This window comes from Dama dama, chromosome 11, assembly GCF_033118175.1.
Source record: "Dama dama isolate Ldn47 chromosome 11, ASM3311817v1, whole genome shotgun sequence".
In the NCBI taxonomy this organism is placed as follows: domain Eukaryota; kingdom Metazoa; phylum Chordata; class Mammalia; order Artiodactyla; family Cervidae; genus Dama; species Dama dama.
In genome coordinates, this window is record NC_083691.1 from 1,169,924 (window position 1) to 1,237,236 (window position 67,313).

General features: G+C 59.5%; 4 protein-coding genes across 13 annotated transcripts; 2 read left to right on the plus strand and 2 right to left on the minus strand.

Annotated features, from left to right (window-relative positions):
- The first annotated feature begins 2,747 nt into the window (after positions 1-2,747).
- LOC133064242 (lipocalin-1-like) lies at positions 2,748-7,709 on the plus strand. Its single transcript, XM_061154052.1, has 7 exons — positions 2,748-2,932; positions 5,211-5,304; positions 5,594-5,724; positions 6,134-6,204; positions 6,589-6,699; positions 7,394-7,492; positions 7,684-7,709. Exons 1-7 carry the CDS (start codon positions 2,748-2,750, stop codon positions 7,707-7,709), a joined length of 717 nt encoding a protein of 238 aa, XP_061010035.1.
- A 17,752-nt stretch (positions 7,710-25,461) lies between these two features.
- On the minus strand, positions 25,462-28,679 carry MRPS2 (mitochondrial ribosomal protein S2). 2 transcript variants are annotated; one of them, XM_061154169.1, is made up of 4 exons: positions 28,611-28,679; positions 28,420-28,515; positions 27,835-27,964; positions 25,462-26,516 (listed from the first exon to the last, which is right to left on the minus strand). In XM_061154169.1, exons 1-4 carry the CDS (start codon positions 28,648-28,650, stop codon positions 25,916-25,918), a joined length of 867 nt encoding a protein of 288 aa, XP_061010152.1. In that variant the 5' UTR covers positions 28,651-28,679; the 3' UTR covers positions 25,462-25,915. The 2 variants fall into 2 exon arrangements, with proteins under 2 accessions (XP_061010152.1, XP_061010151.1); XM_061154168.1 differs by lacking the exons at positions 28,420-28,515; positions 28,611-28,679 and adding an exon at positions 28,140-28,341.
- A 243-nt stretch (positions 28,680-28,922) lies between these two features.
- On the plus strand, positions 28,923-38,363 carry PIERCE1 (piercer of microtubule wall 1). Of its 5 annotated transcripts, none has more exons than XM_061154189.1 (4): positions 28,923-29,144; positions 29,620-29,784; positions 30,759-30,837; positions 31,304-32,511. In XM_061154189.1, exons 2-4 carry the CDS (start codon positions 29,642-29,644, stop codon positions 31,475-31,477), a joined length of 396 nt encoding a protein of 131 aa, XP_061010172.1. In that variant the 5' UTR covers positions 28,923-29,144; positions 29,620-29,641; the 3' UTR covers positions 31,478-32,511. The 5 variants fall into 5 exon arrangements, with proteins under 5 accessions (XP_061010172.1, XP_061010173.1, XP_061010171.1 ...); XM_061154190.1 differs by lacking the exon at positions 31,304-32,511 and adding an exon at positions 32,540-33,908 and having other exon boundaries at positions 28,924-29,144; XM_061154188.1 differs by lacking the exon at positions 31,304-32,511 and adding an exon at positions 33,927-38,363 and having other exon boundaries at positions 28,926-29,144.
- A 936-nt stretch (positions 38,364-39,299) lies between these two features.
- Positions 39,300-48,686, minus strand: PPP1R26 (protein phosphatase 1 regulatory subunit 26). Of its 5 annotated transcripts, none has more exons than XM_061154128.1 (3): positions 48,225-48,686; positions 45,426-45,546; positions 39,300-44,618 (listed from the first exon to the last, which is right to left on the minus strand). In XM_061154128.1, the coding sequence occupies exon 3, from the start codon at positions 44,209-44,211 to the stop codon at positions 40,714-40,716; it is 3,498 nt and encodes a 1,165-aa protein (XP_061010111.1). In that variant the 5' UTR covers positions 44,212-44,618; positions 45,426-45,546; positions 48,225-48,686; the 3' UTR covers positions 39,300-40,713. The 5 variants fall into 5 exon arrangements, with proteins under 5 accessions (XP_061010111.1, XP_061010108.1, XP_061010109.1 ...); XM_061154125.1 differs by lacking the exon at positions 48,225-48,686 and adding an exon at positions 47,489-47,600; XM_061154126.1 differs by lacking the exon at positions 48,225-48,686 and adding an exon at positions 47,117-47,207.
- Positions 48,687-67,313: the final 18,627 nt, after the last annotated feature.

The window sequence follows — 67,313 nt, forward strand, 5'->3', positions numbered from 1 at the left end:
CTCACCCCGCTGAATCCACTGGGAGCGTGCCGGCTCGCATGGCTGGACCCTGAGCCCTGGGCAGCCTCCTGTGGTGCCCCTGGGTGCCTGGGCGCTTTCGCCGTCTCTCTCCAGGGTCCCGAATGATCAGTCATCCCAGGGATGGGTTACTGCAGACCCGTCAGGCTCACCCTGGAGACGGGGAGGGGGGGGCGGGGCTGAGTCTGCCACCAGCACCCCAGCGGGGCCCTGAGTCCCGGCACCAACACCGTCCCCTGCCCCACGCCACGTGCAGCAGCCCAGGACGCTGTCTCACTGGCCACTCAGGTGCCTGGGAAACCCCGACCAGCCATGTTCATTACGACAGGAATGGACGGGCGCCCCAGGGATTCGATCAGCCCAGATTAAACGTGCGTCTGGCCACAGCCCTGTCACACTCCCGGGGGACACGTGGGGGGAGAGATTTTAGGCAATTTCCACTTTTTCCTTGAAAGATAAACAATGACAATGCAAACAATTTGCCTTCTATTTAATGTGAATAGCCTTTTTTTTTTTATTCTGATGACACAAAAATCAGAAAATGCTGAAAACTCAAAAGTAGGAGTTAAAAAAATCCTATTTTGTCCAGAGGGCAGCTTTTCTGTTGGTACTTGGTATGTGGGGGGACATCCCATGGGCAGTTCCAACCAAGGACTTGCCAAACCAAAGAAGGAAAGAAATGAGAGAGAATTGCTGGGCATCTGGGTGAGTCCCTGGTGAGCCGGGGACGAGGGCCGTGCTGTGGGCAGTGTGGGGGTGAGGGTGGGTGACGGGGCACCCGGGTGGAGGCCGCGTGGTGGGGACAAAGGGACAGACAGCTCCTCGCAGAGCTGAGGCCCCCACACTGACCGCACCAGGGAGTCCGATGTGACCCCTGGGCGCCGACGACCCAGAGAGCCCCGCCTCCAGAAGCCCCGTTTCCCGGATCTGCTCTGGGACGTGGGTGTGAGGAGCCGAGGAGGCCCCCCTGGGCTTGCGGAGCGGAGGGGAGGCTTGCAAACCTCCCAGGAACCACGTCCGCTGGCTTGGACCTGGCAGAGGAGACGGGAGGATATGGGTCCAAGTGGCCTTCAGGCATTTCTGTCTGTTCACCGTGACATGCGGCTCATCGCTGGACAAAGCCGTCCACTGTTCAGACAGGCCGGGGGCCTTGCCGGAGCCTGAGAAGGAGAAGCAGCCAGAACACAAACACGCATGACCTTTCCCGGAGGCTGCCCATGGCCAAGGGTGCAGAACAGCCCAGCCGCCACCTGGACCCGCTCAGCCGGGGTGGGCTGTGGGCACCAGGCCTGTGGGAGTCCAGCCCTGGGGGAGCCAGGGGCCCCGGGATGGGGCGGCGGCCTCCTCAACCTCCGGGTCCCTCCCCTGCAGGCCAGCAGGGGGGCAAGGACAGGCCCAAGTTCAGGCAGGCGGGCGTGGCGTCAAGCCTGGAGGCCTCGGGGAGGCTGACAGCAGGGACAGATGGGCACGATGGATGGGGAGCAGAAATAATAAGAATTATGAGTCCAGGTTGGACAGGAGAATAAACATTCATCGGGAGGGAGAGGTCACCCACAAACTTACACATTAAAAAAGCTGGTAAGTACCAACTTCAAGAAAAGCCATAACATGTGATGAGTTACCACGTGGCACACTTCTGTCAAACTTCTTTTGCCCATTTTAGCCACTGCTCTGACGGTCAGTTCCTGTGAAACAGACTCATCGCTTATTGTGGTTCTGCTGTAAAACACGACTTCTGATCGATGATGTGGTCACCATCCAAACGGCATAAAGCTGGCATGTACCTGGAGAAAACTGTAGTTCAGAATGATGCATGGACCCCGATGTTCACTGAGGCACTATTTACAACAGCCAAGACAAGGAAGCAACCTGTGTCCGTCGACAGACGAATGGACGAAGAGCTGCATGCACACACAGCATTCCACGGCCACACGGAGAAGGGGATGATGCCTCTGCAGAAACAGGGACGGACCGAGAGAGAGTCACGCTAAGTGAAGCCAGTCAGACAGAGAAATACAATGCCATGTGGCGTCACATATGCGAAATCTAAAAAAAATGATACAAATGAACTTATCCACAAGACACAAACAGACTCAGAGATAGAGAAAAGAAACTTGCAGCTTCCAAAGGGGAGAGTGGGGTAGCGATAAACCAGGGGTTTGGGATTCAAAGATACACACTACTATATATAAAATAAAGAGCAGGTCTTACTGTGTAGCCCAGGGAACTATATTCATATGTTGCAATAGCCTATAATGGAGAAGAATCTACAAAGAATATACATATGCAGCAATCCGTTTGCTATACGCCTGAAACTAATACGGCATTGCAAATCAACTATGTTTCAACTTGAAAAACGTCTCTAATTAAAAAAAACAAAACAGCATAGAACCGGACTGTGAGTTTACACAGGTCCCACTATGAAGAAATTTTGGACAGTGAGGGGTGGCGTTTAGACTGGACATCAACAAGGACTCCTCACGTTAGGGATGTGGACCCCTTGACCCCAGACTCCCTTCCGGGCTCACGCAGAACAGAGCTCCCCTGTCCTCCGCTCCCCGCGGCTCACCCGCACTCGCTGGGCCCTTGGCCGGCGTCACCGGACCAGGCGGCAGGTGCAGCCACCCAGAGCGGGGAGGAGGCGGTTGAGCTCAGCCCCACAGTGAAGCGCCGGTGACCTTGACGCGCACCATGAGCCTCACTGCCCACGCCCCCCAGCGCGTGGCGGGATGGCTTCCGCTGACTCAGAGCCCGGCTGGGGCGAGGAGGGGCCTCGTGGGAGCCCCGCGGGTCTGAGGCAGCACCAGCACGTGGAGCGTCGTCACCCGGCCGCCTGGGGTGAGGACCTGGGCATCCGCCCTGGCAGCCCCTGCGGCCCGGGGAGAAGCCCGAGCCCCCGGCGCCTGTCCGTTCGGTCTGGTCACACCCTTGCCGTCATCCTGTCTACACTCTGCTCCGCATCTGTCTGGCTGGTTGTCTTTTTCCAGTTTGTTTGTGGGGCTCTCTGTGGACTCTGGCTGGACGCTTTGCGGTGAGCTGGTGGTGACTAGTCCTTCTGGGGGCTGCCCTTTCTCTGTCTGTGTCTTTCACACCTGTGGGACCTTCCTCTATGGCACAGAGGCATTGCCATTCCTTTTTTTCATAGGTTTCTACAAGTCACATTTCATCTTCACGCCTGCTAATCTACCAGGACTTGATTGTATGTGGTGAGGTATGGAGCTATACTTGTGTATCTTCTTCATACAGATACCAAGCTCCATTTATTCAACGTTTTCTTGACGAATACTCTTGCCACCTGTTCTCCACTTGTTCAGTTGCAAAATGGTGTGTGACTCTCTGCGACCTCAAGGACTGCAGCACACCAGGCTTCCCTGCCTTCATCATCTCCTGGAGTCTGCTCAAACTCATGTCCGTTGAGTCAGTGATACCATCCAACCATCTCATCCTCTGTCGTCCCCTTCTCCTCCTTCCCTCAATCTTCCCCATCATCGGGGTCTTGTCCAATGAGTAGACTCTTCACACCAAGTGGCCAAAGTATTGGAGCTTCAGATTCAGCATCTGTCCTTCCAAAGAATATTTAGGGTTGATTTCCTTTAAGATTGGTTTGATCTCCTTGCAGTCCAAGGAACTCTAAAGCCTCTTCTCCAACACCACAGTTTGAAAGTGTCAATTCTTCAGCACTCAGCCTTCTCTATGGTCCAACTCTCACATCCATACATGACTACTGGAAAAACGGTAACTTTGATTGTATGTACCTTTGTTGGCAAAGTGAGGTCTCTGCTTTTTAAAGACTATCTAGGTTTGACGTAGCTATTCTTCCAAGGAGCAAGCATCTTTTAATTTCGTGGCTGCAGTCACACTGTCCACTGAGTGTGTGAATCTATGTCTGGGGCTTCCCTGGTGGCTCAGACGGTAAAGAATCCGCCTGCAATGTGGGAGACCTGTGTTTGATCCCTGGGTCGGGAAGATCCCGTGGAGGAAGGCTTAGCAACCCACACCAGTGTTCTTGCCTAGAGAATCCCATGGACAGAGGAGCCCGGTGGGCTGTAGTCCACGGTGTTGCAGAGTCGGCCACAACTGAGCGACTAATGCTTTCACTTTTATCTTTGTCTGAGTGCGTGTATGCCTGAGTATGTGTATCTGTGTGAGGGTGTCTGAGTGTGTACATATGTCTGAGTGTGTGTGTGTGAATGTGCGCATCTGATTGAGCGTGTGTGTGACTGTCTGTCCACATGTGTGTGGATGAGTGTGTGTGCCTGTGTTGTGTGAGTGCGTGCCTGAGTGACTGTGTCTGTATGTGGGTCTGTGTGTCTCAGCGAGTGTGTGTATGTGTGCATGTGTGAGTGTGTCTACACGTGTGTGGATGAGTGTGTGTGCCTGTGTTGTGCGTGTCTGAGTGTCTGTGTGTGTCTGTGTGCATCTCAGTGAGTTTCTGAGTGAGGTCTTTATCTGAGTGACTCGTGTGTTTGTGTGTGTGTCTGAATGAGTGTGTGAGTGCATACCTGTGTGTACATGTACATGTCTATGTGTGTGTCTGTCTTGGTCCTCCCTCCTCACGTCTGATCCATTGCTGCTCTGTGTGTGGAGCAGAGAGGGGACGTCAAAGTGCCCACTTACAGCACGTCTTGTCAGGAGTGCACACACCCCCTTAGAAGCATGACTGTATTCACACAGTGTACGCGTCTTGCCAGGAGTGTACATGTCTCCTTAGATGCATGGTTGTATTCACACAGTGTATGCCTCTTGTCAGGAGTGCACACACCCCTTTAGATGCATGGTTGTATTCACGCAGTGGGCTGGTGCTGAATCTGAGGTTCAGAAGCCGCTCAGGGACATTCTGATCTGAGCCACCGTCCTCCTTGGTGGCGAGCGTGTTGCCCTGGTGCTGGCACTGCGAGGCTCCCTTGCCTGGCCCCCCCTGGGGATGGGCCTGCAAAGCCTGGCCTCCAGCCTGGGCAGCGAGGTGATGACTCTCGAAGGTGAACGAGGGTTGTTCAGCAACATCAACAATAGTGTCCTTTATCTGCTCACTGCAGAATTGGCCACCGTTTATGGCCAGGAAGGGATTGGGTGATGGTCTCTGCCAAGTTCCGTGGGGCCCCTGGGCCGTGGGACATAAAGGGCCGCTGCCTGAGTGGCCGGCACAGCCTCTCTGCGCCCAGCGAGTGACCTGTCAGCGGCTGTGCCTGCAGACCCCAGGAGATGAGGGCCCTGCTCCTGACCCTCGGCCTTGTTGCCTCCCTGCAGGCCCAGGTCACCCCAGTCCTGGACAGCTTGACTGAGGACGTGAGGCTCGGCTGGAGCTGGGACAGCTGGAGGGGTCCCTGGGAGAGACCAACCCTTGCCCCCGAGGCTGTGGTCAAACTGAGCGAAGGGCGTCTGAGACAAATGGGCCCAGGGTGGCCATGGCCCCCAGGGCGCTGTGGGGCTGGTGCCCACCTGGGGTGGGGCCGGCGAGGGTGCTGGGCATCTGCTGAGGGTGGGAGGCGGGAGAGGCACTGTGCTGCAGCCCGGGGCCGCTGAGTGGGGCTGGGGGTGCTCAGCCTGAGCCCTGATGGCAGGCAGCTCTCTCCAGGTGTCAGGAAAGTGGTATCTGAAGGCCGTGACCACAGACCAGGATGTTCTCGGGAAGGATCAGGAGTCGGTGCTGGCCATGACCTTCAGCGTCCTGGAGGGGGGCGACCTGGAGGCCAAAGTCACCTCGCAGTGAGAGTTGCCTCCCCCCTCCCCGCTGACCCCTTCCCACGGCAGGAGAGCGGTGTCTGGGGGGTGGGCAGGCCACACTGGGGTCCGTCCTGACCCCGTGAATGATGCTCAGCCCTGGACAGCTCTGAGGGGGTCACTGCCTCACTGGGGACCCCGTGCAGGGACGGGTCCCAGATGGGACCTTGTGAGTGGCGGGGCAGGGCTGGGAGACCCGAGGAACTGCTGCGTGAGATGCTGAAGGCCCCACCAGAGCCTGGACTTGGTGGGAGAAGCACCATGCTCCCAGGGCTGCCTCGGACCCGGGCCTGCCGGCGGCTGCCGTGGGGTGGGGCGCGCGGTGCCCGGGCTGGGCCGGGTTTCCAAGGTTCCCGCACCCAGGCATCAGCTGAGCACGGCCTCTGTGTCCCAGGGCTGACGGTCGGTGCCAGGAGACGAGCCTGCTCCTGGAGAAGACCGACGATCCCGGCAGGTACACGGCCTGTGAGTCCTGGAGCCCCAGGTGGGGGTGGGAGGTGGATCCCGGCAGGTTTCTGGGGGTCGCCCTTCAGCCAGGGAAGCCCCACTCCTTTCTGACCCCCTTAAGTGCCCGGCGACCCCTCCCACCGGTCAGTCTGCCTGAGAGGTGTGAACACCTGACGCCACGTCCAGGTGTGACGCACTCGTCTGGAGGGGCTGGCCGGTCCCCGCTCCGGCTGGAGCAGAGCTGAAGCTCCCCCTGCTCTAGCCTCTTTGGACCCCCCAAAACCCCCTGGGACCTGCCCACTGGGTGACCACGTCCCGGGCAGGGCCTGTCCCGGGAGCTGGGGGCCCAGGGCCTGGGGGTCAGGGGCCGGGTTGTTCAGGACCGTGTCCCGCCCTCTGCAGACGGGGGCAGGCGTGAGGTGTTCATCTTACCGTTGCGGGCACGAGACCACTTCATCCTGTACTGTGAGGGCGAGCTGGCTGGGCGGCAGGTCCGCATGGCGAGGCTTCTGGGTAAGGGTCCCACATCCCGGCCCCTGCAAAGCCCCTCCTGCCCCCTCCCCCGTGCCTTCTGCTCAGGAGAAGCCCCCGAGGAAGCAGCAGGTGCCACGTCACGGCTTGGTCTCCACGGGGGATGCGGTGGGCGCAGGACGCCAGCGTCAGTGTCGGGGCGGGCCTCACCACTCACCAGGCAACTCCTTGCAGCATCACCCTCGGTTCCGCTCCTCGGGGGGCTGCCTTCTGGGGGAGAGCGGTGTCTGCATGGACCCCGAGTGGGAAGGAAATTCCAGCTCCTGGGGCTTCATTACGGGGACGAGGCTCAGGCAGGCATTGGAGCCTTAGGACCTTCCTGCCTGCGGACAGGGGGCCCCGAGGGTCATGGAGGGTCCCTGTGGCCAGGAGCAGAGTGAGCCTCAGCCCAGGGGCCGGCGTGGACTCCCTCCCAGGCAGACCTTCCATCCTTGGGGCGTTTGCTGAGGGCACTTCCTGCCCCGCCCAGGCTGGTGTGTGGGCGCCCCGTGCCCCCGAGACTCCTGGGCAGGTCTGCTTATCCAGCCTGGCTCTCCGCCCGGCCCTGGGCCCATGGGTCCAGCCCCCGGTGGCTGTGTGGCCTCCCCTCTGGCCCGAGGCGGCCCCTCACTCCCCCAGGCTGGGACACGGTCACTCTTGGTTCTGCCCTTCACCCTCCCATCTGGTTTCACCACAGGAAGAAACCTGGAGAACAGCCCGGAGGCCTTGGTGGAATTCACGGAGTTCGCAGAAGCCCAAAGTTTGAACCTGGAGATCTTCAGGCCCCTGCAGAGCGGTGAGAAGCCCACGGGCCTGCTGCTGGCTGGTGCCCACGCAGGGCCGTCAGCAGAGCCACAGCTGATGAGGACAGGCCGCAGTGACGGGGGCTTTGTCCTCCCTGGGGTCACGTGAAGCGCTGGCCGATGGAGGGGCCCTGCGCTAGGGGGTTCCCTGTGGTCTTCTGAAATGTGCTTCCTTTTTCTGCAGAAACTTGCTCTCCCGGAGGAAACTAGGGTAAGTGGACAGCTGCAGAGCACCCTTGGGGTCTTGGGGTCCCTGGGGCTTTGAGAGATCACCTGGTCGATTCCCCAGGCCTGCTCCCACCTGGGCCAGGCGGGTGGAGCATCTGCTCCTGGGCTCACCTGGCCCCTGGGCAGTGCCTTCAGATGGGCTCAGAGCATTAGTCCTGGGCAGCGGGGAAACCCCTTTGCAGGGGGGAGGCTGTCTGCTTCCTGGCAGCCCCCCCCAATGCCCCATGTGCTTGCCAGCAGGTGTGAAGTCCCTCCTCACCCCCATGTATCACCGTGACTCTGATTCCCAATGAGCTGCTTAGAAGGGTCGGAGCTGGGGTGCCCCACGCAGAAAGCTCCGACCCCCGGGTCCCTCACCAGCGGCAGGTGCCTTGGGAGGGTGGCATTTCAGCAGCGTGCCCAAGGTTACCTGCCCAGGTGTGAGCAGAGTCAGAGTCCAGAACGTTGTCACGTTGCCCTCACTGGCCTGAAGTCACGTCGTCACACCTCCACACGTGGGCTTGGAGGCCTGAAGACAACCTAGTGGAAGGACCCCTTTACTTGCCCAGGGCTCCCTGAGGGCCCCACACCCCCCGCTGCGTCACTTGGAGCACGCTGCCCCTCTCCCATCCTGGCATCATGACCCGCCCCCTCCTCTGCAGGGCAGGGGGCACCGAGGGGCCACGGCAGCCCCCGGGCAGCACCTTCAGGAGTGTCCACCCTGCAGGACATGGAAGGAGCCCTGTCCCTGGGGCACGGGCCGCTGCACCCCCTCCCTCCCAGCTCCCCACCCCTTTCCTGGCTTTAAATAAAGAGTTTCAGCATCCCCAGTGGTTCTGCTTGTCTATGGGGTCCCTTGGAGGGGGCTGAGGTGGGGGGGGGTGCCGAGGTGGGACCCCCCTGGCCTGGGCGGGGAGGACCCCAGGTCCGTGCCTGGGCAGGTCTGGGAAGGTGAGTTATGGCCCTGGGGGTGAACCACCACACATCACCTTGTTCAGACACCTTTTGGAGGATTTTTGGTGTTTTCTATAAGATTTAAAGAATCTCTGATGGCGTCCACGAGGCAGTGAGCCTCGGAGATGAGAGGCAGGGTTCTGGACGGCCCTGGGCACAGAGGCCTGCCAGGCAGGGCCGCGTCAGGGCTGCGCTGGGGACAGGGTGGCAGGAGCTGGAGTCGTGGGGCCGCTCAGCTGGGGTGAGCGGGCTTTCCTGGGCTCCCTGTGGATGGGCTCTTGGAATAACTTCAGGGGCTCCGGGAACAAGGGCTGCCCCAGCTGTCTGGGGCCTGGCTCTGGGCAGTCGGGCTGCTGCGTGGGGGCCCGGAGCAGGAGAGCCTGATGGGCAGGTGTGAAGTGTGGGCGTGGTCGGCCAGTCCGGAAGGGGAACTGCCCGCGCCCGGCCGCGGCTCCCAGTGGGCAGGATGGCACCGAGCCGACCCACCACACCCGGGCCTGGCTCCCCGGTTTCAGAAGGGAGCTGGGGTCTTACCCGGCGTCTGAGGGTCTCGACGTGGCAGGTCCTCCGGACACCCAGCTTCGAGGTCACCTGTGGTGGGTGCACAGGCGCCTCGGGTGTGGTCACTCGGCTTGGCCGCACTTGGGGCTCACGGGGGCCGCTCTGCTCCGGAGGGCAGCCTGCGGGCGTGGGTTCCCTGGCCGTTCACCTGGGGTCTGCCGGCACCTCTTGTCCGCAGCTCCTCGATGGCATCACCCCAGGGTGGAGCCCAGGAGCTCCGCGGCAGGTTCTTCAAGCTGCGAGGGCGCAGGGTTCCTATCAGAGCTCTGCCCGCTCCCGGTGGCGGACACAGGGCGGGCCTCAGGTGAGCAGCAGGGGGCCCAGGTATCGGGTCCAAGGCCCTTCGTTACCTTCTTCCGGGGCTGGCTGACCTGCAGCACGGTCCACTGGTCTGCCCCTGGTGGCTCTGCAACACCTTAAATGGGTGTTTTCACGTTTTGTCCAGAGTTAATAATTGCTCGCTGGGGGAGGCGTGGAGCCCTGGGAGCTGCTTGGCCAGGCTGGAATTGGCTCAGTTCAGTTCAGTTCAGTCGCTCAGTCGTGTCCGACTCTTTGCGACCCATGGGCTGCAGCATGCCAGGCCTCCCTGTCCATCACCAACTCCCGGAGTTCACTCAAACTCAGGCCCATGGAGTCGGTGATGGCATCCAGCCATCTCACCCTCTGGAAGCGGCTCAGCATTTCCTAAAGGAGCCGCACTGCACAATCCCGACAGAAGGGGGCGCACTGATGGCCGGCGAGCGCCGCGTGTCACCGCTGATTCACCGCTGATTCATGATGCTCACCCCGGTTCGTGCACAGGGGTGCTGCAATGGGAAAGCAGGACAGCGTCTTAGGCGGGCTTTCCCTAGAGCCAGACCCTGCACGCGGCTCACTCAGCTGGCCCCCCTCCCCCCCGTGCGGGGCGCGGTCGGCTGAGGAGCAGCTTGGCCATCCCTGCGCGGCTCCAAGCGAGCTTCTGCCCCAGAGGAGGCCCTGGGGGAAGGAGCCCCGGCGGCCTGTGGTCAGGGCTGCCTCTGTGCCTGGAAGGATGGCTCTGGAGGTCCTGGGGTCCCTGACATGACGGCCCCCCTTACACGGCTCAGATAACCTCGTCACTCCACGGCGTGGCCACTGCTCTTCTTCAGTCCAGTTCAGTTCAGTCGCTCAGGCGTGTCCGACTCTGCGACCCCATGAACCGCAGCACGCCAGGCCTCCCTGTCCATCACCAACTCCCGGAGTTCACTCAAACTCATGCCCATCGAGTCGGTGATGCCATCCAACCATCTCATCCTCTGCTGTCCCCTTCTCCTGCCCCCAATCCCTCCCAGCATCAGGGTCTTTTCCAATGAGCCACTCTTCCCATGAGGTGGCCAAAGTATTGGAGTTTCAGCTTCAGCATCAGTCCTTCCAATGAACACCCAGGGCTGATCTCCTTTAGGATGGACTGGTTGGATCTCCTTGCAGTCCAAGGGACTCTCAGGAGTCTTCTCCAACACCACAGTTCAAAGGCATCAATTTTTCGGCACTTAGGTTTCTTTACAGTCCAACTCTCACATCCATACATGACTCCTGGAAAAACCATAGCCTTGACCAAACGGACCTTTGTTGACAAAGTGATGTCTCTGCTTTTTAATATGCTGTCTAGGTTGGTCATAACTTTCCTTCCAAGGAGTAAGTGTCTTTTAATTTCATGGCTGCAGGCACCATCTGCAGTAATTTTGGAGCCCCCAAAAGATAAAGTCAGCCACTGTTTCCACTGTTCCCCCATCTATTTCCCATGAAGTGATGGGACCAGATGCCATGATCTCAGTTTTCTGAATGTTGAGCTTTAAGCCAACTTTTTCACTCTCCTCTTTCACTTTCATCAAGAGGCTTTTTAGTTCCTCTTCACTTTCTGCCATAAGGGTGGTGTCATCTGTATATCTGAGGTTATTGACATTTCTCCCAGCAATCTTGATTCCAGCTTGTGCTTCCTCCAGCCCAGCGTTCCTCATGATGTACTCTGCATATAAGTTAAATAAGCAGGGTGACAATATACAGCCTTGATGTACCCTTTTTCCCATTTGGAACCAGTCTGTTGTTCCATGTCCAGTTCTAACTGTTGCTTCCTGACCTGATCTCCTTAGGTGCATATAAAAACGACAGAATGATCTGTATTCGTTTCCAAGGTAAACCATCAATATCACAGTAATCCAAGTCTATGCCCCAGCCACTAATGCTGAAGAAGCTGAAGTTGAACGGTTATATGAAGACCTACAAGACCTTCTAGAACTAACACCGAAAAAAGACGTCCTTTTCATCCTAGGGGAAAGGAAAAGGAAAGTGAAGTTGCTCAGTTGTGTCCGACTCTTTGCGACCCCACGGACTGTAGCCTACCAGGCTCCCCTGTCCATGGGATTCTCCAGGAAAGAGTACTGGAGTGGGTTGCCATTTCCTTGTCCAGGGGATCTTCCCAACCCAGGGATCAGACCCTGGCCTCCCACATTGCAGGCAGACGCTTTACCGTCTGAGCCACCAGGGAGACAGTCCATCAAAGGGGACTGGAATGCAAAAGTAGGAAGTCAAGAAACACCTGCAGTAACAGGCAAATTTGGCCTTGGAGTACAGAATGAAGCAGGGCAAAGGCTAATGGAGTTTTGCCAAGAGAACGCACTGGTCATAGCAAACACCCTCTTCCAACAGCACAAGAGAAGACTCTACACATGGACATCACCAGATGGTCAACACCAAAATCAGATTGATTATATTCTTTGCAGCCAAAGATAGAGAAACTCTATACAGTCATAAAAAACAAGACCAGGAACTGATTGTGGCTCAGATCATGAACTCCTTATTGCCAATGCAGACTGAAATTAAAGAAAGCTCTGCCTGCTCCAGGCAGCGCACATGGGGCTAGTGGGGGCGGCAGCCCTTCTGCACAGGGTCTGGGGGTCTCTGGGGGTCGTGCTCCCTCCAAGAAGGTGCAACGGACCTCCTGCCTGGTCCTGCGTTGCTCTGGGCTCCAGGTCTTACCTGTCAGTGGTCCCAGCAGCCACCCGCCAGCTTTTAAGCTGCATTGCGGGGCGGGGCAGGAGGGCGCCCGCGGGGACCCCAGACCTCTGTTCTTCCGGATTCTCTGCTCTGTGGATCTGAAGCTTTACCTTCTGCTTTGCCTCTGTTCACAAGTACCTCTTGTGTTTGCCTCTTCCTTGATCTCGTCTATCAGTCCTCCTAGGAGAACCAGCGTTGGCTTTATTTACTTATTTTTAACGTCTGTTTACTTGTTCACTTATTTCTTGGCTGCGCTGGGTCTTGGTTGCTGCGTGAAGGCGGGCCCTGGTTGCAGAGAGTGGGGGCTGGTCTCTTGTTGTGGTGGGCGGGCTTCTCATCGTGGAGCACGGGGGGGGGGGGGGGGGGGCTGCGTGGCCCCTGGGCATGTGGGCTCTTCCCGGATCAGGGGTGCAGTGGGTGTCTGGGCACTGGCCATTGGGCTCTCACCCGCTGGGCACCAGGGACGCCCAGCTTGGCTTTAGACGAGGCTTCCTCACGGTTCCTTTGCAGGGTTTTGGCTTCTTGGTGTTAAATCCCTCCTCTCTCTGTCTTAGGTTTGCTCTGTGATTTGAACACTCAGTTTGAAACTGAGTCCCCTTAAAACCGAGTCCCTCTGCCAAGTTTAGAACTAAGCTCTATCCAAAACTGTCTTCCCTGTCTTTTCCTGAACGTGTTCCCCTCAAGATGGTCGAGTATAAAAGAAAGGGGGGATTGAGACCCCAAACCAGTTCCCGTGTCCCTAGCTTTTGCCTCCTGGGCCTCCCCTGGTTCTCAAAGGGTTGGCTCAAGACATAGTGATTAGGAAATGCTCAGGAGAAACCAAGAACAACCATTGGGACAGGAAGCTGCTGACAGTTTAGGCCCGACACATGCTTTAAAGGTGTTTTTACAGAAAGCGGACCCCACCAGGTGAAAACTGCTGACTACGGCACGGAGACCCCAGACCCCCTGAAACCAGCAGGCTGGTGATGCTCACAGCCACCCGGAGCTTTGAGCACAAGCTGCTCACACCTTTGAGGCCCCCTCCCCACGCGGCCTTTGAAGCCAGTCTCCTAACCAGCAGCTCGGGACGGTCTGGGGCCCCGGCCCGCCGTCCCCCCGGGCTGCCGGCCTCCTGAGTGAAGCAGCTTTTCCTTCTCCACCAGCTCTTGGCGCTCGAGTATTGGCCTTTTGAGCAGCCGAGCGTGGGTTGGGTAGCGGCCTCATCTGATTACAGGTTCACTTACTGACTTCTTTGTCTGTCTGCTTCCGGCAGATCAGGCTGTGATCAAGGCAGAGATAATTCGGAAAGGGAGGCTGAGGCGTGGCGGACGTGGAGCTGCCCCACGTGCAAGTCGGTGTCAGCCGCTCCAGCACAGGCTGTCGGGAAGGTCATCCTTTCTCCCAGAACTGCCGGTACACCTTTGTCCAGAGAAGCTGTGGGCCTCCTGCTGACGTACGAGCCTGCCTGACCATCACTCACACGGACCTGCGTCTATAAACATGGGCTCAATGACTTCTTATCTGCCTCGGGCTGGCTGCTCAGAGCCTGCTTGGCCTGCCAGCTTCTGCCCATTTCCCAGCGAACCTCAGCTGGGCCGTGGACCAACACTGCCTTTTGGGCGCCCAGTGCCCGACTGTCCCCTTCTGACAGTGGGCCAGGCTGAGGGGCCTCTGCAGAAGCCAGGGTGTTCTGGGTCCAGGCGACACCCTGTCTCTCCAAGACGTGGCAGGGGGCACCGTCCTGCCAGGCTCTGGGAAAGGGTCACACAGACCAGGAACACAGGAGCCTCTCCCTGTGGCCGGACCTGCCTCCCCGTCTCCTGAAAGGGCACTGGGCCTGCCCCCTGGCCAGCCTGGGAGGGCAGGCCTGTGCTCAGTGGCACCTTGGGTGGTAATCGCGGTAATTACTGGGTCCAGCTGAACGTTCGGTTCCGTCCCCAGGGGGTAGGGTCAAGCGAGTGCATGGTGGCCGGAGGGGGCACACCCTGCCCTGTACGGGCACAAACACGCCTTTGTGGGGCCCTAGGGTCCACCTGTGGCCCTGGCCGCCTTCTCGGGTCAGCCCCGAGTCCCAGGAAGGCACGCCAAGACCAGCACCTCCTCTGTCCCCGGAAGAGAAGGGGGCCCCAGCGCTGGCCCAGTGCTCTGTGTTCCTGATCTGGCTGTTGTGAAATGCGGACAGCTGGACACCGCAGAGGGCGGTCAGACAGGGCGAGGGGCCGCCACGCGGGAGGCCTGAGCTCCCCCGGAGGCCGGGTGGCCCCTCTGAGGGCGGGGGTCCCTCCGTGCCCTGGACGTGCAGTGCGAAGAAGCGGGCACCGCCCAGGGCACAGACGGGTGTACAGACACTGGTGGGGCCATTCAGGCGGGAGCTCCAGGGCAGTGGGCCGGGCGGCCCCCAAACGCCCCATCCGGGCCTGGGAGGTGGGACTGAGTTATTGATGGTGAAGTGAGATCGCCCTGCAGCCCAGGGCTGGTGTCCAGACAGACACGTAGGAGGAGGCGTGAGAAGACAGAGTGGACGGTCGGGGGTGTGGCCACAAGCCAGGGGCCTCCAGGGGGCTGCAGGAGGCAGGAAGGACCACCCCACCCCCCGGAGACTGCAGGGGGCCGGCCCTACCAGCACCTGGATCTCAGACTTCAGGCCTCAGCACTGGGAGGGGATGCATTTCTACCGTCCCCAGCCTCCCCAGTCTGGGGGCCCAGGACATGAAAGCTGTTCTTCACAGACAATCCATGGGGAGTGTGACACAGTTGGGGTGTACCTGGGAGGGCTCCCCAAGGAGGCCGTGACGAAGCTGAGCCTTGAATCCTCAAAGAGGGCAGAAGGTCACAGGCCAGGGGCTGTAGGGACAACCGGCCGCCAGGGCAGAGAGGCCAGGACTGAGCTGGACGCCCCCCTACCGCCTTCCTCACCCGCCCTGTTCTCCTGCGGGTCAGACCTCCCGCTCACGGCAGACCCTGCAGGAGGGGGAAGGTGCGCTCAGAGAGGGGAGCAGGCTGAGGGCGAGGCCGGAGGCCCCCTCCCATCGCCCCACCTGCAGGGCGGCCCTCCGACCCCCACAGACCGCGTGGGGCCCTGTGGCCCGGCCCGAAGGCTTAATGAGCCGTGGGTGGAAATGATAGGTTCCCTTGCCAGCTGGCCACAGAGCGCGGGGGTCTGTGCCAAGTGCCCCGGGACCCTGGGCCAGGGGGTATAAGAGGCGGCTGAGGGACGGCCTGCAGAGCCTCTCGGAACCTCAGCGAGAGGACCTGCCGGCGGCGTGAGCCCAGAGCCCCCAGGATGAGGACCCTGACCCTGACTCTGACCGTCGCCCTCGGCCTGACCTCGGCCCTGCAGGCCCGGGAGAGCCTGTCCTTCCAGGGGCCGGATGTGAGGCTCCGGGGGACGGTGGGGGTCGGGGGTCCCAGGCTGAGCCCTCCCTGTCCACGGAGGCCAGTGTCTTGGGGTCAGAAGGGAGATACGGTTTAGGGCTCGGCCCTGACCCTCCCCACAGACAGTGACCGCCAGGGCTGGGAGACTGGGGGCCAACAGGGCCTCCGCCCCGTGCGCTCAGCCCCACGCGGTGCCCCAGGAAGGTGCTAGAAGGAGGGGCTGCAGATGTGCCAGGGGAGCAGCCTGGGGGTGTCCGAGGGGCTCCAGGGGGCGTCGGGGTCGAGGGAGCTGGCTGTGGGCGGGGTGGCTGGTGAGGCGGAGGAGAGGCGGCCGCCAGGTCCACACATGTTTCAGGTTTCGGGGAAGTGGTTCATCACGGCCTTCGTGGAGAACAAGGGCCTCACAGGGGACAGGGTGTTCCCCGTCACGTTCTCCGTCCTGAGCGACACCCACGTGTGGGCCTCCATGACACACAGGTGAGTGGGCAGCTCCTGGACGCACGCGGGCCCTGCTTTCCCGGCCTGAGGCCCTTCATCAGGCCCTGCTGGTCCTCCCGCCATCCTGCAGGCGCGGGGAGAGGCTGGATGCCCGCTGAACTCTGCAGGATCAGCGGCCGGGGCTCTGCCGGGACGCGGGCGGAGTAGCGGAAGGCTCCACCTGGAGTCGGGGTCCCCTGCACTGCTCCACGGTCGGGGTGGGGCCCCGAGCGTCCCCAGGGTGGAGGGGACCTCAGGCCCCTGAGCAGGGGGCTGTGTCTTCCAGGGACCGGGGCTACTGCTACAACGTGGACGTTGTCCTGGAGAAGACCAACGTGTCCGGCACGTACACTGCCTGTGAGTGTGGCGGGGTGGCCCCCAGAGCCGGAGCCCCAGGCCCGGACCTGTGGCCGGAGGGGGCCGTCAGGGTGGGGCACCCCCTGCTGCGGCTCAGGGCAGGCGCGGGCCCCAGGGGACAGGTGACTAGATCTGGGGTGGGGGGCGTGGCAATCGGGGGCCCCCGGCCGCCCCCAAGCTGGGCCCCAGGACTCGCTGCTAACACGCCCTGCCCTTGGTCCTCCGCAGCGAGGGGCAAGACCCACGTGGACGTGGAGGAGTTGCCCGCGAAGGACCACCTCCTGTTTTACTGCGAAGGGCCGTTCGAAGGGGGAATGTTCAGAGGAGCCAAGCTCTTGAGTGAGTCCCCCCCGACCCCGGCCTGGCCCCGTCTCTGCTCCAGGGGCCCTGTCTGCCCAGCAACAGCCCTTCTCTGCCCAGGGCTTTGGCACCTCCGAAGGGGCAGCGCTTGAGGGCCCGAGACAGGCACAGGCCCGCGCGCTGGCTCTGGTGCGCCCAGGGGCCTCTGCAGGCAGCGCCCTCTGACCCGACAGACCGCTCTGGAGGCACATTCCAAGTCCCGCTTCCTGGGGTCTCGGGCCAGGGCCGGGTCAGCGTCGGGGAGGCAGGAGGTGCAGATGGAGGAATTCTTGGGGCAGGGACCCTCACGGGGGACAAAGGCCAGGCTTCTCTGGTCAGAGGGCAGCGCAGTTCCTCTGGGAGGGGAGCCCTACCAGGTCAGGGGCCTGACCCTGCAGGGGGCTCTGGGATCCAGCCCGAGTCCCCCCAGAGACTCCAGGGACTCGGGTGTCCCCCGGGGCCTCCCCTGCTCCTTCCCCGGGACCTGTTGGCTGGGAGGGGCCCGTCTCCTCCACACCTGCTCGGCGCCCACCCCAGATGGACCCCTCCAGCCCTGCGCCCTCCCTGGGTGCTGGGAGGTACCCTGCTCCCGGGTGTCCCCCGAGGCCTGACTCACCAGGCACCTGGCCTGCAGGTAGAAATCCCGATGTGAGCCCAGAGGCCCTGGAGGCCTTTAAGAAATTCGCACAGCGCAAGGGCTTTTCCCCGGAGGACGTCTTCACACCTGAGCAGATGGGTGAGGGGCCAGCCCGCGTCAGCCCTGGGTCCTCTCTGCGTCCTCTTCCCTCCCCGGGTCCGTCCCTCCATCCTCTCCTGCCCCTCCCCGGCCCCCGGCCACTCCTGCCCCTCGCCAGTCTCTCCGTGGGGAGACGTAAGCGCTGTGATGGGTCACAGGGAGCCCCGGGAGTCCCGCTCTGGGTCTCCGTGACCCACGTCCTGGCTCGGGCGGTGAGGGGTCTGGGCCGCTGTGCAGGGCGTCTGCTCACTCCTGGGCTTGTCTTGGTCTCTACAGAAAGCTGCGAGCCTGCAAGTGACTAGGGTGAGTGGTCCTTGAAGCTATTGAGGGTCCTGGTTCAGTGGGGCGTCTGGGTCCACCGGGCCCATCAGGGCAGGCAGGGGGGACCCCGCGTGGCCGGGAGGAGGCGTCTCTGCTCTGAGGGCCCCCCCGGCCGGCCCCACTCTGCAGGGTCTGTTCCTGGGCTTCACTCCGCACCTCAGGCGCCCTCTGAGCTCAGGGCTGACTGTTGTGTAACTCGGGACGTCTGTGCCCGCCCAGCTGTTCCCCCGGGAAGGTGCATTCCGGCCCCCACGCTGCAGCCCTGGGGGCAGGGAGAGCCCCGTCTGCCCCCTTCCTTCATGACCTCTCCCCTCCTCTCCAGGGCAGGGGGCACTGAGGCTCCACGGCAGCCCCCGGGCAGCGCCGTCAGGACCCGCCCCCCTTCTCCCCCAGTCCTCCCTCCCCTCTCCTGGCTTCAAATAAAAAGCTTCAGCCTCCCTGGTGGCTTGGCCTGTCTGTGGGGTCCCTCGGGGGGTGAGGGGGGAGGCCGGGGAGGTGGAAGCCTTGCAGGAAGGACCAGAGGACCTGCTGCTGTCTTGGGTCCCCGTGGTGTGTGTCTCTGTCTGATGGCCGTGGGGGTCCGGGGAGAGGTGGGTGCTGGCAGCTCTGCCTGAAGTCGTGGGGGGTCTCTGCAGGTCTGATGCCCACAAGCTCAGGTTTGGGTGGTCCTGAAGTTGGGGGAGGAATCTGATGCCCACGAGCGCAGGTTTGGGTGGTCGTGTGGCTAGGGGAGGGATCTGATGCTCATGAGCGCAGGTTTGGGTGGTCCTGTGGTTGGGGGAGGGTGTGAGGGTGGCAGGGTCAGCCCCAGCCCCAGGTGGGGACACGTGTGCAGGTGGGGAATGCCCGGCCCCCTGGGCCCCCACAGACTGGAGGCCGAGGTGGGAGTGAGGGGGGCCAGGCACATAGGACAGGGACGGCTGGACACTGGGCCCCGGACCCGGACGCCTCTGCTGGTCTCCCCCAACCCCCCAGGCCTGGCTGCACACAGGCACTGCCCCTGGGGAGGGGACCGCGTCAGCAGTGACCTCTGACCTCTTCTGACGCTGACCTGCAGTTTCCCCAGATCCCCCTGGGGCGTCATACCACCTGACAGGCAGCTGATGGCGACCAGGGTCTCCGTCCTCGTGGTGGGAGGGGAGCCCAGCCCAGCCTCCCTGGAGACTGGGGACGAGGGGTCCCTCCACACAGGGTCAGTGTGGCTCCCCAGTGGGGGCGGCCAGCTCGCCTGGGCCCTCCTGGACACAGCAGGCCCGCCAGGCAGACGAGGGGCCCTGGGCCCTCTGTTCCCTCCTGACGAGGAGACACCAGACAGGGCGTCCCCCGCAATGCAAGCCCCTCCCCAGTGTGGGGGCGCCCGTGGAGCCACCATGCTGGGTCCTCTGACGGCCCACCCCCACGTCCTCCCTGCCGGCCCCCCTGCCCTCTCCCCATATCAGGGGTGACAACACTGAGCCTCGGGATCACCAGGATCGTCTCCATCTCACGCTGAGCTGACCGGCCCCTCCCGCCCCCTCCCCATATCAGGGGTGACGACACGGGCCCCGGGATCACCAGGATTGTCTCCATCTCACGCTGAGCTGACCGGCCCCTCCCGCCCCCTTCCCACATCAGGGGTGACGACACGGGCCCCGGGATCACCAGGATCGTCTCCATCTCACGCTGAGCTGACCGGCCCCTCCCACCCCCTCCCCATATCAGGGGTGACGACACGGGCCCCGGGATCACCAGGATTGTCTCCATCTCACGCTGAGCTGACCGGCCCCTCCTGCCCCCTCCCCACATCAGGGGTGACGACACGGGCCCCGGGATCACCAGGATCGTCTCCATCTCACGCTGAGCTGACCGGCCCCTCCCACCCCCTCCCCATATCAGGGGTGACGACACGGGCCCCGGGATCACCAGGATCGTCTCCATCTCACGCTGAGCTGACCGGCCCCTCCCGCCCCCTCCCCACATCAGGGGTGACGACACGGGCCCCGGGATCACCAGGATCGTCTCCATCTCACGCTGAGCTGACCGGCCCCTCCCGCCCCCTCCCCACATCAGGGGTGACGACACGGGCCCCGGGATCACCAGGATCGTCTCCATCTCACGCTGAGCTGACCGGCCCCTCCCGCCCCCTCCCCACATCAGGGGTGACGACATGGGCCCCGGGATCACCAGGATCGTCTCCATCTCACGCTGAGCTGACCGGCCCCTCCCGCCCCCTCCCCATATCAGGGGTGACGACACGGGCCCCGGGATCACCAGGATCGTCTCCATCTCACGCTGAGCTGACCGGCCCCCTGGTCCAGCCACACCTTCAGGTCTTTGCCCCGAGCCTCACGGGGCCCTCGACTGGCCAGGAAGGGCACGCAGGCGGCGCTGCCAGGACCAGCGAGAGGGACGGTTCCGGGGCTTCTCGGGGGCAGGGCCCACGCCAGGCTGACTGCACGGAGCAGACGTTCCTTCCTGCCACTGGAGAGTGAGGAGGGGGCCACTGCGTGTGAGGAGCCACGGGGGTGGGGGCGGGGGGGACTCACAGAAGGGCTGAGCCCCTCGGGAGCAGCGGGGGGACCTCCCAGGAGGGGAGCCCCGGCCTCGTGACCTCAGGGTGACGCGCCCCCCCAGCAGAGGGCTGCACGGTCAGGGGGAGGGGTCACAGAAGGTTCTGGGGTCCGGGGGGAATGGGACCCCCACCACTGGAGTCAGAGCTGTGCAGTGTGGGGTCGGTCTGGAGCCTTCCCCCACCTGTGCACAAGCAGACACACGCACTCACACTCACTCACAGACACACTCACTCACAGACACACTCACACACACTGACACAGACACACACACACACTCACATACATGCACAGGCAGACAGACTCACTCACACTCACTCACACACACACAGACACACTCACTCACACTCACACTCACACACACACTCACAGACACACACATACTCACAGACACACACACACAGACACACTCACACACACACTCACAGACTCACTCAGACACACACACACGCACACACACAGAAAGACGTATGTACACGTGAGCATGCACAGGAGACACACATCAGCACACGCTCACACACGTGTTCACACGTGTACACACACGTACACTCACACGTCACACAGCCCTGCAGCATGTGTCTGCACAAGACAAAATTCTGTGTGCCTGTGCACACACAGAAACATGCATGTAGACACACACACACTTTATAGCATTTAAATATCCCCCAGGGTGGAAGATGTGATGTGAACATCTCCCTTGGAGACCCCTCAGCTGTCTCTCCTTCTGTCTGTCTGTCACATGCAGATTCATTCACCTCTGTGTGTGTCTCCCTGCCGACATCACATCTATGTGGTCTCACAGCTGGGATCCTGGATGCAGAGGTTTGGGCCACGTGTCTCAGGTAAGACCACCCTGGGATCTCCCTGCCAGCACCCACTTTAGCAGCTATGGGGCCTTCAGTCATCCACGTGGACCACGGCTGGTGGATCCCATCCCCTCTCCACGGACACGAGTGTTTCTAGTCCCTGCTATTTCAACCAGTATTGTGATGGAGACTCTTGACAATGCATCTGTGAAAAACTGAGGATTCCTAGGGTGAGGTCCTAGGAGTCACTCTGCAGGTACACGCCCTTGGCATCCTCCCCCCGCCCCCCACCCCGACACCCCCAAGTGCACAGGCACACACGTGCACGTGGGCACACACATCACGCGAGGATCCCTGTGGGTGAGCTCCTAGGAGTCGCTCTGCAGGTAAAGCGATGCACCTGTGGAGCTCTGGGCTCCCACACACGGCTCTCCCAGAGAGGAGTGTCCTTCCACGCCTCCCTCCGGGGGCTGCTGGCCCTGCTTCCTCACGCTGTCCCCAGGGCTGGTCGTCAGCAGACTGGAAACCTGCCAGGGTGGGGCGACGCGGCGTCTCCAGGCTCCCGTCCGTGTCATCGGGCGGCCGAGCGTCTCTGACACGCACAACCACGTTGCATCACTAGACGGGCACGTGTTTGTCCTCTGTCCCTTTCTAGAACGTTGACTTTCACCATCTGGGGGCCACCTGGGATGCGAGCGACGCTGTCCCAGCTTGCGGTCTGTCCTCCCAGCTCTCTGCATGTCTGTCTGTTTGGCCGCAGGAGGAGCCAGGCGCTTCCGGCTCTGGGGCCACGCTTAGAGCAGGGGTCTCCACCGAGATGACATAGATATTTACAAAACAGATTTCAATTTATGCATCTCATCTTTAACTCACCTGAAATTTCCCTTTCATATAACAAAAATGCTACTTCCAATTAAAAAAGAAAACAAAAATTAACTACTCCCCTCTTAAAACATGTGGCTGATACAAGAAGTGACCTGGCATGATTGTGTTCACAGGAGACACCCGGAGCCGGGCGAGAGACAGAAGCAGGTTAGGGCTGGGGGCGAGGCGGTGGGGCGTGAGCGCTTTGGGTCAGGGCTCCCTTCTCGGGAGGAAATCCGTCCGCCCGAGGCCGTGGGGAGAGCTGTAGACTGTGAATGTCCTCCACGCTCCAGAAGTGCACAATTTAAAATAAAAAAAGACTTGCTTATGTGAAGACATAATACTGCATATTAACGCATATATACGGAATTGAGAAAGATGGTTAATGCCAGTCCTACACGCAGGGCAGCAAAGGAGACACGGAGGTAAAGAGCAGACTTTTGGACTCTGGGAGAAGACAAGGGTGGGATGATTTGAGAGGATGGAGTTGAAACATGCACATTACCACATGTAAAATCGAAGGCCAGTGCGAGTTGGATGCATAAAGCAGGGCACCCAAGCTGGTGCTCTGGGACAACCCGGGAGGATGGGGTGGGGAGGGAGGTGGGAGGCAGGTTCAGGATAGGGGGACACGTGTGTACCTGTGGCCAACTCATGTTGATGCATGACAAAAACCATCACAATATTGCAATTATTCTCCGATTAAGAGATAAAACAAAATGAAAACAAAAAAAAAGACACCATAAATGATAGGAAATGAAATAATAAAATTAAAAACAGAGACAACGACAGGGAAGGGAAAGGAAGTCTGGGGTGGGGGCAGCGGGTAGGCTGGTCTCCGGGTGGGGCGGTAGGTCCAGGTGCTGCAGGAGGTACCCAGAGCCTGCCTTCCAAAGACGGGAAATGTCCCGCCACCTTTTCCAGAAGCCCCAGACTGCGGTCCCCGATGGCGGTCCCCACACGGGCGGTCTGAGGCCAGTCTCTGCTACCCCCGTGTCCCCCCACCCACCTCCCCCTCGCCGAGGTCCGCGTGCTCCAGGTCGGAGCCGGGCATGTTGAGCTGCACGGAGGCCAGCAGCTGCCTGAGGGAGGGAAGCTCCGGGGCTGACGAGTCCTCCGCGCCCTGGCCCAGCCAGGTGCCCAGGATGGAGGAGACAGCACTGGGGCGGGCGGGCAGCAGAGTCAGGGGCCTGGCCTCTCCTTCCTCTCGGCCTCCCCTGGCACCCCCCTGGGGCTGGGCTTCTGGGCTCACCCCACCCATCTGGACGCTAAGGCCAGGGCTGGAGGCAGAGAACTTCAAGGGGGAGGAAAAGCTTAATGAAAACCACCCCGTCCCTCAGGAGCCCTTTCCGCAGGGCCAGGCACGAGGCCACAGTGTCCACGTGTATCCGATGGTCCTGACCACCCTGTGAGGTCTGGCCTCTCATCGCCCAGCTTTCATGTGGACAAACTGAGGTTCAGAGACTTTCCCAAGCCACACAGCGGTCACTGGGCGCGCGCCTCTTGAACAGCAGGTCCAGGACCTGCTGGGTGGGGGGGGGTAGGCTCATAGGCGCATGGGAAGCTGGTGACGTAGCAGGGGCCACTGCTCCAGAAGGCGGGCACCAGGTGGCTCTAGCCGCTCCTCCAGGGGGTCTGCTGTGCCCACCCCCACCCTGAGGGGCTCATCCAGGTGTGGAGGACCCATTTACACACGGGGCTCATTTTCAGACAAACAGGGACAAGTCAAAAAGCAAACAGAGCGAGAATACTCGAGCTCATGTCCTCAAATGCAAAGAACCGCCTCGGCACACGACCAGGGACAGGCGTGGATGGCGCCAGGGGTGGAGGGGGAGCCCGGCTCCTTGGGCTGGGCCTGGCCCTGGAGGCGAAGGTCTGTGCTGGACCCGGGAGTGGGGCCAGGAGGCGTCTGCCCCTAGATGCCCAGGCCTGGTTCTGGAACCCGCTCTGCACCCACGCCCACCCGAGCCTTTGTGGCCCAGCTGCTGGCAGGGTGCACCTGCCTCACCCGCGCTGGCCCCAGGTCCCCCCAGACTCTGCTCTCCTGGGCCCGGGATACCAGCTGGTCACGGCAGGTCCGATGGGCAGCGGGAGGGGAGGGCCTTCACCGCCAGCCTCGAAGCTCCCAGCCTCTCAGGGTCTGTCTCCAGGAGGCCCCTCTGGGGTCCGTCCCGCTGGGCAGATGCCTCTGTATGCAGAGGCAGCTGTGAGGAGGCACAGGTACCACCAGCTGTGCCGGCCGGTGGGACGCGGACCCCTGACCAGGACAGGAGCCTGTTCTGTGCCCCCTCCCCACTGAGCCCCCCGGAGGGCCCGGGCTGGCCCTCGCCCTGGCTCCATGGCTCTCTGCGGGTCCTGCGCACCTAGACTGTCCAGCTCAACCGTGTCCGCCTGACCGGCAAGTCCCCTGCTCAGGGTGACCACCCATGCCTGTGGCTCCCAGTACCCCAGGTTCCAGGGGATTTCTCGGGGGAGAGGCGACTGGGGCCGTGCAGGCCGCCAGGGAACGGGGGAGGCAGGACTGCTCCCCGCGGCCCAGGCCCAGCCCAGGGCAGAACCAGGCCAGCCCTGCACCTCAGGTGTCCGTGACCCCGTGTCCCCCGGCACCCTGCCCGCTGTCTCCCTCCCTAGACGGCCTGCTTCTGAAGGGTGCGGGGACCCTCTGCCCTGGGGAGGCCCGTTTACAGCCAGTGAGCCGCCTCACGCCGCACCCACCCCGAGGGCCTTGGCCGCCCACACTGGCATCCCCGGGCGCAGAGGGACGGTCCGCGAAGAGCCACACAGATGGGCTCGGGAACGCGCACCCGCACACTCTGAGGGAGGCGCTCTGCAGTGGGAAGGCCCGCGAGGGCCCCTCAGCCCAGCTGCCTCTGAACGTGTCTCCATTCCGCGTTCCTGGATCAAAGCGGCGCCGGCCAGCAGCTGGTTTCAGGCTGTCGCTCGACTCCCTCACCTTCCGAATGGGACCTCCGCCGTGCACCCCCGCCTGAGGGACAGGGGGCCCCGGGGCGTCTCCCTGCCGCTGTGCACCGCCGTGGTGCCCGGGTGGGCATGTCCATTCACCGGAGGGCCGCCTTGTCCCGACCCCACCAGACCCCGGGCAGCAGACAGGTTCCTGGGGCATCAGGTCTCCCGGGAGCCCTGGGGTGGGGTCCTGGGAGCCCCACAACTCGTCCAGGAACGCAAGTGCTGCGCGGGGGGGTCCCGCGATGAGGAGCATCGAGCGGTCCCTGTGAACAGGGGCCCCCTCCCCCGCCCACGCGGAGGAGGCCCATCCAGGGAGCTGGGGGTCACGAGGCCTCCGCGCCCTGCTGAGCCCATGGCCACAAGCCACCGGTCCATCCGAAGCTCAAAGACTTGGGGGTGGTGGCGGGCCTTGCACGCCCTGTGGGCACTGATGGAGAGAGATCACACAGAACAGGACCAGGGGCCCGGGCCCCACCCTGCCCGGATCCAAGTTTTATTTCTGTTGCAACCATGCTGTCTGCTTTGCTCAGCCTGGCCCAGCCCAGATGGGACCCTCTGAACCGCTCACCCTGCAACCTCACATTATGAAACCGCCCCTGAAACCAGGTGACCAGAGAGCAGCCCGACCCGGGTCATGGAGTCAACCTGCCGTGTGATCGCTCCGAACACAAAGGGCTCATCTCAAGGTGGACACAAGCACTTCACGCTCCGGGGACACGGTGTTTTCCAAGGGGTCTTTTTCGGACAGGCCCCTTGCCAGGTAAACCCCCAGGGCAGGCCGCTGCTGAGCGCATTCCTGGCAGCAGGGGCCCAAAGCCTGGAAGGCCTGGAGGCGCCCAGAACCTTGGCGGGGCGAGGCGCGCCCAGCTCGGGACAGGCTGCTCCTCATCTGGGAGGAGGTCGGGCTGGTCAGGGGGCAACACCCAGGCCCAGCCCGGCCTGCGCTCCCGGGGCAGCACAGTCGGCTGGGCAGGGGCCTGGGGCGCCCTGTAGCCGGTACAGGGCCTCGAGCTGCCGGCGCTTCTCCTTGGCCCGGGTGACTGCCGTCTGGAAGAGCCGGCAGAAGAGCTGCACGGCCGGGGGCGAGTCGTCGTTGCCTGGGACGGGGTAGGTGATGAGGCAGGGGTTGCAGTTGGTGTCCACGATGCCCACGGTGGGGATGTTCATCTTGGCCGCGTCCCTCACAGCCACGTGGGGCTCAAAGACGTTGTTGAGCGTGTGCAGGAAGACGATGAGGTCCGGCAGGCGGACCTGGGGGCCCAGCAGGAGGGGCGCGTTGGTCAGCAGGCCGCCCTTGAAGTAGCGCGTGTGGGCGTACTCGCCGCAGCTCCGGGCCGTGTTCTCGATCAGGTGTGAGAACTGCCGGGCGCGGCTCACAAACAGGATGATGCCCCCGCGGTAGGCCACGTGGGCCGTGAAGTTTAGGGCCAGCTGCAGGTGTGCGGCCGTCTGCTCCAGGTCAATGATGTCCTGGCCCAGGCGGCTCCCGAAGATGTACGGCTCCATGAACCTGCCGGACACACGGCCAGCGTGAGCCGCCCGCGGCCACCTCCCCCCGCCCTCGCTCATCCTGCTCCCCTCCACCCTCCCGGGGCCGGTACCGTCTGCGGCCTTCCCTAGGACGACACAGTGAGGACCCTGCCCTAGGAGTGACCCCAGGGGCAGTCAGGGGGCTGGACTGCAGGCCGTGTCCACGTCTCGGGCAGGGGGACTCTACCCTCTGAACCTGCACCTCGTCACGTGGTGACCCTAACAGAAGGGACCCCACACGGACGTCTGGACACTCACACGTCACGTCCGGTGTCCTGCCCAGGGCTGCCGGTCTGGCGGCGACCCTCGTCATTATGGCTTTACCACGGAGACCACCCAGGGCCGGGGGACCAGCAGGGCGGGGGTGCTGGCTGCAGCAGGAACCAGCCAGGCCTCGGAGAGGAACCCTGCGGCCCAGACCAGCCGGCCCGGGCAGAGGGGCCGGGTGCAAGGCTGTCCCCTCGTGTTCCGTCTTCTCCCACCCTGTTCACGTTCCTGCTTACTGCTGCCTGGATTCTGTCCTCCCCACAGACGCTGCCCAAGGCCCCACAGGCCCAGCCGCCCTCAGCGCGGGAGACTTCCGGGAGGAACCCCCAGCAGCGCACCCTCTCACTTCCCGGCCCCTCCTCCTTCCCCAGACTCTGGGATGCCGGTCACCTGGGCTTCTGCCCAGGGCCTCCCCTGCTCCTCTGCCCCACACATCCTCTGAAGGCCCTGGTGTGGTGGCCCCGGCCCAGCCTGCTTCTTCTGAGCGTGCCTGTGTGACATCACACGGTGGGGGCCAAAGTGTCACCCCGTTCAGGACCTAAGTTTCTAACATGACTAACGCAGACACCTGCTCTGCTCGGCTCACCCCCATCACCCCAGGCCCAGCCACTGCTACGGCTCTGCCCAAGGAGCGGCCACCCCCTTCCCTGCAGCCCATCCCCCCTGTCCCCCCAGGCCACTCTCAGCCTGGCCCTCACAACGGCCACCTGAAAGGACGGCCAGTCCCCGCTCCTCTGCCTGCCCTTGGCACGTCCCTCGAAGAGGGTGGCCTTGCCAGGCCCCGTCCATTGCCGGCTTACAGGACCAGCCAGCCTGCCCCTGCCGAGGACCATGGGCCCCACGGGGGCTTGTGGGGGAGCAGCAAGCTGATTCTAAGAATAAGCACCTGTCCCTGCCAGGGGCTCCACGATCCCATACGAAGGAAAAGGGGGGTACACTCTCTGAAAACAAGCTGAAAAGAGGAGCCTGGACCTCAAGGCAGGGGCCCCAAGCGCCCTGGACAAGCCACACCCACCAGGGGCCACGCTCACCTGTGCCGACAGCCGGCTTTGTGGCCCAGGTGCACCCGTGCGTTGAAGAGACTTCTCACGGAAAACAGCTCCTTGACGTTAAAGAAGTCGGAGTGCTTGAGGGGCTCGCTCAGGATCCGGGCGCTGAGATCTGGGCGGGGAGGTGGAGAGCACGCAGTCCCTGTGTCCCGGCACCCCAGAGCCTGGGGCCTGCGGAGGGCGGCGGCAGATGCTGGGGGCCCCCGGGGCCTTCTGCGGAGGCTCGAGGGAGGGAGACCGGATCTGACCATGGCTCCACTCCCGGGTAAACCCGGTCACGTCCTCACCCGGCGAAGAGAAAGCCGGCTGATGTCTGTGTCTGCGGCCCCCGTGGTCCCGACGACCGCCCGCAGAAACTCCCTCGAGGCAGCAGTTCGGGGCCCGCCGGCCTCGGCCCGCTCGGTGGCGGGGCGGGAACTCAAGAGGCCTTGGCAGCGCGTGCGGCGCGTGGGGCTCCCCGTCCCGGGCCCGCATCCCGTCCCGGGGCCCGCACTCCCCAGGCCCGCGCCCCCCGGGGCCGCACGAAGACCCAAGGCGCCCGACCCCCCCGGCCGAGGGCCCCCTTACCGCTGTCGCGCTCTGGCTCGGGGGCAGCGGCGGCCGCGGCGTTCCCCAGCGTTCTGCCTCTCGGCGCGGCCCGGCCTCGGGGCGCCGCCCGGACACCTGCGCGGACAGCGGATTCAGGGCGCGCTCCCCGCCCAGCCCGCCCCCCGGCCCCGGAGAGGTCCCCGCCGCGCCCGCCACCCCGGGCCCCTCACCCGCGCCGAGCAGCCGGGGTAGCACCGCGCCAGACGCCATGGCGCGGATCCGGGCGCACTGACTGGGGGACGGGCGGGCGGAGGGACGCACGCACGCACGACGCGGCCCGGCGGCGCGGCCGCACGAGCGGCTCCTCCTCCCGCCGGGGCCCGCGCCGCCCTCGCCGCAGCGCCACCCGCAGGCCCGGAGGTGCCACTGCGCCGCCGCCGCCGCCTCGTCCCGAAGCCAGGCGCGCCCCCGCCGGCCTCCCCGAGTCCGAGCGCGCGGTCCTCTAGGAGCCGCACCCCAGGCCCGCCCGGGCGGAACCGCAGGGAGGGCGTGGCGGCCAGGGCCCGTGGTCCGGTCGGGCGCGGGGCCTAGGGGCCCGTCTCCCCGCCCCGTCCACTGCGTCCCGGCGTCCTCGCCCCCTCCCTGCACGGGGCCGGGCGGCCGAGAAGCCCCCACGCTGTTCGTGGGGACCCGCCGGGCAGCGGGGCCGCGCTCCCGTCCGGCCAGATCTTACAGCAGTATGTGGCTTAGAAGGGCTCCATCAGGTTAGTCCAGTGTGCTGTCCAGCCTCAGACCCAGGGTACCGGCGGGTCTGCAGGCGGAGTGGGGAGGTCAGGGCGCAGCTCTGCCGGCGCGGTGAGCGCCGGGTCTCCGCAGCACAGCGGCCTCGGAGCACCGAACCCGCCTGATGAACCCGGGCCGGGGTCTCCGGTGCCCCGAGACCCGTCCCAAGTTTGGGGAAACGTGGCGTGCGTTCGCGCCGGTGGCTCCAGAGCACAGGGGCCCCCACACTGCTGCCCCAGCAAGTGTTTCCTTATTCTCGCAGCCAGTCCAGGGCCTCGGAGCTCGCCAAGGAAGCTTCTAGAACTCGGACTTCTGCCCAACCCGCCGAAGGCGGTGTGGGGAGGCTCCCGCCGGGGGGTCGCGGCGCCTTTAAGGACCCCGCCCGCGCATCGGGTAGCATGGTCGTTGCTTAGTAACAGGACGCCGCTCCGCCGCCTGCTCCTTCTGTGTCCCCAGAGCGCGGGGCGACCGAGGCGGGATGTCGGAGGAGGACCCCCAAGCGTGCGCGGAGCCAGAGGAGCCCAAGGCCGGGCCCCCGCCGGAGAAAACCAGCGACTACTACCGCGTGAGCGAGGACCTGCCGGCCAGGTTCAACAACCCGGCCTGGTTTCGGGGCTACAGGTGAGCACCCGGGAGTCCGCTCAGGGTCCGCCTTGCGTGCAAGCAGGAAAGACCAGTGCTCCTGGTCTGGCGGGCAGCCAGGTGCCCAGCTGGGCCTGCGCTCGGCTCAGCCCACAGGCCCCAGCCTGACCCTGAGTCAAAAGCGGGGTCAGCGGATCACCATCACGGGAGCCGGGAGGTGCAGGTGGAAGCAGCGGGCCTCCAGCTCGGGCGGTGGGCGGGGCGTGTCAGGGGAAAGTCAGCTCGCGGGCCGGTCGCAGCCACACCCCTAGGGCGAGGCCAGCCTGCTGTCCTGTCCCGGAGGAGAGGGCCGGTCTGCTGGAGATGCGCGGATGACGCGTCCATCACCCGCTGCGGAGGGGCGCGCGCCCTGCGGGCTCTAAGACGCAGGCTGCGCGCCTTTCCTGACCCCCACTTAGTCCCTCTACAAGCCCCCGGGATCGGCTCTGTTAGCATCTTCATTTCCCAGCGGGGAAACGAAGCTGGGAGGTAGAAAGATATGCTCTTGCCCATAGTTAGTATGAGGCAGAGCTGGGGTGTCGGAGCCCACAGCCCCGCGCTTACACTGCTGTGCCACTAGCTGACATCAGGGCTGGAGACGCGGGAACGTTTTCTCCTGGAGGCTCAGAGTGGAGGGGCGCCCCCCCACCCCCGCCCCCCAGGTCGGGAGGCTGAGTCACAGATCCCAACTCACACACCCACCCGGGAAATGACAGCATGGGCCCAGGTCTTGCTGGGGCTGAGGGCCAGCACTTTCCACCTGGGAGTTCTTTAGGCTTTGGCAGAGGTCAGCAGAGGGGTCAAGGGAGGCTGGATGAACCTGCCAGGAAGGTCAGCCCTGCACCCCACAGGAGCCCAGGTTCACGGCTGCATTGCGCGCCTACAAAGCTCTGTCAACTGAATATGGTAAAGCTGTGGCTTGGGCAAACTTAGAACAAATGAGTGGAAAATAAAGTGTTCTTCTCATCTGCCAGGACCAAGGAGCCCCTCTCAGTATACAGGACCAGCAACCAAGCTTATGGGAGCAGAGCCCCCACCGTGCACGAGATGCCGGTAAGGAGGAGGCAAGGAAGGGTGCTGGGGGGTGTGTGTGTGAGTGTGTGTGTGAGCGCGTGTGTGGGTATGTGTGTACGCGGGTGTGTGTGTGTGTACAGTGTCTGTGAGTGTGTACGGTGTGTGTGTGTGTGTATGTGTGTACAGTGTGTGTGTGTACAGTGTGCGTGGGTGTGTACGGTGTGACTGTGTGTGCGTGGGTGTGTACGGTGTGTGTGTGTCCCGGAGTTCCAACATCACAAATCTTTTCGGAACAGGGACAGGGTAGAAATAAATGAATGACTGAGTTTAGCAAACAATTTCTAAAGGTTGGGAAAGGGGCATGGTAGGCTTGTTTGCATGTATGTGCTTGCTCAGCTGTGTCCAACTCTTTGGGACCCTATTGACTGTAGCCTGCCAGGCTCTTCTGTCCTTGGAATTTTGCTTGCAAGAATATACTGGAGCGGGTTGTCATTTCCTCCTCCAGGGGATCTTTCCAATCCAGAGATCCAACCCGTGTCTTTTGTGTCTCCTGTGTTGGTTGGTGGCTTCTGTACCAGCTGAGCCACCGGGGAAGCCCGTAGCCTGGTTTACAACATCCGAAAGGACTGGCCCCATTCATTTGTACGATGAACCAACTCTTGTAGGCAGTAGGTTTTGAGGCAAATAAATGAAGGACTGCTTTCATGTTGGAGTGATACCTTATTTTATGAGATTAACCTGTGACCCTAAGAGGCAGCACTGGATGATGAAAGCTCAGGTTCCAAAAGGACCGGGGTCCGTGCACCTTTGGGGAACCTGAGCCCTTTTTGATCGACTTCTCATGGCAAGGGGCCTCCTCGAGCCCTCCGACGGCCCTGCTGCGTCCAGGAGAAGGGCTGGTGGATCGGTGTGAGCCACCCCTGGGGACCCCAGACAGTGGACCATCTGCTTGGGGGGCCATGTTGGTTTTCTTCCAAAATATTCCTCATTTTTTAAAGCTAACTGTGCTTTATGTATTTGACTTAGACTGTGCTGGACCCTTGCTGCCACACGGGCTTTTCTCTGGTTGCGGCGAGCGGGGGCTGCTCTGGGTGGTGCTGTGGGGGCTTCTCTCGGCGACAGCCCCTCTTGATGCGGACCACAGGCTCTAGGCGCATGGGCTTCGGTAGCTGCGGCCCCGGGCTCCAGAAACAGGCTCAGTAGTTGTGGATCATGGGCTCGATTGCTCTGAGGCGTGTGGGGTCTTTCTGGACCGGAGAGCGAACCCATGTCTCCTGCACTGGCAGGCAGATTCTCTACCACTGAGCCCCCAGATACTCCTCATTTTAAAAAAGATCTGGATAATTGCTTCTTTAGTTGTTTTGCGTGAGGGAGTACAGCTCTTAACAAAAAAGACATTGTTTACCTAAAAGTTTCCAGAGCACTAAAGGTCACGCTCCCAAAGCCAAAGGATCAGGTATTTCCATGCAGAAGACCATCATGCTCGATAACACAGGCCCGGATATTTTGCTTTCGTGAAAAGGCCATTTGCTGGTCTTTTGAGGCAGAGGCAGTGGGATGAAGCACGGGGTTCTCACGAGGCAAGTTTAGAAGGAGCTTTTCCTGCTGATGGGCGACCTGCTTTGTCTGGAGCCCGGTCTCCAGTTTCCTGGCCTGAGTGTGGCCGCTGGACTCGTCGAGCAGGACTGTTTCCTTCCCGTGTAGGAACAGAAAATAAACATGCGTGTTTTGCGCTTTACAGCATACACTGAAGGAGACGATTCCTCCCGGCGCTGTGATGGTGGATGCGTGTCGTTCGTCATTCCTTTGTTACAACCCAGAGTGTACCGCTCGGAAAGTGGGCCCGAGTGTGTGGTGCTGACTCGGTTAACGAGCACCCGCCCACACTGGCTCAGCCGTTCTGCGCGCTGCGCTAAGAGACACACGCACCACGGCACCTGTGTGTGCTGCAGGGAGGCGACTGGGAGCTGCTGCTCTGAGAAATAAATGCACTGGGGACGCCCTGGAGGCCTAGTGGTTAGGACTGCGTGCGTCCATGGCAGGGGTCGAAAGTTCGATCCCTGGTTGAGGAACTGAGATCCTGCAAGCTGCACGGCATGGCCGATAAAACCTCCAAAAACCAACAAAGCAAAACCAAACACAAAACACCAAAAAACTAACACACACACACACAAAACATCCAAAAAACCCTCCAAAATCCACCGAAGGCCATTTTTCTTTGCATTTGCTTCCTGTCGAGGAGACAGAATATCATGTGACCTTCTTGACACAGGGGGACTCTAGAAGAGGTCACCTGTCCCACAGTGGTCCAGGCCCCTTCCGTCAGAGACCCCCAGGTCACCTGGCGATGCTGGGTTGCTGAAATGACCGCCACCCCGGGTGCCCACACACACCGGCGGCCTCCTCCGTGTCCTCACGGCAACCCTGCCTCGTGAGGGCAGCCTCTCCCGAGCCCCTTGGCGGGTGGGGTGGGGCCCTCAGAATGGTTCTAAGGTTCTGCAAAAGATTCTGATTCCCTGTCAAGGCTGAAACCTGAGTAGGTCATTTCTTTTCCACAGAAAGCTCAGGCTCAGAGACGTCCAGTAACTTGCCCTAATTGGCAAAAGCAGACCTGAGGACGGCTTGGGGCCTGACCCCCTGTCACCAGAGCCGGGATGGCGGTGCCTCGCCCGGGTGTTACAATCCACATAACGGCGGAGGGGGGCACCGTTCGCCATGACTCCCCGGCATTAGGCGTAAACTGGGGCGGCCGTGGTGGTTCAGTCGCTCAGTCCTGTCTGAGTCTTGTGACCCCATGGACTGCAGCCCGCCAGGCTCCTCTGTCCCTGGGATTCTCCCGGCAAGCATACTGGAGTGAGTCACCATGCCCTCCTCTAGGGGATCTTCCCGACCCAGGGGTCGAACCTGGGTCTCCTTCATCGAAGGCAGATTCTTTACCGAGTCACCAGGGAAGTCCAAGGGCAAACGAGGCCATTCTGCAAACCCGCCCCCCGGCCTCTCTGTTTTCTAGTTTTAGGAACAACGTTTTCTCACAAATCCTTATTTTTCTTCCAAACATTCGGGATGACTGACTGCTCGAGAGTTACCACGTGTCACTAATCCCAGTGTCCCCTTCTCACTTCCAGAAGGTGTTTTATCCAAATTCGTATAAGTTTTCCAGACAAGTTGCAGCGGGTGGAATGTTCCAGAACAACACGCTCAATGTCTACATGGAGAAGAGCATCGTGACGGGTCCCGACAACTACATCACCTCCTACGACCGGCTCAACTTCCACCCCAGCTACAGAGTCTGCAGGCCGTCCATCTGTGACTGAGGGGCTCCCGGCTCCTCCGGACGGCTGTCTGCCTGCCCCAGTCCTTGGTGGTTCGCCCCGTCATAAAGGGACGCACTTGGCGACTTTCCCGGAAAACACCTTTCCTCTCTAGATCAGCCGGCAGACGGGGCAGCGATGCTCTGCTTTCTCTGTTTTACACCTGAGACGAGAGAGCCGATGGCTTGACTTTCCATTAAAAATCTTGCCACGTCCTCGGTTCCCGAGTCATCTGCGATCCAGGTGCAGGGCACTGGGCGTCCTGAGACCCCGAGCTCGGCCTGGATGCTGGGAATGCCTGGAGTGCTCCACCTGCGTCTTAATCAGGATGCATCTTTGTTTTTATCCTCATGACAGATTGTGGGGTTTCTCTGTTTTCAAGTAGCCTGCTGGGCCGCGGTGGGAGGGTCAGATCATCTGCCTGGGGTGTGGATGAGAGCCGGGTGAGGGAGCAGGGGCTCCCTGGAGGGGGGAAGGCTCCAGGCAGGACCGGGAGAGCCCAGGCCAGGCTCAGAGCGACCCTGGGCACTCCCTGGCCACTGGGCACTCCCTGGACCCTGGGCACCCACTGGCCACGAGCAAGGAGTGACCCTGAGCACTCCCTGGTCACGAGCAAGGCCCAGGCGGAGGCAGAAAGAAGGCTGGCTTGTTGGTGAGGGGCAGTGTGTGCCTGGGGGCTCCCTCCTTGGTGTTCACCCAGGGAAGACCATCGCTGGTGATAACCACACGGGGCTTCCCAGGTTGGGCTCAGTGATAAAGAATCCTGCCCACGCGAGAGGTGTAAGGGACGCGGGTGTGAGAGGTGTAAGGGACGCGGGTGTGAGAGGTGTAAGGGACGCGGGTGTGACCCCCGAGTTGGGAAGATGCACAGGAGGAGAAAAGGGATTCTTGCTTGAGAAACCCCATGGACGGGAGCCTGGCGGGCTACGGTCCGTGGGGTTGCAGAGAGTTGGACATGCCTGAGCCTCTGAGCAGTAACTACGTGAAGTGGGTGTCTATCTCTGTGTACTTACTTGTCAATCAACATTCACTATGGTTTAGACCGTCCTCAGTGAGCATTTTCTGGGGCTTCCCTGGTGGTCCAGTGGTTAAGAATCCGCCTTGCGGTGCGGGGGGACTCGGGTTCTATCTGGTGTGCCCCACCCGTGAGCCCACGCACCGCACTACAGGGTCTTCGAAAAACCCCACGTGCCGCAGCGATAAATCTGCCACAACTAAGACCCGAGGCAGCCACATAGTTAAACATTAAAACCATTTTCTCCAACAGGATGTATGTTCCAGACATCAATCCCGCTTCCCTTATGACCACTCGCCTTGGGAAACCTGGGAGGTGTTGGGACCAGAGAGATGAAATGGTTAAAGACTTGCGCTGCTTGTTTACTGAGGTTTTTATCCAAAGAGAGTTTTTACCTCACGTACGAATTCGGGAGGAAGTGAAATACCATGACAGGTTATCTCTTTATTAAAAACTTTGTGAAGCAAAAGTAAGCATTTCAGCAACATTCTTAAGGTTCCATTTGCGGTGGAAATGGTTTCTGGAGAAAATCAGCCCCTTGAATTGAAGCGATACAAAGCTGAGGCTGGAGCCGGGGTCTACTGAGAGGTCACATCCTTTTCCTCTGCTGGAAAACCAGCGCAGACTCCAGGCATCAAAAGCTGAAAGTGCATTTTTCACAGCTTGTCACCAAAAATAGCAAAATACTCAGAATGCTTCTGCACTCTACCTCTGTTGAAATACAAAAGGGGGGATAAAAAGAGCGCATATCAGTCCAGTTCTGAAGCTCCACGGAAGAGGAGCATCGCTTCCTTCGCGCTGGCCGGGAGCGCCGAGTGCTCAGGGCGGACGCGGCCGTCCGGCCCGGGACTGTCTGCCCCGCAGCCTTGACCGGGAGCAGGGCACTCCGGGGCGGGACTGCGTGCGACGGCCGGGGCCCAGGCTGGGCCGGTAAGTCGAGCCGACGTCCACAGACACAGGAGGTGCCAAGCGCGCCAGTGAACTTCAGCGGGTTAGTGCTGGCATCAGAGTCCGGTGGTGCAGTGCTTTCATTCATCCTCACAGCCGGTCACCAGCGTTTCTGAACCAGTTGCTAATGAGTTAATGGGAAGTTAGACTGTACAGTGAATAAATGTCTGGAAAGGTGGACGACAGAAATACCTTTTGTATCACGCACGTACCCGTCTTCCTGAGAAGTCACCCACCGCCTCCGGCTCAAGCTTCCAGTCCGCACGCCCTCCTGGGGCCTGGGCCCCTGCGAGCCGCCCGTCAGCCACGGGTCTCCCACCCATCTGCTGTCTCACGGTTTTCAAAGGGCTTCGCCGGCGTCGCCTCATCCGATGCTCATGCCTGCAGCAGGTCTTACTCCACCTCCCTCTGTGGAGGGGGAATTAGGGTCCAGAGGGGCTGCCCTGTCGCAGGCCCTGGGCCCCCGTCTTGGTGGTGGAGCGGGGAGGGTCCTGGGAGGGACAAGGTCATCAGCGTCGGACCCCATAGAGCCTCCCGGACTTCCTAGCTTTGCATGAATCATAGAGGAACTCCAGTGATTACCATGAACTTTATCCTTTTAACATAACTTTCAGACTGCAATCTTTATGTGCTGAGGGAAGGGAAAAGAGTTTAGATTGACAGGATGATCTTTTTTTTTTTTTTTTTGGACAGGATGATCTTACGGCACAAGCCCATACCTTCTATCCGGGGTGACAGCACACAGAATGGTTGGTTGAAAAATGGAAAAAAATCACATTTCTGACCGCTGTGCTGAGATCTTTCAAAATCTTAAATCTAATCAGAGCAATTACGGGAAAGGGGATCGAAACACTTAGGGTAACAAACACCAGTTTCTGCTGATTATTACATCAACTGCACGGCCATAGAGAAACCCTGTCTCCACTCAGGAGATGCTGTATCTGGCCTCTCTGCTACACTCTTAAATGAAACGTTGACACTTTCACGGCGCTTTTCTCATCGCTTAATTTAGCTGCTGAGTCGGCCTAAAACCAGGAACTTCTTACTCCAGAAGTGTATTTTCATGTGTTTCCCTATTTTTCTTCAGTGATATTTCATCTTTTAGTTATAGTTAATTAGAATAAATGGTTTCAAATACATAGTAAAATATGTTGATGTTGGGAAGACAAATCCCTCTGTCCAGCACACGACACAGCAGAGATCTCAAAGATTCAAAATACAAATAATGTATTCCGCTCCCCGGCAGCCTTGCCTGGCACTGGCCTGGAGGTGGTCTGCAGCAGCGAGGGCAGCATCTGTTGCTGTCTGTCCCCGTCTACACCGGCCCTTAAGTGAATTCTGGGGAAGGCGTGGGATCAAGGTGGCAGTGCTCCCTACATGAGCAGATGAAGTGCTGGGTTTAAGCTGAGTGTCCGGGCACCCGGCGGTCTAGTGGTTAGGAATCTGCCCGCCGATGCAGGGCACAAGGGTCGGGTCACTGGTTCAGGAGGCTCCCACACGCCACGGAGCACCTAAGCCGGGAGCCGCGGTGACCGAGCCGGCACGCCTGGAGCCGGGCTCCACGGCAGGAGAGGCCACCGCAGTGAGGACCCGGAGCACCGTGACCAGGGCAGACCCCGCTCGCCGCCACCAGAGGAATCCCATGAGCAAGCAGCAAGGGAGGCCCAGCAAAGCCGAAAGAGCACCAGAAATTAAAAAGAGCAACTAAACTCAGTGCCTGGGTGCCCAGGCTCCGCACGTGTGTCTCCGCTTGAGAAAACCTGCTGACAACTCGGACTCTGAGCAGCAAACCTGGGAGTGACTTCTCTCGAGGAAGACCCTGTCCTCTGTGCGGACGGGCGGGTGGTGAGCATTGGCCGCTCACCCCCGGGGCTCTCCCCTCCTCCCACTGCACTCCTGCTGTGTTAGGACTGCTGACGTGGGGTGGTTCCTGCAGAAACCCAGAGCAGCAGACCTCCACAATCGGGTCTCCCCTGCTTTGTGTTACGGGAAATGAACCTGTGGCCCAGCATGCAGCCTCCTCCCTCCGCTGGGAAGCGAGAGGGGCCCTTGGGGTTGGACTTCTCTGTAGGCCCCCCACCTTTTAAGTCTTTTCCTTCTGGCTGTCGGGGTCTTCGTTGCCACGCAGGCTTTACTCCTGTTGCCGCGAGCGGGGGCTGCTCCCTCCTTGCCGCGCGTGGCTTCTGTTGCTGAGCACCGGCTCCGGGGCCCTCGGGCTTGTCGCTGCGGTTCCCGCGCTCCAGAGCTCAGGCTCGGCAGCCGTGGAGCCCGGGCTTAGTTGCTCCGTGACAGGCGGGATCCCCCCAGACCAGGGAGTGGCCCTGTGTCCCCTGCACTGGGAGGTGGATTCATGACCACTGGGCCAGCAGGGAAGCCCTCCTCTGCCGGTCTCGGGACTTTCGGCCTGCTCTGGCCACACGCCCTCCCCAGCCTCTTCCTATGGGCGGGGGTGCATCGGCCACGCAGAGCGCTGGGACCCACGGACGCGAGGTGGGGCCGGGACCAGCAGAGGAGCTGGACTGGGGCTGCAGATGAGGCCGTCACTCCTCAGCCGTGCTCCCGCCGCCCCCACCGCAGCGCCCCACCTAAAAGAAATTGCCTAGTTCTGGCCGTGCCGGGCCTGCGTGGCTGTGTGCGGGCTTTCTCTAGTTGAGGCGCGTGGGCTCCCGTTTCTGTGGTTTCTCTTGCTGGGAGGCACAGGCTTTAGGCACACAGGGTCAGTAGTTGTGGAGCCTAGGCTCAGGCGGCCCTCGGCGTGTGGAATCTTCCCGGACCAGGGATCAGACCCCGTGTCCCCTTCACTGGCAGCTGGATGCCACGCCAGCCCCCTTTGCAGACAGGCTGCAGGACCTCCCACCTTGGCCCCAGGGAGCGCCAGAGTTGACCGTGGCGGGGCGGGCGGTGGGGAGAGTGGGAAAACAAAAGCTTTTAAGCAGCCTGGCTTGTGGGCAATCCAGGGATGGGCCCACGCTATCACGGTTATGACCAGTTCGTGAAAACCAGGCATGGCCTGCACTGCCCAGGAAGAACCCAGAACGGGTGGGGAGGCTGGGGGAGAGGAAGGAGGGGAGGGTCTGGGGGGGCGGCGATGGGGCCAGGAACAGAGGGGTGCCCACGGCTCAGTCCTCGATGGCAAGGGTGGAAGCCTGGCGGGTCCCGGACGCTGGGTCCTCACGCCAACATCCTGCAAAGGCCACGCCGCAGAGGACAGACCGCATCAACTGAGGTGTGAGCAGTGCTTGATTTATTAGCATTAAAAAAAACCCAGTTCATATATACAAAACAAGCTGATTCCTGTTGTCAAGTGTTAAAAGCACTCCTTTAAAATTAAATACAATTTAAAGCATGGATTAATGAGTTGTTTTCCTGGGAAGCACTTAAGTGAATGAATATTTGCCAATGGAAACATCAGATGCACACCATGGGGGCACCAGGGGGTCACGGGATCCACAGGCCTGCTCACCGCAGCGTCTGACCCCGAACACGGTAGGTGCCGCACACGTCCCCAGTGGGTATTCCCGCTAAGACCCAGGGCGGGGACACGACCTGTGAAAATTCACTTGCACTTAGAATAACGACCAACTTCAGCTGCACCTTAAACCTCGCCCCAGGCCCACCGCAGCCGCAGCGATGAGCTGTGACACTCTGGGTGCCCGGTGAGGGCTCGCTGGACAAACACGCGTGAACACCCACGCTCGGCTGCGGGCCCCGCGGGCTGTGACGCGGAAGGCGCAGGGCACCAGGCTCGTCCCGGCTGTGCGTGGCATCGTCAGGCAGACACGCCGAGAGCATGGGGGATGGGCGCGCCTGCCCGCTGCCGGAGCCCACCCCACCCCACCCCGCCCAGTCCCTGGTGGGCTCCGGCCTCGGTCCTCAGGACTCCGGGCACCAGCCGCTCCGCGGGCACGGATGAGGACGAGGACACTGGAAACACATGGGCTGGCTGAGACCATCTGGAGCTGTGATTAAACGTGAAGGATGGCAGCTTCCTCGTAGAAAGGGGTTTACTGAGCTGGTGGAGTCGTGTCAGAACTGAGAAGGACTGGATGCCGAACCACAGAGGCTCCAGGTGTGAAAGGCTGGCCGGCGACCTCACCGGGGGTCTCAGCGTGCGCCCCGGGCGGCTGGTATGCCCGCCGGCCTTTGTGCTTTGAAACGCTCTTCCGCTCGAGGACCCCGTCGGGCCTCTGCGAGGGGAGGCGGGGGCTCTCTCACGTGAGAAGTGCTGGCCAGCAGCGCCCCGACAGGGGCTGCTGGGGTGTCTGGTGAGTCTCGGGCAGGGCTCCGGCTGCCGCCTTCCCGAGGCTGGCACTGTGGCCGCAGCAGGCCCTGCCCACCAGCGGCCAGCCCCAAGCACGGGGATGCACGGAACCGAATGTCCGCTGATCCCAGACTCGTGTGGAGACCACGGAAAACCGCTGCAAGGAACGCCCGGCAGGATCCAACAGCGGCGTTCATCAAAAATAGTTTTTACAGCACTTTAAATAATTTACAAAAAAGGCTACAAAAATCATATTTACCAGGACACATCTGTTAAATAAAAACACGGTTTCACGTTAGTGTACAAATGTACAGGCTGCATGGGGCCTCCAGGGCCCCCCGTTCCATTAGGAGCGTGGCCGCGGGGCACGCGCCTGGTGCTCACAGCTGCAACGCCGGGCCCTGGGCCGCGGGCCCGCCGCCCTCCTCCACAGACACGTCACTGAGCTCGCTGGCATCGCTGCCCAAGGCCTCCGGCTCCTCCTCGTCTCTGTCCAGCCCTCTGTGCCCGAAATGCAGGTCCAGGACACCCTCTTCCGGCCCCGAGCCCCTCCTGTTGGACAGGCCGAGCCCTGCCCGGGGCTTCCTGCAAGGCCAGCGGCCGCCCTCCTTCACCAGCAGGCGCGGGCTTCCGAACACTGGGCCGCGGGCGGCCTGGGCCTCCCGGAAGGCTGAGAAGGATGGGCCCTGCAGGGGCAGACCCAGGCTGGGGCTGAAGAGGCCGGCCTGCTTGGTGCCCCAGGGCACGCACTTCCCGAAATGGAACAACTGCGTGGAGAGCAGCGGCGAGAAGCCGGTGAAGGGCAGGCCCCTCCGGGGGTCCACGGCGAGGCTGGGTGAGCCCTGGGCCTGGCTCCCTGGCCCCTTCTCCCTCTGGCCGCCAAGGCCCCCTCTCCACGCGGCCGCATCCCTGCTTTCCGGGCCCAGTACCCAGGTGCTCTGCAGCCGGCTCTGGGGTGCGAGGCCGGCCCGGGGCACCCCATCCCGCTCAGAGCCCAGGGTCCGTGCCAGCAAGCCACGGCCCTCTGCCCAGGCGCCAGCCTCCACGCGGCTTGGGAGCTGGCCGAACGTGCCCTCCCCCGCGACCCCCTCGGGCCCCCTGGGGCCTGAGTCTCTGGGGGCACAGACGTTCCTCCTGGGGGCCGGCGCCCCTCTAGCAGGGGCAGGCCTGCTGGTGCTCCTGGGTGGCGCCAGCTCGCACCAGGCCAGGGTGGCTGGGGGGCAGGGCTGCTCGGGGTGCGGGCTGCCCCCACCGCCTGGAGTGAGGGCTCTTCCCGGCCTCCGGGGTCCCTCGGCCCCTGGCTGCGGGCCCCCTCTGACCCTCTGGCTCCGCGTGCACATGCCTGCCTGGGCAGCTGGGCCCGGGGGCTGTGCTTTCCGGCCCGGGAGCTCTGGCCTGGCCCCACTCGCAGTTCCCAGGATGGCCAGGCCCCCTCCTGGAATTTCTGATCTGCTCACAGACTCCTTGGCCTTTTCGGCCAAAAACTTCCTGATCTCCAGCTCGATGCTGTCGTCACTGTCTACAGAGCTGCTATCATCAGACAGGGAGCTGGGGCTTTCGGAGGGACCGGGAGGCTCGCAGGCTTCAGACTCCCTGGAGAACAGGCCCCCGGCCGCGGCCCTGCCCCGGGGCCAGGGGGCAGAGGGGCCCGAGGGTGCGTCCTCTGGCCCCGAGCCGTCCGCCTTTGCCCCTGCTGTTTCCCGGGAGGGGACGCGCGAGGGTCTCCCTGGGGTCTCCCTGCTAGACTTGCAGAGACAGCTTTTCAGCAGGTGGGGGCTTCGGTCTCTCCAGTCCTTCTGGAAGCCCCCCAGCTTGTCCAGGAACTGCGTCTCCGTGGTGCTGAAGCGGACCCTCTTCTTGCAGCCAGCCCGGGCGTCCCTGCACCTCTTCCGGAGCCGCCGCTTGGAGCGCAGCAGGTCCTTGATGGCCGAGTCCAGGTCCGCGTCGCTGTCCAGCGAGCTGCTCTTCTCCTCGGAGCTCGCGTCCCCGCGCCTCCCCTCGGCCATCTGCCCGGGGCCTGGCGGTGCAGCTCCCGGCGGGTCAGGGGCCCCGAGCTCGTCGCCCGGCCCGCCTGTCTTGAAGGGGGGAGGCTGGCTGCGGCTCTCGCCCTCCTTTCTGGGGGCCTCGGGGGCTCGCCCCTGGCCAGGCTGCACCCGGCCCTGGCCGCGCTCGGCGTCCTGGGCATCCTGCGTCTCGGCCGTGTCTCTGGGCTGCCTGGGCGTGCAGGGCGTCCTGCCACGCCTCCTCCTGCAGCCCGGGGACGGGTCTGGGGTGCTGGAGGCCGGGGCGCTGAGGCTGGGCAGCAGGGGCGGGCTGTGGGCGGGCCGGGCGCAGGTCTCCGTGCGGGGCAGCGGGCCCCCCGACTGCGCCTTCAGGGCCAGGAACGTCCGGATCTCCCGCTCGATGCTGTCGTCACTGTCCACCGCGCTGCTGTCGCCGTCGGGGCGGGGAGGCCCATCAGGGCCCTCGAGCAGCGGACTGGTGGGCGGGGGCCTTTCCCCACCGTCCACGGGGGCCGGCAGGATGGTCTTGGAGATGTCCAGGATGGCCTCGGCGCACATCAGCTCGGCAGACGCGTCTGCCTGGTGTGGGGACCCGTCCATGCCTGGGGTCCCAGCAGCCGCGCTCCCCGGAGGCGCAGGAGCCGTGGTTTCCCTGGGGGGCCTGGGCGGGTGGTCGTGGTCTGGGCCGCCCAGGCCGAGGTCTGTGGCCTTGGGGGCCGCTGGCTTCTTTTTGCCGGGGGTTTTGCTGTGGGCCTCGGGCCAGGCGCCCCTCAGGCCATGAGCAGGGGCCATGGGGCCTTTCTCCTCCGCGGACGGGGGCCCCTGCTGGCCCACGGCCTCCTGCCGCCGCTCCCGCTGGTACAGTCGGATGGCCTCCTCGATGCCGTCGTCGCTACTCGAGTCCGGCTCCTCGCGCACCAGGGCCGCGCCCCTCGGCCGCCTGCCCTTCCGCGCGGAGCCCATGGCCCTGCGGACCCCAGCTTTACCCGGCGTGGCCTCTGCAGGGGGCCCCATGGTGGCAGCAGCAGCAGGCTCGGCGGCGGCGACCTTGCACCTGAGGCCTCTGCGCAGGGCGCTGGCCTTCGCAGACCTGGGCAGCTTCCGGAAGACGAACTCCTTGCCGGCTCCTGGCAGGCCCTGCTGTGGTGCCTTCAGCGGCGGCTCTCTGCCAGGCCTGCAGGTCGCTCTGGCCATGCTGTCGCCGGGCTCTGCCTTTCTGCAGGCAGGGAGGTCACCTTTCTGTAGCCTCTTCTCGCTCAGGAACTGTTCGATCTCCGCCTGGATGCTCTGTTCGAAGGAGTCGTCGCTGCTCACACTGAGCGGGGAGGCGGAGCCCCGGACACGGCCGGGGCCAGCTGCAGGGTTTGGGGGACACGGGGCGGCTGGGGCACCGCTCAGAGGTGGCTCTGGTCTGCACCGATGGGCCACGTCCCCGGCTGCAGGCGGCGGGGCGGCCCCGCTCTTGGCCCTGAGGTACTCCTGAATGGCTTCCTCTATATCTCGGTCCACCGAGTCGTCGCTGTCTGAACCCGGCACCAGAGGCCCGAGGTTGGAGGCCTCCTCCTCCTCCCCCTTGGGGTCAAGACCTGCGGCAAGACCACAGGCCGCAAAGGCGGGGCTGGCGGCTGGTGGGGCGCCCCGGCCCCTCTCCGCCCTCTGGCTTCTCGGCCGGGCATGCTCGCCGCTCATGCCCAGGGCTGCCCCGTCGCCCTGAAGCCTGCTGATGGCCATCTGCACCTTGGCGCTCACCGCTGCTCTCGAGACGCCCTCTCTGGGCTCCGAGAAGCATCTGGGAAACCTACAGCTCCCGGGCGGGCCGAAGGCCTCCCATGCGGACCGCAGGGCCAGCACAGGAGGCGCGTTCATGAGAAACATCCTAGCGGGCGCGCGCAGAGGCGGGGCTTCGCTTCTCCGCCCGCTTCACATCCTGCAGCCGGGCACGCCGGGCGGGCGCCCCGGGTCAGGACGCGCGGGAGCCACAGGCCCCCGGGCCTCAGCTTCCTCCGCTGTACGGGGCCGGTGGCCGAGGAGACTCATGAGAAAATGCTTCTGAGCGCCCTGGGCCGAGCTCGTGGAAGCTGACACGGGTATCCTTCCTCCGTCATCCCTCCGACCATCTTCTCCGGTAAAGGAGCAGAGGCGTGGTTTACCTTCTGAAGTCGTCAAGAGGGGGCCACGGGGTGAAGACGCAAAGCCTCTGGTTGGGTGGAAAGGTCGACTGGGGGAGTCAGGGTCAGCGACACATCACGGGTTGGTTGACTCTTGACACGAACCAGTAGCTCCTGAAAACAGAAGTGATGTGAGCACCTAAACGCCTTTGAAGAGTAATTTACACAAAAGCCTTTTTATTGGAAAAGGTTGAATGTGTATTTGCCAGATGATCTCAGGGGACCGTATGACTATTTGCATGTAATTAGCACAGACACTGCCCCAAACAGTCACGTGCTCTTTCTCAGGCTGTGTGGCTTCTCCGCTTTCTGCATCTCAGTCCAAACGTGGCTGGGCTGGCAGAACCGCTGGGCTGCCCTTGGGAACACAGTGAGGACTTGCTCCCAAGGGCCTTTACACTGGAGGTCTGGGGCCACCGCCACGGAGGGGACATAATGCAGGTTGTACACAGTGGGTTAGAAAGACGCAAAATACACCATTAACTATCAATTCCAAACACGTCTCTCTGCCCTCTCCCGACCCCCCACAAACTGGGACGCAAAGCGACCGAGATGCAAGAAGAGAGCTTGGCTCCTGGAAGCAGGGAAATCGAGTTCCAACCCCAGACGGTGCTGGGCCAGGCCGGTGCCGCCTGGGAGCCTGGGGGTGGGGGTGGCCGGAAGTGGCCTGGGTGTTTGCTTTGCTTCCCTGCAGATCCTTCTCCCAGAGGAGCTTCCTTCCTGACGAGCACAGAATCCTGTGTTTACACACCACAGTCCTTTCCAAGAAAGCCTGGCCCGGCCACCTAGGCACAGACGTGCCCAAACAGGTGTGACCAGCAATTAAGCAGAGGGTGTGACCAATTCAGAAGGAAGTCCTTTGCTATGGCTATTTATGCTCAAAAAGTGAAACTGCAACATCAAAGAATTTGCTACAATTACCTGCGATTCTTTTCAAGTCCAGGTTCAGCATGACATTTGCAGATGGTTCAGGGACTGGGTCTTCCATCTCCCTACGTGTACTCTTTAGCATCTTGGGCCCACTTTTTAAATAGACTTTTGACTGTCAGGATTAAAGAGAATCAGAGACTTAATTCAGAGGCTGAAACGATAGCTGGTAAATATTTGGGGGGAAAGAAAGTGCATTAATTTAAGAGCTCGATATTCAACTTTGGAAGAACTTACCCTGAGGCCAAATACAGTTAACCACAACAATTAATAGTTCCAATTCCCCTGAGCCATTGGTCTGATGTACCAGGACACGCACGGCTGGGGATGTGAGAAGGCGCTTCCAAGTCCTCGGATGGAGCCCCCACGACAGCCGGTGGTCTTTCCCACAGCACCACACTCCAAGGAGATCCCCTCCTAAGGACAGTGGGGGGCCAACAATGCCGAGGGGGAGGGCTCTTCCACTGTGCTTTGCCCACCTCACTGTGGTCATTATTCAAGCTGCCCTGGCAAAATAACACAGCATACAAGACATCCCCAGAGGCCTTCTCAGAGTCTAGATCAGGAATGTTAACGTGATGAACAGCAGTGCCATCTGAAGAAGAGGCCTGGGGATGGATCCCGGTGAACCAGGCTGCAGTGACTTCCTGCTCCAGGCAACAGAGGGTGCAGGAGGGAAAAACGCTCCTCTCTACTCCTCACCTTGACCGTGGTCACTGCTTCTAAATGACTGTCTCGAGCTCGGACTCCCTGGGAGTGGTTTTCTGAACTGTCAGAGTATCTAGCCCAAGAATGAGGTTAAAAGCTCAGAGGGTGTCTCCAGCGACAGCTTGGCTTGTGGTTTTAAAACAATGGTCTACATGAGATGAATCATTCTGGAAAACTCCCCTCAACTGTACTTTGGGGGACTGCAGGCTGAAACCAGAGGGCTCCCACTTTGTCAGACTGCTAGCCTGCACCCCAAGAGCCCCGGAACCAGGTCTGGAGAGTGACTGTGGGGGCCCCAAAGCCATGTGGTGCCAGAGTCTGAACCGTGCAGGGGGGCCCAGGGCCTCTCTGTCTAGACAGACACCTCCTGTCTCCGGGAGGGCAGAACCTCGCTAATGCTTATCCCCAGACAAGCCTGGCTCCCTGCACAGATGCCCAGCACAGCTCTGGGTTTCCCACAATGCTGTGCACCCCCGGCTGGTCCCCTAGCATAGGGAGCTGAGGGTCAGGGTACAAAGCCCAGGAGGGCCTCTCCTATTGCCGGCCTCAAGTGGGCGTGGGCTGGAATTTCGGCCTGTCTTGCCAGAAGGCGAGGCTTCACAACACAGCAAGGACGGCTCCATGCAGATCTGCAGGGCCGCTGTCCATGCCTGGAGGGCCGCAGGCAAGGCGCCACCCTAGGCTGGCCCTGCCCGCCCTTTGCTCCCGGCCTGGGGGCGCTCACCCCCAGCGCCGCCTCTCCCAGGAGGCATCCCTGCGCCGAAGCAGCGACCCGGTCCTCCAGCAGGAAGGGGTTGGGCTGCGCCCCGGCTTTATATTCTGGGCTCCGTGGGTTTGGGGGCGAGGGGCTGGCCGGGAAGCCGGGTGGACCCTCCCGGAAGCTGCGTGGGGCGGGACGCGGGGCGCGATCTCTGCTGGAGGGCTGAGCGCGGCCCCCCCACCCCCTCCCCCCGCCGCCGGCCCTCACCTGGCCTCACCTGGGCCCCGCGCCCGGCCGGCTTCGAGGAACGCGGGCGCGCGTTGGCGGGGGCCCGGGCCAGGAGTTGCCTCTGGGGCCGCGACCCCCGGCCTCCCGGTCGGGTGACTAGCCGGCGCCCGGCCGAGTTCACGCCGCCCGCGGCGGCCCGTTCCCCAGCGGCCTGGCGCCGCGGTGCGGCCTGCGCGCCCGCCCTCCGGCCCGGCCCCCGCCGCCCACTCGGCCTTGCGCCGGCCCCCAGCCCTCGCCCGCGTCGGTCACGGGGAGGCTGCGGGGTCCCGGACCGAGGGGCGGGCTGCGGACGCCGGGGGCGCGCGGGAGGGCGGGGCGCGCGCAGGGCGGGGCGGCCCCGGAGCCCCATCCCCGGACCTACCGGCGGCGGCGGCGGGGCAGCGGCGGCCGCGCTCCGGAAGCCGTGCCCGGTGGCTGGGCATCATGGGAATGGCACGGCCGAGTTCCGGGGGAGGCGCGCGGCGCGGCCGGACCCCCGCCCGGCGAGCGCGCGCCCACCTGCCGGCCGCGCCGCGGAGGAGCCGCGGGAGCCGCGCGCCGCCCCCGCGCCCGCCCGGCGCCCGCGCCCGGCGCCCCGCGACCCGCGCCGGCCCCGCCTGGAGGCGGCCCGAGCCTCCGGAGACGCCCCTCCCCTCCCGTCTCCGGCCGGCCCCCGAAGTGCGCCCGGGGCGCTCCGAGTGAGTAGTCGGTTTGAGGTCTGACCCCCGTCTGCTCCCGGCCAGAGGCGGGGCCCTCCGGCGCTGCGGGGCCCCTCTCCCCGGGGGCCCCCAACTGCTGGGCGCTGAGTCGGTGGCCGGGTCGGCAGACACTGCCCTGCCTCCGCGGTCCCGGGTGGGAAGTTCAGGCCGGGAGGGTGTGGGCCCTCGCCGGGCGCGCAGATGGGCTGCTTTGGGGCTAGTGCTGTTTCTGTGGTCGTCAGTCCCGTAACCAGAAACTCCTGCCCGACCGGGGGCCACTGTGTGCCTAGCACCGTGCCCCCTCCTCCCCCGGGCTGGCGGAGGAGGTTCCTTGAGTCTGCACAGAGCTCCAGTCCGGCTCCCTGGAAGCCGCCGGCCCCTCTGCGTCCCCCCACCGGCCCCCGGCGCCCCTACCAGTACCGCGAGCTCTGGGCTGTCCGTGCAGCCTTCTCTGTAGGAAAGCTTCCCAGGCCTCCAGCTGCCTTTGCCAATGCCGCTGTGTCGGCGCCTCCTGTTTCACCTCCACCTTCGGGAGAAGGAACAGGGGCCGCGGATGGATAAGCAGCCCCCCAGGGGCAAGAGTCCTGCTGCAGGGGAGCTGGGCGGCAGACTCCAAGCCTGCCGTGCAGTGGAAGCCGGCGCCAGGGCAGCAGAGGGCAGGGCAGTGCAGGGCACACCTCCGCCACTCAGGGAGCCTTCTCTGAGCACCTGAGTGTGCGCCAGGCTGGCCTTGGGGAGGCCGGGTGGAGGCTGGGGTACCCCGGGCCTGGCTGCATGGTCGTCCTGCAGGAGGAATTGTGTTAAGACACACCTGTCATTGGTTGGTTTGGGGGGGAGGGAGCACTGTCTTCTAGGACCCCCGTCCCCCCCACCCTCCTCCCCGCCTCGTCCCCCCCAGCAGTAAAGGCAGGTTGATTCTGGTCCTCACTGAACTTCCCTGTGGGTTTGTGTGATTTTTCTAACAGCTCAGAGATCTTCACTCAAGGCCTGGGGGGTGCCACTGCCCCTCAGGGTCCTGAGGCCGGTGGGGTGGACCCCGGCCCGTGCGAGGGGCACATCGAAAGGAAGACGAACCCTCTGCTTCCGCCCCTGGTGCCAGTCTCTGTGGCCCTGACCTAGACCTCTCTCAGGCTAAACTGGGGTTTTGTTTCCTGTCTAGAAAGTGCCCGAAGTTGGACAGGAGAAAACAAATCAGAGGCTTTATTCCTACAGGGATGAGAAGGGGCTGTTTTTTATCTGCCTGGGGAATTTGGGGCCAAGTGTCAAGAAACCCATGAAAACATTGAATTAATCCTTCAGTAAACTGTTTAATAAACACTGTCTTCCCATTATGAGAGTAATACTTCTTTCTTTATTACTGAAAGTTTGGGAAAAGGTATCTAATGAGCCAGAACTGGGGACTCCACATATTTTGGCATGGTTTTTTCACAGTTTTTAACTAGTGCCGTGATGAACATCTTTGCTGATGTGTCCCTGGAAGCTGGCTCAGTTTTCCTAAGGGTAAATTCCTAGAAGAGACACTGCTGGGCCAAGGACTGGGGATGTATTTTGGCTCAAATGCCCTCCGGAAAGGCCCGGCTGAGTACCGTTCGCCCTCTGGGGCTGGCTCGAGTCCTTCCATTTGTCTCTGGCAATCTCACAGGTAAAACAAGCCTTTCCACTTGGAGTTTAATCTCTTTGCCTCCTGGTGGTATAGAGCATCTTTTTATTTTACTATTGGCCGTTTGGAAAATTGCCTGCATGTGTCTGTGTGCATCTGTAAATATTTTTCTGTTGGGGCGCGTGTCTTTTTCTCGCTCACAGCTTTTCTCATCGAGGATAGAACCCATCTCCATCATACACACCTTTATTTTTCGGTTTGCCATTTTTCTTTTAACTTTGGGTTTAGCTTTTGGTTTGTTTTGTTGGTGATGCTTGGGTTTTCAATTTGTGTAGCCAAACCTATCAAGTTTCTTTTATGGTTGCCAGCTTGGAGACAAGACCCAGGGCGGCTATTACCACGCTGAGGTTTCCTAACCCGTTTGCCAATTTAATGGCTAAACTTACAAATAAGAACTACTGGAGACCTGGAGGGGCGTGAATTACAGATTCCTGTGGACATCAGAAGCCCAAGATGTGACGGGTAATAAACAAATTCTGGAAAGGGAGAGGCTTTCTTCGCTACTTATTTGAAGCCTCGGCCTTCAGATATCTGTGTATGCACGTAGGGTTGTGTGCACATATACAGAGACACACATGCACACGCACACAGACACACACAGACATATATGCACGCGTTTATACTTTAACTTTTAGGAGCCTCTGTCTCCTGCACGCTGTTAGGCCATCATTGGAAAAAGGGCACATGTTTTTTCGAAACTCTCCTGTTGTAAGAGGTGCTGACCTTGGCGTTTGGTTCCCCCAGTCAGGCTCCTCACTGTGCGGGTTCAGCGTCTCCTGGGATCAGCCCCCAGGCCACCGTCCACCGGTTCTTGCAATAGACCCACCTGGCACTGTGAAGTGGGCTCCCTTCCCCAAGGCAGGGGTCCCCCAGGCAGGGGTCCCCCGTGCGTCTCTGCTCAGCCCAGTCCGATGCTTCTAGAAGGACAGCCAGTAGCTCTCCTGTCCTGCAGGTGGGTGAGTGGGGGGAGCGGGGGCCGGGGCAGTGGCTGGACTTCTGGTCGGGCTCCGGGGCCCCTCGCGGTCACTGTTGGCCTCTGGCCCTCCCCTTGTCCTTCTGTCAAGGGGAACAGGGAATTCTTAGAGACTGTCTCTGTTATTCTCTGCATGGAGGTGACCTCCAGGGAGGCAGCTGGGGTCCTGGGGCCAGAGTCAGTGCCGGTGGCAGAAGCCAAATGCCCCCTTATTTGTCTGTTTTCCCTAAAAGAGTGAAGAGCGCCTTCACGATGAAAGAAACTCACATGAAAGGAGGCGCTGCGCCCCCGCCCCACACCAGGAGCTCTGACAGCCCCTGGGATGCCAGCTGGCAGGAGAATGAGGGCGTGTCCCCGCCACGTCTGAAACGTGAGGCCCGCTGACCCCGCTCCGAGGACTCTGTCCTGCGGTTACGGTCATAGTCCATGCGGGCGAGTCGCCACAAAGACGATGCTTCACTTAGCAAAGCAGCCCCCCACACCAGGCTGTCGGGGGGGTGGAAACACTCGCTGCAGGGCGTCTGGAGCCTCTGCTGGAGAGGACGAGGTGGGGCCCGTGGAGCCTAGGCGGGCTCTCCCCGTGACCGTGGGGTGGCCGCCAGCAGAACAGACGGCAGAGTGGCATCTCACCCCTGGATGCACCAGCCAACGTCAGCAGTGGGACCTCCTCTGCAGAGTGGCCCCACGCGGCGGCTGGCCGGGGTGCTGCGGGGTTCCTGCTGACCCCTTCATACTGTTCCAGCTTTGATCATGAGCGTTGCTTTCGTATATACAAAGACCAACTCGTAAAGTGTGGAATGGAAATGTATGAAAGTTCATGTGTGTAAGGGTGGCCACACACACACACCACCTAGACCAGGTCCATGTAATAACTCTGCCCACTCAACTCAGCCTTGGCAAGTCTTTTTCTGCAAAACTGGTTTTTAAAATCACTCACCTCCTGAGTTTGGGATTGACGTATACACACTACCACGTATAAAATAGATGACCAGTGAGAACCTCCTGTCAGCTCAGGGAACTCAGCATGCTCTGTAGTGACCTAGATGGGAAGTAAATCCAAAAAAGAGCGGATCTATGTATACATGGAACTGATTCACTTTGCTTCACGGCAGAAACTAGCGCAGTATCGTAAAGCAACTAAACTCCAATAAAAATTAATAAAGAAGCCTCTTGCCTCAGAAGCGACTTTTATTCAGTTTGTTTCTTGAGTGTCGATTTCTTAGAGTTTTTCTGGTGTAATTTTCACCCAATTTATTATTTACCATCTTAACGACCAACCTGACTTTAAGATTGTCCATTTATAAGGCAGCTAAACTAGGGAGAAATAAGCCCCTAGAGGGCACAGTGTTCGTCCCAAATGGAATGAAGACATGTTACCTCCAATTTATTCTCAGAAGAGCAGGGTACTTTCTAACCCCAGGTTTGAGAGAAAAGCCTTTTTCTCTCTGATTTTTTGCAGAAAATAAGTTGGACGAAGGCCCTTATCCCACAACTCTGGGAAGCTTGCTCTCGCCTCTTGCTGGATCCTGGGGGCACCGGGGATGGTGCTGGGAGGTGGCCAGATGGGGGCTCAGGCTGGATTAAAGTGGGGAGACCCCTTTAAAAGCAGGAAAACGTGCTGGGCAAAGGCAGAGCAATGAGGCTGGCAGGAACGGGACACTCTGGTCCAGCTGCACTCTGGGCTGGAGGCCCCTGAGGACGGTCCACACGGCTGAGAAGGCCGCAGTGTCCTTGGACACAGGCCTGGGCGAGGGGAGCTGGTGGTGACGTGGGTACAGAGAGGCTGCGGGTGAGATGACCCCTCAGGCTGCCTGCTGAGGACGCAGCCGGGACTCTAGACGCCTTACGTGGGGGCCGCTGCGCGTGGGCGCCCCTGGGAGGGGGCCACTGCGCATGGGCACCCCTGGGAGGGGGCCCTCGGCCAGGAGCGTGGCCAGTGCAGGCCCACTCGCGTTGCCTCCACCCTGAAGGGGTCTGGGCAGCGGCTCTGTGTCCGTCACAAACAACTCCTCGAATCCTGTACATCAGAAACGTTGCTGTCTGTCCCTGTTGCAGGCCAGGGGTCAGTTAACTTGTTACATCTTATAGGAGTTTTATCCCAGCTCCGTTCAGTGGAGGACGCTGCTCCAAATTGGTCAAGGGATGACAAGGTGGTAAGACTGGGGCGTGAAAATCTCAACTGGAGTGTTAAACGTCAGGATGAGCAGGACGGCAGATGTCGCAGAGGAAACCGATTCCGGCGAAGCTTGTCCTGAGGACGCCTCTGTGCTCCTGGGAGATGAGTTGGCGCAGAGTAAAAATGGGAGAGTTCACACTTCAGTCTCAAAAATCTCCCCAAGTCTGCAAAAATGATTCTATTTCAGCTTTCTTTTGGCAGAAAGAAGAGGAATCTACTGCACGTTCTCTGAGTTTGGGAAAGGCAATATGGAAAACTCGACCTTTTTTGGTACAGAAATCTCCTTCTGTCCTGAATCACGTCTTCCCTTCCTAGGACGTGGGAGGGGGACGCATGTCCTCAGACTGAGGAAGGAGCCTGGTGTCCTGGATTCTCGGCCGCAGCTAGTTTGGTGCCATTGGAGGACAGCTGGGCATTCCCTCGCACCCCCACCCCCTTCCAGAAGGTGCCGTCTCCTTCCACACTAAAGCCACTTTCAGAAACATCCCCTCCACGACACTCTCTGTGGTCCATCTTGGGAGTATATAGAGCGATCGACAGGTTGGGAAAAACGTCAGGAACTTGCAGACCGGGGAAGGGAGTGGGGTCTCGGCTGGTGGGTGGAGACCCGCTGGGAGGGGCCTGGGTAAGGTAGTGCCCTGGGGTGAACGCCAGCTCCTTGGCAGGGTGGCTCCAGTAGCTGGCTCCTGGGCTGAGCACGGAGCTCGGGCAGTGAGGCTTTTCCCCTCCCTGAAATCAGAGCGTCGGACTCAGCTTTCCCCTGCGAGCCTGGGTTTTACTTTCTTAGTTTCCGAGTGGCGGAGTTTCACTGCCCAGGGGGTGACCACTGAGTGCGTCTGTTTTTCCGCCTTGAAGGGGCATGGTGAGGTCATCTGTAGGCCTGACCCATGCAGCGCCCAGGCAGCAGGGAGGCCAGCTGAGCAGACTTGCTGCCCCCACGGAGACGGCGTGTTTGGGGGGAGCTGGTGGGCGCCATGGCGAGTGCGCAGAGGAGGACCCCCAGCATGTTCCGCTCTGTTTATAAAGCAGGACGAGCCCCTTTATGAAAAGCAGCGGATGCACTTTACCCTACATGCAGAAACCACAGTCTCCAGCTACAATAGACAAGGATTTCCTCTGCTAGGAGGCGGAGGTAGGTTGACCAGTAAGACAGACATGAAACTTAGCGTAACTCTTAGAGTGGGAGCCAGGGAGAAGGGGAGAAGGAAGGTTTAACCTGGGCCATCCGGCACCACTGAGGTTTTATACCAGAGACTCGCTGGGGACGGGCTGGCTGGTTACATGAATGGCGTGGGCAGAGACGACCTTTTCTGTCACCCTCGGCAGTCCGCTTGCTTGTAGCCTAAGGACGCAGTGTGTTGGGCTTCCCGGTGGTCAAGAATCCGCCTGCCAATGCAGGAGACTCAAGAGACACGGCTTTGATCCTTGGGTCGGGAAGATCCACTGGAGTAGGAAATGGCAACCCACTCTAATTCTTGCCTGGAAAATTCCATGGACAGAGGAGCCTGGCAGGTCTATGGGGTTGCAGAGAGTTGGCCACAGCTGAGCACACACAGGGGGTTAGCTTCATCCTTAATGCGCATGTAGTGGAGGCATGTATGTGTTCGGTTTAGCTCAGTAGCTTTTAAGGGCATTCAGGGAAAGGAGTTGGACCACTGGAGGCAGGCTCAGAGCGGACTGTCTGGGGCGGTCAGACCCCAGGGGAGCCTGCCCAGCCCTGCCTGTCTCTGCAGCCTCCGTCCCCTGGTACAGACAGGGCCCGGAGCGCCGTGCGAACCCTCTGACTGAGAAGCCACCACTTTCTGCCCTGGGAGCCTGGAAGCGAACACGCAGGCACAGTCTGAGGTCTTCGGGGCTGAGGGGCTGCCGTGGGCTCCACGGTGACAGGCCTGCTCTGTCAGCCTCCCTGGACGCCAGGCCAACTGGAGAAGAGACTCCGCCTGAAACCTGGAGGAGGAGCCCAGGCGTTTAAAGCTGAGGCCCCGGAGAGAATGCACGTTTGCCAACTGGTTTCTGCTCTGAGTCATCTCTGTGCCTTTGAGAGAACTTCGGGGGAGAAGGGTGGAGCTTGGTTTTGCGCCGAGACCTGGAGGAGAGAGGTCTCTGCTGTGAGCATGCTAGATCTTCCCGACGCGCCCAGCGCTGCCCTTGCCGTCGGGGTCGAGGGTGGCGGCAGCGGCTGAGACAGCGTCCTGTCATGCGGTCTGGGGACCCCTGCTTTGGGCCTTGAAGACCAGGGAACAGAGGCTGGAACATTTGTGACTGGAAAAGGAGAGAGCTGCTTTGGGGGGCGTTTTCCTGAAGAATCCAGAGCTGATCGAGCGGCTCGTGCCGGAGGTCACTTCCGGAGAAGCGTCCGAGCGCAGACCCCGACTCTTGGCTGAAGGTCCTGAAGACAAGTCGGGGCTGCTTCTGGGGCTGCCCGGCCCAGGGGGCCGGAGACCCCAGGCTTTAACAGGCCAGAGGCAGAGAGAGCTTCATCTAAGACCCAGACTCATCCATCTTGGTAAATACGCTAAAATTTTAGTAAATGTGTTGCAGCCTCAACCTTGACAGTGCCATCTGTTTTTTTCCCACTACTGGTGTCAAGACTTAATTGGAGACCTCAAGTGGACAGAACGACATTGACCTTTGAACCTGAGACCTTGACCTGGGGGCGGGGTCAATTTTAAAGGGAAAATCTGCTCTGGTTCTGGGCTCTGTGTACCCTTGAAGGAGCTGGTGCCCGCCTGCCTCCCTTCCCAGACCCGGGAGTTGCCCGCTTGGTCCTCTGCCGTGAGGGACGTGGACCCGCCATCTTCCTTCACTGGCAGGACGGCTGCAGGTGCCCTCCTGCTGGGCACTCAAAAAAAAAAAAAAAACACACACACACACACACACACAACTCAGTAGAACTTGGAAATAAGTCAAAGTCCATGAGTTCACTCTAAGATTTCTAAATAGCCCAAATAGTCACCTTTCAGAACAGGAGTCAGCTCCGTATGTGGAGGCTGTGAAGAGGAGAAATCCAGCATTTTTCCTGCCTTTCCCGAGTGAGCTGTGCCCCTGGTGAGCCAACAGTATATGAGGGAGCCTTTTTTTTTAATTAAATCATTCCAATTAACAAATGAATGAGGGCTGGAGAATTAAAATATCATCCTTTTGCAGCTCCCAGGGAATTAATGGGAATGGCAGCCACTGGTCCCTAAGAGGGGATGTTCAGACCTTCTGTGCCCAAGGGTGGCTGAGGGGAAGGAGGCTGCCACCTCGCGGGGGTCCACTCGCTGGACGGGGGCGGGCTGACCGAGCGCAGGGAGGAGGTGGCCGGCAGCACTCCAGCGCGCGGAGAACCTGGCCAGGCGATCCGTCTTCCCCGATCGGCCGTGAGAAGAGGGCAGCTTGGGAGCAGGCTCTGGCGTGTTCCTCTGCCCCACCCTGGCTCGGGACTCCAGGGGTCTCATCAGCTCTTCCCCAGGGCAACCTGGTGGGGTCCTAGAGCGAGAGCTCTTGAAAATGTGCCCCCCGGCCTGTGGCGCCTAGGAGCTCCTCACTCAGGACCCCACGCGCCTATGACCACAGTCCCCACGCCCCATCCCGACACCCTCCCCAGTCTGGCTGCGGCCCCTTCTCGTCCAGGTGTCTGGGCTTCGGCGTTCTGAATTTCCGTCTCTGCAGGTTTTGGGGTGGCCCGAATCTCAGTTCTCCAGCAGGTGGAAGCGGAGTCGTGGCTTTGTGTGTGCAGTTTTCCTAGTCTTGAGGATGGGGTGACAGCCTCCCAGCGCTCTACATGCTGGGGGCCGAGCCGAAACCAGACGTGTCCCCTCTGCGGCTCTTGTCACACGCCTTCTGGATCCATGCTTCCCTCTTCGCCTCTTGTTTGTTCCTTTGTCGTTCAGTCTCTCAGTCGTGTCTGGCTCTCTGCGACGCCATGGACTGCAGGACTGCAGGTTCCCCGTCCTTCACTCTCTCTCGAAGTTTGTGCAAACTCATATCCATTGAGTCCATGGTGACATCCAACCATCTCATCCTCTGTCACCCCCTTCTCCTCCTGCCCTGGTGGCTCAGATGATAAAGAATCTGCCTGCAGTGCAGGAGACCTGGATTCGATCCCTGGGTCAGGAAGATCCCCTGGAGGAGGGAATGGCGGCCCACTCCAGTGTTCTTGCCTGGAGAATCCCATGGACAGAGAAGCCTGGTGGGCTGCAGACCATGGGGTTGCAAACAGTCGGGAAATAATGGGGTTTCCTGTAAATCTGTCAAAGTAGAGGAGAAAGAGTCAAGGAGATCTGACATCTAAAGAGCCAGAGTCCCTTACAGGGAATGCTCTTCCGTGCTGGGTCCGAACACTCTGATGCTGGGAGTTTGGGTCACCAGCGGAGAGGCCTTCTCTGCTGATTCCTCCCAGTCTGACCTCAGCCTCAGACGCCCCGGCTACCCCAGGCAGCAGCCACGACGTGGCCAGGTGGCCTTTATCTGGTCAGGTGACTGTCCTCTGGGGCCGGACCAGCCACTTCCTTACTGACACCCTGCCCCAAGGTGACTTCTGAGGGTGGGCTGATGACCAACAGCTGGGACTGGCTGGAGGACACACGTGGCAGATGTGGCTCCCCCCTGTCAACGAGAATCTGGAAGGTAAACCTCCTGGTGTGAGCAGGGCCACGTGTAAGGGGCGTCCAGGCTCAGAGGGCATGTCTTCCACTTCTACCCGGGAGACCCAGGGGAGCCTGGCAGAGCCACGGCACTCATTCAGAAAGCAAATAAAAATAGCCAAGCAGCCAGTCACCTATGGGGAAATCTACAGTGACCCAGGTAGACCGGTGGCTGCCAGGGGCCGCGGTGGGGAGCTGGGGGGGCGGGGGGAGGGTGACAGCTGAGGGGCAGGGGGTGCTGTGCTGAGGAACACGTCCTAAAGTCAGCTGTGGTGATGGCCACCCATGCGGCGAGTTCATTAAAAGTCACTGAACGTGACGTTTGCCCAGGCGGTGACTTCACTGAAAGTCACTGAACTGTACACTTTTTTTTTTTTTTTTCCATATGTGGAGCATCATTCACTTATTACAGTGACACAGCTGTGACTAATTTTTGAAACTCTTGGAATTGGCCTCTGTGTCTTGGATACATTTTGCCAAGTTCAGTGGTCATATATCCTTATGTTTTTGAGATTTTGGATTCAAATTTTGGAAATAGCTAGTAGTGTCTCAAAGCCAAGTCCAGTGAAGGGCGTGGAGGGACTGAGTGGATCATTTCCATGTTGGGTTATCAACAAAGTGCAACTTATAAACTGTTTCTACAGTTATTTCTGGAAGAGAAGTTAAAAGCATCTGGACCGAATCAGCATTATTCAAGCAAACTTACAACTTACAAAGGTGATCACTTTGAAGGACACTGCTCATTTGGCAAATAGTTTGTATCTGTATTATTCCTTCCATTTTCTTTGGATTTACTTTACTATTCTTTCTCTAGTTTTTTTTTAGATGGATGCTTAGCTATTAATTTTTAGCATTTCTTATTAATTCGGCATACCTTTTAAGGCTTTCTGTTTCTAAGCCATAAGGTGCACAAGTTATGATATATTAATTTTCAATTTGATTATTATTTTAAAATATTCTCATAATAATTTAATGGCAATTTCCAAGCATGGAATTTTCCTAATTTTTCTGGTTATTGATTTCTAGCTTAAGTTGTCTCAGTTACATATTGCTTTGTGAGAAACCACCCCAAAACATAGAGATTTAAAATGACAACAATGGTGATGTTTAGTTTGCTCGTGATTTGAAGTTCAGGTCGGGCTCTGTGGGGATTTTTCTAAGGTGGGGCGGGAATTGTCTGATGTGCATGTGTGTCTGCTCCATCACTGAGTTGTGTCCTTATCTTTGCGACCCCCATGGACCATAGCCCACCAGGCTCCTCTGTCCAATCCCTATGGGATTTCCCAGGTAAGAATATTGGAGTGAGTTGCCATTTCCTTCTCCGGGGGCACCAGTGGTGAAGAACTCGCCTGCCGGGGCAAGAGACATAAAAGACGTGGGCTCGATTCTTGGGTTGGGAAGATCCCCTGAGAAGAAAGGGGTCAGCCATTCCAGTATTCTTGCCTGGGAAGTCCCGTAGACAGGGGAGCCGAGAGGGCTACAGTCCATGGGGTGGTAAAGAGCTGGACACGACTGACGTGACTCAGCACGCATGTTCTCCAGGGGATCTTCCCGACCGAGGGATCAAACCCACGTCTCCTGCATTGGCGGTGGATTCTTTACAACTGAGCCATCATGGAAACCCCGGAATTGTCTGAAGTCTCATCCACTTACACAGCTAGTAATTAATGCATCAGTAAGGGTCTTAGCTGGGTCTGAACACCGTCACAGGACCTTGCTGTGTGTCCTCAGCTTCCTCACGACACTGAGGCTGGGTTCTAAGGGCAAGACGGTTCTGAGAAAGAGCCAGCTGGGCAGCGTCAGCTTTGCAACCCAGCCCTGGGTGTCTCTCAGCACCAGTCCCACTAGATTCTGGTCCTCGAAGGCGAAGACCTGCCAGGTTCCAAGCAAGGGGAACCGGACTCCATCTCTTCACAGATGGGAGGGGTGCCAAGGTTCTGGATGATCTTGAGACAGAAATACTGTTGTAGCTTCTTCTTTTTTGAAAATACAATCTGCTCCATTCCCTAGAGTCAGAGTCTGTACCCTTTATGATGTTAGCCCTTTCACATTTTTGAGAATTCCTTTCTGGCTCAGTATACGGTTAATTTTTATAAAGACTCGGTGCATTTGGGAAGAATGTTGGAGTTGTAAGAAGCAACCAACTCTCAGTTTTGTTGGTCATGGTGATCAAATATTCTATATACCCATACTGACTTTCAGGTGACTGTTCTATTTCATTACCCAGAGAGAGTGTATCAGAATCTCCCATGATGTGTAATTGTCTACTTTTCTTCATTTATTTGAAAGCGTTTGCTTTATGTATTTGAGGCCACTTTATTAAGTACATAAAAATTTAGAATTATTATTATTCCTATATATTGGTTACTTTATCAATATGAAGTGTTTCTTTTTATGTCTAGTAATGCTTTTTTGCTTTAAAGTTTATTTTTCTGATATTAATATAGCCACCCAAGCTTTGCTTCGATTAGTATTTTATGCTATGTTTACCTACTCTTTACTTTCAACTTTTAAGTATATTTGTTTTAGGTGTATTTCATGCAAAGAGTATATGGTTTCCTAATACCCCAACTCATCTATCTGAAAATTCTAGTAGACTGTTACTATTGTTACTTTTAGCACTTCAAAGGTATCATTTCATTGTTTTTTTTGTGAGAAAATCCAACAGCCTTCTTTATTTCTGTGGCTTCTTATGATTTTCTCTTTGTTGTGGATTTTTAAAGAGGTTTATACTGTAAATGTCTAGTTGTAGATTTATTCTCCTTGGTTTTCCCTACTTTCTTCAATTTAAGTCTGAATTTGGCAATAAGGAGTTGATGATCTGAGCCACAGTCAGCTCCCAGTCTTGTTTTCGATCACTGTATAGAACTTCTCCATCTTTGGCTGCAAAGAATATAATCAATCTGATTTTGGTTCCAAATAGGGAAAGGAGTACGTCACAGCTGTATAGTGTCACCCTGCTTATTTAACTTATATGCAGAGTACATCATGAAAAATGCTGGGCTGGAGGAAGCACACGCTGGAATCAAGATTGCCGGGAGAAATATCAATAACCTCAGATATGCAGATGACACCACCCTTATGGCAGAAAGTGAAGAAGAACTAAAGAGCCTCTTGATAGAAGTGAAAGAGGAGAATGAAAAAGTTGGCTTAAAACTCAACATTCAGAAAGTTAAGATCATGGCATCTGGTCCTATCACTTCATGGCAAATAGATGGGGAAACAGTGGAAATAGTGACAGACTTCATTTTTTTGGGCTCCAAAATCACTGCAGATGGTGACTGCAGCCATGAAACTAAAAGACGCTTGCTACTTGGAGGAAAAGCTATGACCAACCTAGAGAGCATATTAAAAAGCAGAATCATTACTTGCCAACAAAAGTCTGTAGAGTCAAAGCTATGGTTTTTCCAGTAGTCACGTATGGATGTGAGAGTTGTATTATAAAGAAAGCTGAGCACCGAAGAATTGATGCTTTTGAACTGTGGTGTCGGAGAAGACTCTTGAGAGTCCCTTGGACTGCAAGGAGATCCAGCCAGTCCATCCTAAAGGAAATCAGTCCTGAATATCATTGGAAGGACTGATGTTGAAGCTGAAACGCCAATACTTTGGCCACCTGATGTGAAGAACTGACTCATCTGAAAAGACCCTGATGCTGGGAAAGATTGAAGGCAGGAGGAGAAAGGGATGACAGAGGATGAGATGGTTGGATGGCATCACCAACTCAATGGACATGAGTTTGAGTAAACTCCGGGAGATGGTAATGGACAGGGAGGCCTGGCATGCTGCAGTCCATGGGGTTGCAAAGAGTCAGACACGACTGAGCGACTAAACTGAACTGACTGATTCTCCTTGGGATTCACAAGGTTTCTTGAATCTATAGACTGATGTCTTTCATCAGTTTTGCAAAGTTCTTAACCATTACTTCTTTGAGTATTTCTTCTCATTCTGTCTTTCCTCCTCTGCTGGGGTCCTAGTGAAATGTGTGTTAGGCTTTCTGTCTCCATCCACTGTGTCTCTCACATCTCTCTGTATTTTCCTATCCTTTTGTTTTATACGTTTAACATTCATTTGCATTTACTTGCATATTTACCATTTTCATTTTTCTTCATCCCTTCCTCCTCCATCTGAGATCAGGTGTAGCCTTGATACTTAGAAAGGTTTGAACTTTTGTGTTAGTGTTACCTTTATTATTATAAGTGTAGATATTAAACTTTATTGCTCATTTTCTGTAGACAGTATTTAACATACAATCCTCTAACACATAATTGCAGTTGCTTTTTTCCATTTACTGACATGCCACTGGCAACCTTTTATTTTCAAACTTGATGGTAATTTTAGATATATTTCTGTGAGCAGCATAGAATTGGGTTTGCTTTGAGGTACAATCTGAAAATCTATTTAATAGTGAGTTAAATCCATTTATATTTAATGATATGCATGAGTGTTTTTCAAAGTTCTCTCCCATTTTGTTTTCTGTTAGTTTGGCTTTTCCAGACTTCATGTATAAGTGATGTCTTTGCATGTCTGTCTCTGTCTGAGTGTGTGATTTCACTTGGCACAATGCCCTCAGGGTCCATCCTTCTTGTCACAAACGGCAGGATGTGTTGCTTTCTCGTGGATGAATGATACTCCGTTGCAAACATGCAGCGCACCTTCTTTATCTGGTCGTCTGGTGACGGACACTTACGTTGTCTGCGTGTCTTGGCTGCTGTGATGATGCTGCCCTGAACACGGCAGGGCATGGATCTCCTCTAGATCCTGTTTTCATCACCTTTGAACAGACAATCAGGAGTGGGACTGCTGAGTCGCTGGTAGCCCTATGTTTAGGTTTTTGAGGAACCCCCCCATACAGTTTTCCGGAGTGGTTGCTCCAGTTTACATTCCCACCAGCAGTGCACATGGCTTCCTTTTTCTCCACATCCTCACCAACACTTGCTGTCTCTGTTGTCTTGACAGCAGCCGTCCTGAGGGGGGTGAGGTGACACTCGTGTTGCGTTTCTGTGATGCAGAGTACCTTGCCATGGAGCTCTCGGCCACCTGAACATCTTCTTTGGAAAAACATCTGCTCAGCTCCCCTGCCCTTTTAAAATGTGGATAGTCTTTTGCTACTGTGCATGAGTTCTTTATCTGTTTTGGATATTAACCCCTTCTCAGACGAGTGGTTTACACATATTCCTTCCCAGGCTGGAGGTTGCCTTCTCGTTTGTGGTCGGTTTCCTTTGCTGGGCGCTTTCCTGCGGCGCCATCCACGCGTTGATTTCTGCCCTGTTCCTTCTTTGGGTGCTCTGGAGAGCTCAGGGCGCCCCCCAGCCTCACAGCCCAGGGCTTGCTCCCTGCTGCCCTGGCGCCTCTTCCTGCAAACACCGCCGTCTGGGGCTCCTTCAAAGCGGCCTGGGCGTGGGGGGACTTTTACCCCCGTGGACTTCCTCCTCTTCCTGTGGCCCATACTGGTTACACGCAGATGTTTTCCTTCTAAGCGAGCCTCTTCCACCCGCAAGGGCTGCGTACTGCTGGCAATTTCTGGGCTCCCGCACACGGGGCTCTGCCTGCCGCTGTGGAGCTGCCCTCCCCATGTGCATTTTCAGAGTCCATGGTTTACACTTCACTCCTACTTTTCCTGAAAAATGGAGTTTTGAAAAAGATCTTGTTGTTTTAACGTGATATCTAGGTAGACAAAGGCATAAATTCTGGTTTACACAGCCATCCTCATAGCAAAACGCTCAAACTCTCGCTTTTCAAGTAAATATTTAAGTTTTTTTTTTTTTTTTTTTTTAAACACAGTGACACAATGGCTTCCTTTGGGAGATTCTGTTTTTTTTTTGTTTGTTTGTTTATTTATTTGGTTGCCCCAGGTCATAGTTGTGGGCATGCGGTATTTTCAGTCTTCCCTGAAGCATGTAGCACCTTACTTCCCTGACCATGCGTTGAACTTGGGCCCCCTGCATTGGGAGCACAGAGTCTTAGCCACCGGACCTCCAGGGAAGTCCCATGTTCCAGCTTATTTTTTAGGCAGCACTCGTTTTTCCTTAAAGAAATTTTTGAAGTCATCTTGGCTTTGGGAATATCTACTGCAGCACTTTAGCTTGATAAAAACACATTTTATGATTAAGTTCCAATAATTTAAGCAAACCCTTCTGGTAGAACCAAAAGGTAGAAAGAGGACACCTTTCGCTGGATTTTATTAAAAAATAGAAAATAACCGGGCATTTCTCTTTCTGTTTTCCTTGCTTAGAATTTTGCTTATTTGTATAAATGCCTTGGAGGGGAATAATGACTTTTCCTTTCTGATATTTGATGGAGTAATAAGTGCAGAGGTCATCTCGCCCTAGCAGGAGAATCTGAACCTTGTACTGGAAGATTCTGGATGCTCCCAGCGGCTCACTGAGTTGGACGTAGGAAAGTTCCCACCCCACCCCCAGATGAGGAAGGGAGGCGGGGACTGAGGGTCTCCAGCGCCCGAGGGATGAGAACTCAGAAGCACATCCACATTGCAGGGAGCGGCAGCGGCCAGAGCTGGGGCTGGGGCTGTGTCCTCAGAAGTGACCCCCTGGGGTCCCCTGGGGCTCCCGCGGCTAAGACTTCACTCTTCAGTGCGAGGGGCATGGGTTAGATCTCCGGTTGGGAAGTGAGGGCCTGTGTGCCGTGCGGTGAGGCCAGAACAAAAGAAGCCGTGAGCCCCTGGCTCCCGCCCCAGCTCCAAGCGCCTCCTTTGAAGCAATTATGCTCGGAGCGTTTCAGCGACTGCCTCTCTGGTAGGGAGGCTCCTTGGCTGTTTATATTCAAGATGAAAGGCTCTGGGTTAACATTTCCCTCACAGGAAATTCATTCAAACCGTGTTCAGTGGGGGGAGGCTGTCGAGATGTATCAGGAATGACAAGGCTCAGTCAGAAATAGAGCCCTGGGTGGACCGTCTGACCGCTGTGGGCCAGGGTGTGGAAGGGGCGGAGGTGGAGGGCAGGGGGCTGCCCAACCTGCCATCAGAGGATTGCTCGTGAAAGCGTCCTGCTCGCTGGACCTGTTTCCTCGAGAAGGTGTTCTTGGCCAAAGGACCATCCCCGCAGGTAAAGGAAGCTGTTATTTTCTCTAATGAGGCTCAAAAAGACTCAAATCCAGGAGTATTTCCTCTGAGTCAGTGGTGCTGGACAGCAGGGACACGTGATGGTCTGGGGACGCCCCCGGCCGTCGCTGTGAGGGCTGGCAGGGCGGCTCGCTGCCTCACACCGCGGGCGCCCCCGACCGTCCCGCGACAGGAAGTGATCCTGCGCCCGACCAGGAAGTGATCCCGCTACAGGGAGAGATCCCGCACCCGACCAGGAAGTGATCCCGCGCCAGGAAGTGATCCCGCTACAGGGAGAGATCCCGCGCCCGTGTCAGCCCTGCCGGGGCCGTGGCCCTGCTTCAGATGAAGCTCTCAGGAGAAGGGAAGTGGGAGTCTGCACTTTGGAGCAAATAACAGGAGGTTTTAGGGTTTGTGTAAAAGCTGCCTCTCTCAGGAAGGCCAGAGCCCGCTGCCCACTGAACTGCTGCCCGGGAGCAGCCGGCACCTCGGCCGCTCACGGCTGTGCCTCTGTCGTGGGTGCTCTGAGGCTGCAGGAGAACCGGAAGGTGGGTCTCAGCTGGTGAAGATGCTCGGTCAATATTTTTGTAGAATAAAGAAAGGAGTGGGCGGCTGGCCGGGGCAAGAGGCAGACGGAGCTTGCAGCTGCACCTCTGTCCTCAGCCGGCTGGCCGAGGCTTCGAGGTGGGAGGTCTTGCACGATCGTCGGCCAGGGTGCCTCGAGGAAGCCTAGGGGTCGGCGTGCGGGCCCAGGAGGGCAGGTCAGCCTCCAGGGCCCCTCCAGCCCTCCAGGGCCCCTCCAAGGAGGCTGACTCCACACCCTACCAAGACACTTCCCAGCTTCAAAGAAGTAATTAAAAATGCTCTTTGGAGAAGCAATTTTACATTTCAGTGCAAGCATTTCCCTCTGTTAGATGGCTTTTAAGAAGGTCTGTTCGCCCTCCTCAGGGAAAGGTAGGAAGCACGCATTCTGCCATCCGCCTGGTCTTGGAAAACTTTCGGCGGCCATGGCAGAGCTGGACCGGGGCAGGCGGCCCCAACGTGAGTGTGGGAGGTCAGAAGACCCAGGGTGTGTGCACACGTGAGCGTGTGTGTGTGCACGTGTACCCTGTGCGCCTGTGCATGTGTGCATGAGCGTGTTTGCAGCTTCTAAGGAGTGAGAAATGATGTATATTATAGGTGGGTCCTGCCCGTGTGTGCACGTGTGTGTGTGTGAGTCTGTGTGGGTGACGCGCACTGAAGGGATGTCTTCTATCTGGGTTGCTGACGTGGGACGTTGTCCACCTGGGGCTCTGTGACCACGTCTACCCTTTCCTGGCCTCACAGGGAAGGTTCAGGAGGGAAAGAGGCCTTCAGAGGCATCGACATTAAGAGAGGCGTGGGGACGCCCACGACCTTTCCGTGGTCCCTGGACCGGCCTGAGGCTGACCCGCTGCGCCAGGACCTGCCTTCCTGGGCTAAGCTGGTCTGGGCTGTGTTTCTGCTCCTCACAACAGAAGGTTCTGAGCAGTAGAGCTTTGCGGCGGGGTTCGGACTTTCCGAGATACCGCTGTTCACCAAACTTTACATGGAGAGCTCTGATGTCTGCAAAGCATGAGTTTTTAGATAGAAAACATAGCAGTTTGAGGTCGTTCAGATTGGAAGCGACGGGGCAGCCGTCCCTCAAATCTCTCTTGACAATCTGGTTTTCTGTTTCTGTGAGACACACCAGCTCAACCTTGATTGTGTGAGAGAAAACGGCCATGCTTTCATGGCACTCACCGAGGGCGTGGGGGGCAGGACTTCGGGCCGGGTGCAGAGGGCGGCTTTGCCTCTGTGTCGGGTTGTGTGGGCCCTGGCGGGAGGTGCCGGCGCCTCCGGCTGGGCCATCTCGGCGGTCCTGAAGGCTCCGAGGTCGCGCCTGCCTGCGGCTGGTCCGTGCGGCCTGGGCTCCTTCAGGCGGTGGCCGGGTTTGGAGAGGGAGTCTCTGCCCGGGAAGGTCCAGGGAGCTGATGTTGGGCAGCCCACTGACAGGCCTCTGAACAGACATCCCCCTCCTACCTCCTTCCTCTGCTGGAGGAGCCCTCGTCCCCCTTGAAGGAGGCGACAGAGACCCCACCTCTTAGTGGGGAGAGGGTCCGCGGCTTTGGGGCCAGGTTTTACAGCGGCCATCCAGAGTCCCTATGACCTCTTCGAGGCTGGGGTACAGCCTCATGTGCAAGCTCTGATGAAGGCAACTTCTGGCCTTGGTGTCTGGGGGCACGATGGATGTATGGTACGATAACTGTTTTATCCCCCCAAAATCTGGAGCTCCCCATGTTCTAAATTACCCTAGACTCCATAGATGGGCTCAGAGTGTCCTGCAGGGATTCAAGCATTTCAAAACAAATTGAGGTGAAATTCATTAACACGAAACGCACTGTCTTAAAGCACTTGATCAGGCGGCATTCAGTGTCCACAGAATTTCCGTCACTGTGAACGGAAACCCCGGGTCCCTGGAGCAGGCGCCCCCAGCCCCTCCAGCCCAGCCACTTCTCTACTTCCTGTCTCTCTGGATTTGCTTCTGGGGGCTTTTCGCCAGAAGGAATCAGGTGATACGTGGTCTTCTGTGTCATCGAGTCTTTGAGGTTCGTCCTTGCAGGACAGCACCATTCTTTTTTCAGGCTGAGTGACACTGCCCAGTGTGCACGGACCACGTTGTGTTTCTGCATCGCTCGAGGGGCATTCTGATTTTGCTTCTGCATCTTGGCTGCCGTAGTGCTGCTGTGAACTTCTGCATAGAAATTTTTGCTTGAAAGTGTTTTCAATTCTTCTTGGAAAGCACTAAGAGAGAGAGAGAGGAGCCGATGGTCAGCGCAGGGGATGGTCGTGAAGGGACTGTTTTGTTTCTGGGCAGCTCCCCAAGCCCACCTCTGGCTGTGCCTCTTAGAGGGAAAGCCGTGAACCAGACCCTCCTTCCCCCCAGCCAGCCCACTTCTGTGGGAAGAGTCTAGAACCTCCAGCAAAATCTCCCTTGACCTACTCCCTTCCGAATTT

Bases quoted from the DNA above. Each gene is read 5' to 3' on its own strand.
- MRPS2 (XM_061154168.1), bottom strand. From the start codon at position 28,326: ATGCGGGCCCGGGACGGGGAGCCCCACGCGCCGCACGCGCTGCCAAGG. The intron at 27,965-28,139 runs GTGAGGACGTGA...CTCCCCGCCCAG, and splicing joins GCCGGCTTTCTCTTCGCCGG to ATCTCAGCGCCCGGATCCTG. The intron at 26,517-27,834 runs GTGAGCGTGGCC...TGTGTCCGGCAG, and splicing joins AAAGCCGGCTGTCGGCACAG to GTTCATGGAGCCGTACATCT.
- PIERCE1 (XM_061154187.1), top strand. From the start codon at position 29,642: ATGTCGGAGGAGGACCCCCAAGCGTGCGCGGAGCCAGAGGAGCCCAAG. The intron at 29,785-30,758 runs GTGAGCACCCGG...CTCATCTGCCAG, and splicing joins GCCTGGTTTCGGGGCTACAG to GACCAAGGAGCCCCTCTCAG. The intron at 30,838-33,923 runs GTAAGGAGGAGG...TCTCACTTCCAG, and splicing joins CCACCGTGCACGAGATGCCG to AAGGTGTTTTATCCAAATTC.
- LOC133064242 (XM_061154052.1), top strand. From the start codon at position 2,748: ATGGCTTCCGCTGACTCAGAGCCCGGCTGGGGCGAGGAGGGGCCTCGT. The intron at 5,725-6,133 runs GTGAGAGTTGCC...TCTGTGTCCCAG, and splicing joins GAGGCCAAAGTCACCTCGCA to GGCTGACGGTCGGTGCCAGG. The intron at 6,205-6,588 runs GTGAGTCCTGGA...CGCCCTCTGCAG, and splicing joins TCCCGGCAGGTACACGGCCT to ACGGGGGCAGGCGTGAGGTG.
- PPP1R26 (XM_061154128.1), bottom strand. From the start codon at position 44,211: ATGTTTCTCATGAACGCGCCTCCTGTGCTGGCCCTGCGGTCCGCATGG.